The 68,437-nt window shown below is 41.5% G+C and overlaps 10 protein-coding genes and 1 pseudogene across 10 annotated transcripts in view; 5 read left to right on the top strand and 6 right to left on the bottom strand.

The window, feature by feature from the left end:
* Nucleotides 1-6,574: 6,574 nt before the first annotated feature.
* On the top strand, nt 6,575-7,531 carry LOC130490660 (olfactory receptor 11L1-like). Its single transcript, XM_056864472.1, has one exon. It carries the CDS (start codon nt 6,575-6,577, stop codon nt 7,529-7,531), a length of 957 nt encoding a protein of 318 aa, XP_056720450.1.
* Nucleotides 7,532-9,381: 1,850 nt separating this feature from the next.
* LOC130490661 (olfactory receptor 5V1-like) lies at nt 9,382-11,856 on the bottom strand (annotated as a pseudogene).
* Nucleotides 11,857-14,719: 2,863 nt separating this feature from the next.
* Nucleotides 14,720-15,676, bottom strand: LOC130490662 (olfactory receptor 10C1-like). The gene has a single exon (XM_056864473.1). It carries the CDS (start codon nt 15,674-15,676, stop codon nt 14,720-14,722), a length of 957 nt encoding a protein of 318 aa, XP_056720451.1.
* A 3,064-nt stretch (nt 15,677-18,740) lies between these two features.
* On the bottom strand, nt 18,741-19,709 carry LOC130490663 (olfactory receptor 5V1-like). The gene has a single exon (XM_056864474.1). It carries the CDS (start codon nt 19,707-19,709, stop codon nt 18,741-18,743), a length of 969 nt encoding a protein of 322 aa, XP_056720452.1.
* A 4,910-nt stretch (nt 19,710-24,619) lies between these two features.
* LOC130490665 (olfactory receptor 5V1-like) lies at nt 24,620-25,591 on the bottom strand. The gene has a single exon (XM_056864475.1). It carries the CDS (start codon nt 25,589-25,591, stop codon nt 24,620-24,622), a length of 972 nt encoding a protein of 323 aa, XP_056720453.1.
* A 3,316-nt stretch (nt 25,592-28,907) lies between these two features.
* LOC130490666 (olfactory receptor 6N1-like) lies at nt 28,908-29,855 on the bottom strand. Its single transcript, XM_056864476.1, has one exon. The coding sequence runs from the start codon at nt 29,853-29,855 to the stop codon at nt 28,908-28,910; it is 948 nt and encodes a 315-aa protein (XP_056720454.1).
* Nucleotides 29,856-38,587: 8,732 nt separating this feature from the next.
* Nucleotides 38,588-39,577, top strand: LOC130490667 (olfactory receptor 6-like). The gene has a single exon (XM_056864477.1). The coding sequence runs from the start codon at nt 38,594-38,596 to the stop codon at nt 39,575-39,577; it is 984 nt and encodes a 327-aa protein (XP_056720455.1). The 5' UTR covers nt 38,588-38,593.
* A 4,890-nt stretch (nt 39,578-44,467) lies between these two features.
* Nucleotides 44,468-45,283, top strand: LOC130490668 (olfactory receptor 11L1-like). Its single transcript, XM_056864480.1, has one exon. It carries the CDS (start codon nt 44,468-44,470, stop codon nt 45,281-45,283), a length of 816 nt encoding a protein of 271 aa, XP_056720458.1.
* A 4,253-nt stretch (nt 45,284-49,536) lies between these two features.
* Nucleotides 49,537-50,457, bottom strand: LOC130489692 (olfactory receptor 5A2-like). The gene has a single exon (XM_056863470.1). The coding sequence runs from the start codon at nt 50,455-50,457 to the stop codon at nt 49,537-49,539; it is 921 nt and encodes a 306-aa protein (XP_056719448.1).
* An 8,015-nt stretch (nt 50,458-58,472) lies between these two features.
* LOC130490669 (olfactory receptor 8S1-like) lies at nt 58,473-59,393 on the top strand. Its single transcript, XM_056864481.1, has one exon. It carries the CDS (start codon nt 58,473-58,475, stop codon nt 59,391-59,393), a length of 921 nt encoding a protein of 306 aa, XP_056720459.1.
* Nucleotides 59,394-68,147: 8,754 nt separating this feature from the next.
* Nucleotides 68,148-68,437, top strand: part of LOC130490670 (olfactory receptor 8S1-like) — a 930-nt gene continuing 640 nt past the window's right edge. Inside the window, exon 1 of the mRNA XM_056864482.1 lies at nt 68,148-68,437. This exon is cut by the window's right edge and continues 640 nt beyond it. Coding sequence (XP_056720460.1) covers nt 68,148-68,437 — 290 coding nt within the window.

The following is a 68,437-nucleotide window of genomic DNA, read 5'->3' on the forward strand; positions in this document are numbered from 1 at the left end:
ACTCCTATACCCTGAAAGTATTTTAGCTTGTTCTGTAACTGATAACATAAAGAGAAAAATAAAAATAAAATGAGAGCTGAACATAAAAGCCATACATATTGTAATGGATGACAGTGGAAGATAGCTTATTAAAAAAATATAGACTTAGAATCAATTTCATTTCCAAATATCCATTATCCAGAATCAGAATACATCAATTTCTGGCCAGTTCTCTGTGTTATTATAGTTGCTGCTCCACCTGTCTTTTATCCATGCAAGTCTGAGGATCTTCAGCATAGCTTTTTTTGCCTTTCAAAGGGGACCCCTTCTTTTTATCAGCTGATAAGCTATTTGGTTTCATCCCACTATTCACATACATGTGTGTAGGATTGCTGCCTAAAATGAGGAAGTTAGACTGGGGTAGGGGCATTTTTGAGAACATTGTTGCTTGATACACAAAAGCACTCCCCTTCCAACACTCTTGTCTCATTTTCAGTAGCTTTTCAGATAAGCAGGCAACAAGATTATAGAGCTGATTCTCTGTTTTGCTGTGTCCCAGCTGCCAAGACCCTTGTAACAATCTATTTGCTCTTAACCCACTCTGTGCCCCCCAAATCCCCCTTTCCCAACAAAAAAATGTACATGAGAGAAAATTGTTTTGGTTTATAACACTTCTTGACACTTTCCCACCCAAATAGGGTTCCCAAGGTGGCAAACATGAAAACTTTTCAACATTAAAACAGCATATAAAATAAAGTATATATAAAATATGGTGCTGGAGCGGGCTCGTCTGACTTATGGGAACTCCTGTAGGGTTTTCGAAACAGGAGGAAAATAGAGCTATGATTTGCCATTTCCTGCCTCTGAGTAGCAACCCTGGACTTCCTTGGTGCTTTCCCATCAAAGTACTAACCAGGATCAATACTGCTTATCTTCCAAGATCTGGTGAGATCAGGCTAGCCTGGGCCATCCAGGGCAGGGCATATAAAATATACAAGTTAATAAAAAGCATATAAATAAACAAATGCACAATATCATAAAGGAGACGAACCAGTGACAGTTACTAGGAGATAGATCATGATCTGAAAGCTCATACCCTGCCAGAAATTTTGTCTTTAAGGTGCTACCGGACTCTTGCTCTTTTCTGTTGCTAGTTACTGGGAGTACACTAAGCAAAACAAAAAAGTCTTCACCTGTTGGTGGAAGATAGCAATAGGAGATAGACAAATCTCGGTGCCAAGACCGAGAAGGCTCTTTCTCAGGTTGTCACATGTCTGCAAAATCCATTGAAAGTCCTAACCAACAGAATGAAAAAAGACTTTTTAAAAATGTTGTGTGGTAGCAGTTGGATGTGCACAAGATGTAAACTCAGGCATGAATCTATATTTTGAAGTTTGGATACCTGTGGATGCTGCTTCAGTGCATTTGAACCAATTGTCAGAAGCAGCAGATGAATCTAGTAGGAAGGAACATCAGCAGCAAATGTCTTCATCATCTGCACTACCATGGAAGTTTACTCTCCCTTAACTAGCAATTCAGAAGGAAGTACAAAAAAAAAGTTCTTTACTATTGGAACTACTGCTGGAATCAACTGCTGCTTGAAGCGTAAGAGAACCGCGAGAAAGCCTCTATTTCAGTTGCCCAGACCTTTCAGTTGCCCAGACGTTCAGTTGCCCGGATGGATCCCATCTCTACCTCCCAACTTGCCTCTACTAGCTTGAAACCCTTCTGCAAAAGGAAGAAAGGATTCATCGTGGATGATATTTAAGAAATCTCTGAGTTCCCATGAAATGTACATCTGATATAGAACTTAATTGAGTTCAAGGGCAAAGTAAATTGGGCAGCTTCTATTTCCCCATTGGGCAATTAACACTGGAGCAATGTGGGTTTTATTAGGAACTCCAGCACCAAAGAGAGTTTAGAGTCATTGTCCAAGGCCTCCAATCCAAGTGATCAAATACAACTTTTTATTTCATGTAAGGCCCCAACCATATTTTCCCTGTGTGAAGACAAGCACAAATCTGAATATTGTGCTTTGTTAGGGTGGCCCAGTCTCCAGCCATAGAAAGAGACAACCTGCCCTGGACACTCTTTCCCTGCCATTTATTAACAGAGTGGGGAGGGGAATGGTGTATGTGTGTGTGGGAGGGGGAATATTTAGCATTGTTCCAGCACTGCAGCATCTCACTTCCAGTTAGGGTTGCCAACCTCCTGGTAGTGGCTGGAGATCAGTTCCCCTGGAGAAAATGGCCGCTTTGGCAATTGGAGTCTATTGCATTGAAGTCCCTCCCCTCTCCAAACCCTCCCTCCTCAGACTCCACCCCCAAATTATCCAGGTATTTCCCAACCCTGAGCTGGCAACCCTATAAAGGACAGCAACATCTCCTTCAGCTTGGTTTCAGACCAGATGAAGTATTTCTGCAGCCAGGCAACAATACAGTAACTAGGAGAGCAGGTGAACAAAATCAAGAAGGAAATGATTTCAATACTGAGGCTGAGTCAGCGGCAACTAATTTTCAGTGTGCAGTGTGCAGAGCCCTACAGATTTTTTTGCACGCTGCCACTAACTGTGGTAGAAGCTGAACAAAGTTCCAGCAGGCTAGTGCTCATCAAAAACTGTAGGCATTCTGCAGTGGTGCAGGATCAGTTAAGTTGCCTAGTCACCTTGTCTAATGACATTGCCTAGCCACAATGTCTATTGACATTGACAGAATAATAACTTGTTAATGACCAAAAAAGTTACAAAATGGTTAGTAAACTTATAGGATTCTCAGGCAAGCTTTGATTAGTAAACGAAAGCAGAAAAAATTGGTCTTTGGGGGAAAAAATATAGAATAGGTACCAATAATGTCAGAATTAAAAACAAATTAAAACCTACTTTTTCATTGATAACGAGACTGGATGAATAGGGTCTTGTATGCATGGCTGTTTCACTCGCCTTTTATGAATGGAAATAGCCATTCATAAAAGGCTTAGGATGAGGGCTGTATAGGGTGAGGGATTGCAGTATAGGGGTGTGTGTTACAAGCTTGAAGCAGATCAATTGCTGTTATAAGTGGCTAAGTTTCTAGATCTTGTATTTCACTAAAAATACTTTATCTTACTTAACTAGCCCCCTCAAGCAATAACACAACTTTGAATTTTCAAAAAATTCCTTTTTATTGTAAGAGCTTCAATAATACTAATAAAAAAGTGAAAAACTAAAAAAAACCTCACAAATATATATGAAAAGTAGATTACATGAACAAATATATATCAGATTCTAATAAAATAACACAGATCTGAAATACAGTAAAAAAATACAATGAAAAAATGCAGTAAAGTTACATACCCTTCAATGTGCCATGCCAGGGATAATTCTCAGACAGACAGCATGCAAGCCTGCCCTGCCAAGAATATCCAGCCTCTCACAATCTCAAGCCCCTTTATAGACTTTTGGCTATGAGAACCAATGAGAATCAACAAGAAATTGTTATGACATTCTTGTCAGATTCCCAAACATTTAAATGTAGTAAAAGATAAAATCCCTTTAACGGACCTCTTTCCCAAACTTTGATCTCATATCAGACAGACAGATGGCATAGGAATAATGCCCAAACATTTCCTTTCTCAAAATAAATTTCCTTTCTCACACTTTCATCTTCAAGGCTTGTTAACCACAAAAGACAAATAAGGTTGTTTTTCACCTTTGATTTGAAAGTATGGGAAAACCATAAAGATAGATAAACTTGTTTTCCACTGCTTGGGATTATCAGTAACCCTGACAAACTATACAATGTCTGACCTGGTTTTCTGGTTTTTGTGGTTTAACATCCTGTCTCACAACCAGCTTGTTTTTCTCAAGTGTCTGTCTCTATTTGCAAGCTCTATTTGCAGGTTTAAATGTTAACTTGGATTATAGATCAATGCTGTAGGTTGTCAGTAATCCATACCTTTAACGATAAATGTGTTGACAACCACAACAAGCTTGTACCTCCACTCCCCCCCCCCCAAAGAAAATACTGCTTGGGCCAAGCTGTATTGTATACATAACTGAGTGGTGCTTTATAGGCATGATAGTCTCTGGATTTGTGTGGGGCATTGATATACACAACATAAGAACATAAGAAAGACCATGCTGGATCAGACCAAGGTCCTTCAAGTCCAGCAGTCTGTTTACGCAGTAGCCAACCAGTTGCCTCTAGGAAGCCCACAAACAAGACAACTGCAGCAGCATTATTCTGCCTGTGTTCCAAAGAACCTAATATAACAGGCATGCTTCTCTGATCCTGGGGAGATCCAAACTCACAATTTACATTCTTCACCACCAGAGTGCAGAAGAAGAATTACTGGATCAATTATCCCCCCCCCCCATTCCTTGGAACACCTAATTGATTAGCTCTCAGGAGATGTAAGGCACCAATGAAGTCATTGAGTAAACTCTGAGAAAACACCAGATCAGTTGGGGAGAGAATTTAGAATATTTGAATATATTTTTAGATTTGTTTTCCTGATAAATTCCCTCTGCAACCACACACAACAGAGACTTGTCATGAAAGAGTATAGGACACAAAATGCTACTCGTTTCTTTTGATTCTACAGTCACTCAGTGAAGCATCCCCTGAAAGGCATAACTTTCAGGGGAAAGGTATCAGCAGTAGTTGTCCAGTGACATATGGCTCCCAATCAAAGCTATCACCTTCTTATAAATGTGGTCCTTGTATCTAACATCCCATGTTTGTTCAGGGCTAGTTCCAAAAGGCTGAGTGTTTTGCTTATGGACTTAGTACTGGCAAGGAACAATGCCTCAACAGCACTGCTATTCTGACTTTGCACTTGAGTATCCAAGAGGGCCAAAAGCAGTGTGAGACAATTCTTAGATTCTGTCACCCACATCTTACAGCAAAGGGGGAGCTGGCAGTTGTTTCTGGGATATTAGTACTCAAGGTAAGTTAAAGGAAAGCATCCTCCACATCTTACAGCAAAGGGGGAGCTGGCAGTTGTTTGGTCGCCCTCCAGCTGGCACATTGGGAAGGCCAAAATCCAACAGGTTAAAAGTTTCAAATATCTGGGCATTTCTTTTAATTATAACTGTAAATGGGCAGTACATAGAAGTAGAATCACTAAATTAGGGAAAATATCTGCGAGTCAATTGAAGTCCTTTTTCTTTTATAAGGGCAACCAATACGTCCCGGCTGCAATTAAGGTGTTTAACTCTAAAATTTTACCCCAGATCTTGTACGGTATCCCTATCTGGGTTTAGAATCTCTTCAAGCCAATTTTTTTAGACAAATTCTGGGTTTCCCTCGCTGTGTGTCCTATTACGCAATCGTCTCTGAACTAGGCCAAAATTTGTGCGAAACCAAGGCATGGTTATTAACTGTTCGTTACTGGCTTAAATTATATTTTAGAGCGGAGCACGGTTCTCTTTTATCTCTATTATTAAAAGAATTTCATAATACCTCCTGGGACAACATGATATTGACTAAAATAAGATCAATTGGAGTCTCTCTTGACTACTTGGTTCCATTTACAGAGGCGCACATTTTTAAATAATCAAACATCGTCTTTTAGATATGGAGTTTCAATGGTTGCATCCTACTCAACCTTCTGTTTGCTCCTCAGCAATGTTGTGCCTTTTGAATTAAACAGACAGTATTCCCCTTTATTTTTATAATTTGGATATCCCTACTCTCCATAGTGCTTTTTCTCTTGCTAGGGTCAATGCCTTCCCATCTAGGATTCTGTATGGAAGGTTCCATCAAATCCCAATCCAAGAACGGACTTGCCCCTGTAATTCAAATTCCTTGGATACAATTGAACATATTCTATGTGATTGCTCTCTATACGAAACACCTCATAGAAAATGGTTAAAAAACTGGTTACATCCCAAGTTTTACCTGTCTAATAAAGCTAAATGTCAATTTCTAATGAATGATTCAGCTCCAGAGGTTACTGTGGATGTCGCCATTTTTTTAATAGAAGTGATAAATGTTCAAAAACTTACAACCTCTGATATCTGATGTTACTGGCTATGATTTTATTTTATTGGTTTTAAGATTTATGACCATTGTTTGTATCAATTGTAACAATTTATATGCCATTAAAGGTTTATTATGATTATGAATATGGCAGTTGTTTCTGGGATATTAGTACTCAAGGTAAGTTAAAGGGAAGCATCCTCATAAAAACAAAGGCTACTATCTAGGTAATTTATCTCAGTTCAGAGGATTTGAGTATCCTTTTTGTTAGGATTGTCATTTCTCTATAAATTTCTGTTTCCAATTCTTACTGATATTGCAAATTATGTGAAACTTTAACTTTTTAGTCCAAGATATATGCTGCACTTTAACCAAACAATGTAAAAGTTTTCTGTCGGTCCCAAATCTAGATGTGATGCCCTGAAAAGTTTACCATTTTTACTGGACAGCTCAGATGTATCAAACAAATTTAGCTCCATATCTTAATTTAGGTGAAATGATAAAAGTATTCACTAATTTCTTACACAAGTTTTAGAATATATTTAATGTAATTCACTTTAACTCCTCACAGGAATCACATTGCCAGTACCGCCAATGAATGCCCAGATTTTCACTTATTTCAGTTCGGCATCCAGATGGAGGATAACATGAGAATAAATTACACCGAGGTTACAAAATTCATCATTGTTGGGTTCCCAGGTAACAAAAGAATTCAGATTTTGTATTTTGTCATCTTCCTCCTCGTTTATCTACTGACTCTTTTGGGAAACATCACCCTGCTATTCACGCTAAAGGCAGAGCCAAGCCTCCACACACCTATGTACTTTTTCCTGAGCAACCTCGCTATCTTGGAGATTGGATATACATCAGTCACTGTCCCTAAACTCCTGGCAATCTCTCTTGGAAGAGCTCGAACTATCTCTCTTACTGCATGCCTGATGCAGTCCTATTTCTTCTTCTTCCTGGGTTCTACAGAGTGTTTCTTTCTTGCCGTCATGGCTTATGACCGTTACCTGGCCATCTGCAATCCACTGAGATACCCAATACTCATGTGCAACCGAGTGTGTGTCTTCTTAGCCATTGGCTCGTGGTTTACTGGCTTTCTAAATCCTTGCCCATCCACCATCCTGGTTAGCAGATTGCATTTCTGTGGCAACATCATCAACCACTTCTTTTGTGATGTTCCACCATTGCTCACCCTCTCTTGCAGAAACACCTACATCAGCAGAACCATAATCTTCATTAGTTCAGCCATCATAGTGTTAGGCACTTTCATGTTGACTATGCTTTCTTATGGTTGCATCCTGGCCACCCTCCTAAGGATGTCCTCAGCTACAAGCCGACAGAAAGCATTCTCTACCTGCTCTGCCCACTTGACTGTGGTCTCGCTCTACTATGGGACAGTGATCTTCATGTATGTCAGTCCTGCAGCCAAGAAGTCTGTGGAAATGAACAAGGTGGTGTCTTTTATCTACAGTGTGGTGACCCCCATGCTCAATCCCATCATATACAGCTTGAGAAATGAAGATGTCAAAAAGGCTTTGAAAAGAATGATTTTAAAGAAATTCTGTGCAGGAAGGCAGACTGCTTAGGCCTATGAACTGCCTGTATGTGGGGTTTTAGGGTTTATACTTGTAGGCTGGATGGTGACATCCTACTCCACAAATTAATCTTTGTGCAATGAGCCAACCAAAAGGCTATCACACTACTGTATGAAATTACAATACTGCATATTATGAGATTCCATGCTGAAAAGATCTGTATGAAATTTGAGTTAATGATTTTTGAAAGTGAAGCAAGACTTTTATTACACAGCCTATTTTAATGATGATGTTTAAATATTGCTGGCAATGGCAAAGTGGTTTGCTTTATGGAGTAGGTATGTTCAGAGGAATTCCGTTTAAAATTTTAATGGTTTGTTTGTAGTTTTAACAATCTCTATATTTTTAACTATTTCTTGTGAGCAGCTCACATGGAGCTCCCAGGCAATCTCCTATTGAAGGAATGGATATAAAATGCCCTGGTTAGCAGGATAACAGAAGGGGTTTTCTCAGAAGCCCCTCAAAGCTTTGGTGGAAAAGCACATTTAAAAGACATTACCATACAGAATTTGCTATTTTCTTTGATGCTTGCACTGTTTTTGAATTTTTTGTATTCCTAGTCCTGTTGCATTGGTCATTGGGTGTCTTATGGTTACATATACTCCCTCATTATTCTGCAATCTACCTTGAGTCTCAGTGAGAAATAAAATAAAGCTCAGTTACTTCGTGAAATATGGAGTGAGGGAGTCGTTCAGAACACAGACCTCATGATGATGAACATCACCTCTGGAATTAAATTTAAAGCACGCTCTAGAATTTGTTACAACAGCCAACACAGTGTAGTGGTTACGAAGGGTTATTAAGGGTGTGCACCGAGAAAAAATCTGTTACAGGGGTCCAGGCTTTGGAATAGGGGTACCGTGATAGCTTCATTTTGAGTACATATTATACCTTCAGGTTAGACATTCATGCCATGTTTTCAGATTCCAGATTATTGAGACCATTCTTTTTGGTGGACAGCCAATTTGAGGGTCTGGAGCAGCTGTCACTGAAGATAATGCCACCAAATTTGCTCTGAATGCAGTCCTACCTTTTTTCTCAAGGATAATTGATTAATTTTATAAATTTAGTTTTGCTTCTTTCATTGGTGGAAGAAATAGAAGAGGTGATTATTAATTCTTCCATGCCTGGTGCTTCTCCATTTTTTCTTCCTAAATAAAGAGGACTCTAGCTGCAAGATTGCTGGGGGTAAAGGGAAGATAACTGGGGAAGGCACTGGCAAACCACCCCATAAAACAAAGTCTGCCTAGTAAACATCGGGATGTGACGTCATCCCTTGGGTCAGGAATGACCTGGTGCTTGCACAGGGACCTTTACCATTTTTTTTTACTAGCCCCAAGAGGACATTATTATTATTCACTGACATGTGAATCATCAAAGAGATACAAATGAAATTCCCATAAAAATATGTAAAGTGGAAGCCTGAGGCATATTTGAAAGCGGTTGCTCAGGAGAGACTGTGACAAATTATGAGCAACATCTAACGATTTTTGATAAGATTTGCAAAAATCCTCCATTAGACTTCACACTTCCATAGGACAAAGCTGTCAATTTTACCCTCGTCAGGTTTTTTGCAAGAGTCTGAAGTCATCTTTCAAAATTGATTGTGTCTTTCTTTTAGGAAAATCTGTGAGCCTAATTCAAAAGCAAGAAGCCATACAGCTATACTCCTTTCTTTTCAGTAGTAAGAGTTTTAAAAAGGCTGGTTAGTAGAGTCATCTAGCCTGGACTTTGGGCCAATGGATCAGGGCCCTGATGCTTGGGGGGCGGGGTTGCTAAAGCAGTCTGTATCATTTGAGCTTTATGTCCAAGCCTAAAATTAGCTAACTAGACTAATGTCATCAGTGGCACCTTTGTGTTTGCTTTTGGTATCTCTGTAGGTTTCTGGCTTAGTTAATCCATTGTCTGGAAAGTAAATTTAGAAGTGTGTGACTGGAAGGAGATTTAAGGTAGGTAAGAAGAAACAGACTCATGAATAGGTTTCATTAAAGGGGCCATACACTGCAATTCAATAAGTAACGGCAATAGACCAAGGCTGGCATGATAATGGAGAATTCACTGTGAAGCACAGCCTTGTGCCTTAAGAGGATGCTGGGAAGTTGAGGCCAATGAGATCAGAGCTGAACATTTGTCCTGGGTGAGCTGAAAGGATATCAAAAAGACAAGATGCAGCAGACACTCCTGGCATTTGTTTTCGTATAATTCCAATTAAGTGACATTCATCACCCCTCATGTCATATTGCCACCAAAGCCAGATTACTTGGTTCTAGGATGGCCATATTTCCTTGAGACCAAAACGGGACACTGGGATGGCAGAAATGGGACAGGAGTTATGTAATATTAGTGTAACCCGATCCGAGCACTTTTTCTATGAGAATTTCCCCAGCCATGCCTGCATGCAGCATCAGAAAGGTCATTACTGAAGGAAACCAACGTTGGAAGTGTAATGAGGTACATAATGGAACAAAACTGACATTTTAATGTAAAAGACAGGACGGCCAGGAAATATGATAAAAACAAGACTGTCCCATTCAAAATGGTACATATGGTCAGCCTACTTGTTTCAAATGGTGTCTTTAACCCACCTTGTCTTCTGAAGGCAGATGGTGTTTTTTAGGTTTCACACATCTTTAGGATAAAATGCAAATCAAAACAGGTTTTAAAGAACCTGGATTAAAGCTTCATTTACTGCAGGAAGACCCTGACCTGGGAGGCCCAGGATAGCCTGATCTCATCACATCTCTGGAGCTAAGTAAGGTCAGCCCTGGCTAGCACTTGGATGGGAGACCACCAAGGGAGTCCAAGGTTCCTATGCAGGAACCTTGAACACAGACAATGGAAACTCTCCTCTGTTTGTCTCTTGCTGTGAAATCCTATGGGGTTGCCATAAGTCAGTTGCGACATGACAGCACTTTCCACCACATTCTGCTGCAATTAACTTTTAAAGTGTGTGAAACCTTTAAAAAAAAATTGTTTGCCTTCAAAAGCCAAAGTAGGTTTTACAGTTAAGTTGTGTGAAACCTTGAAAAAAAATCGGTTTGCTTTAGAAGCTAAAGCAGGTTAAAATTCCCATATGAAGGATAACATGAAAAGTACCATCATCTTAACACACACATTGGGGGTCACATCTAAGCTCCATTCTTCATAGGGTTGCCAGCCTCCAGGTGGTAGCTGGAGATCTTCCGCTATTACAACTGATCCCCAGGCAACAGAGATCAGTTCCCCTGGAGAAAATGACTGCTTTGGTAATTGGACTCTATGGCATTGAAGTCCCTCCCATCTCCAAACCCCTCAGGCACCACTCCCAAAACTTCCAGGCATTTCCCAACCTGGAGCTGGCAACCCTAATTCTTCAGGACAATTCTAAATTCCACAAGGAAATGGTCTAGCACCAATCAGCTTCCTCATCGCCAATTTCACCTCCTTGTTCCGTAGGCTGTAGATGAATGGGTTGAGTGTTGGTGTTAAGATACTGTATAGAGCTCCCACGAGCTGGTCTCTTTCCAGTGAGTAGCTAGAGGTAGGGCGAACATATGTAAATATGCTGGAGCCATAGAACAAAATCACAACCGTAAGGTGAGATGCGCATGTAGAAATAGGTTTGTGACTCTGCCCTTTCTGTCGGTTGCTCAAAATGGCATGAAGGATGAAAGCATAGGAGACTAGGGTAAAGAAAAAAGGGCTAAGTCCTACGAAGACACCCACAGTAAGAAGGGCAACTTCATTGAATGATGTGTCTGAACATGAGAGACTCAGCAATGGTGGGATGTCACAGAAAAAATGGTTAATCCTATTAGAGCGGCAGAAAGACAGGCGGAACGTGAGTGCTGTGTGGACCGAAGCATTGAGAAAGCCACAAGTCCAGGATATCCCAGCCAGCTGCAGGCAAATCCATTTATTCATGAGGTTGGTATAAGTCAGTGGGCACATATGGCAAAGTAACGGTCCAGAGCCATAGAGGCCAGAAGAAATCCCTCCGTGCCCACTAAGATGACAAGGAAATACATCTGCGCCGCACAGCCCAGGAAAGAAATGCTTGGAGATTCAGTCCAAAGATCTGCTAGCATTTTGGGTATGGTCACAGAAATGTAGCAGATATCTAAAAAAGAGAGGTTGCCAAGAAAGAAATACATAGGGGTCTGAAGAGTCTGATTTAAGAGAACTGCAGTGATTATAAACGAGTTCCCTAAGAAGCAGATAGCATAGAGTGTGAGAAAGAGAACAAAGAGGAAACTCTTTCCTTGCTTGATATTGACAAATCCCAGCAGTACGAACTCTGTGAAAGCTGTTTTATTCTCAGGGTAAGGCACAATCATGATGTCTAACCTGAATAATACAAATAAAAAAGAGGATATTTGAGACTTTTTTAAGCATTATGGGACTTTTGCCCTTGAGCAATAGCTCTGCTATATGGTTGTAGTTGAAGACTCGATGACTACTATAACAACTATGCATTGATTAACAAAGAACTGCTATTACAGTGTTGCAGCTAACCCTATACATTATCAATTTTCTTATGTGCCAAAACTTTCATCCTTCATTTCCAGCCACCAGCTATTCTCAGGGCCCCTGCATAACAATTCAAGTCAATTTCAATTTATTATGGTCATTGCCCAGCAAAGCAAACATTCAAGAAATTAGGGCCCCTGCATAACACGATGGTCTTTGCCATCTAATAATGATACTTTACCATTGTTCCTATTCCTTGAACTTTTTTTCCAGACCTAGAAATCTTATAGAAGGCTTTCTTCCATTTTCATTTTAAGAATTATATCTGTGTCTTTGGCTTTACGTTTGCTAAGGGACTATAAACCCTGGGATGAGAACTAATAAGTTACTAGTTCAAATTCCACATATGTTTGAATTTACAAAGTGGCATTAAGCAAGCAAATATCTCTCATCCCCCTCCCCGTCTACAATGTAGTGACACTAATACTGACCTAGTTTAGAGACTATTGTAAGTACTCATGGCAAAGTATGTTAAACGCTTTGCATGATTAGAATCTACCATACAAGTTTCCTCCTCTTCCTCCTCTTCCTCTTCTTCTTCATGCAAGGGTCTCTCTAATCATTTTGTAGAACCTCATACATTCTGGAAACCGCATGTGTTCTGGGACCAAATGGACTGCATAGGTCCTCTCTTTTATTACAGAGAATGTGGTATTTGCCAGGTTGGTTCAGGTCCTTAATGAGCATTCCATCTCTCCATTTTTGCTTCACCATCTCCTCAACAGAAATAATATCCTTTATAGAGTCATCACCACACCACATACTTATGAAGCAGTGCCACTTTACTTCCTCTGGACATGAAATTTTTGTCTCTTCAATGGCTGGTTTTTTTAATGTGACAGTGGACTTGAACTTGGTTCTAACATATGAATTGGTATCATTGTAGCAAGGCAGTCTGAATGTTAGTTATAAAAAAAATATAGTCTTGTTGCCTATCTGTGAAGGTAGTTTTAGATTAACCTCTGAGTTACTATTTAGCTTCTAAATTGGAGTTTCGACACAGAAGCCTATAGGTTGAGGAGTCATTTTGCCATACCTACATCCCCAAATAAAGCATTTCTGCATACCAAAGATCAACAGAATGATCCTTTTCACCTTTCAAATATAAAGGAATAATTTCTTACTTCGGGAAGATGACTGAATTCTGAATTTATATTCTTCAAATTGTGTGTTCATCACAGCTCTGAAAGGCAATGCCCATCCAATAGTAATTACACTTTAATATGAGCTATATGTGTGTGCAAGTCATAATCGATCTTGTGGTGAAGTGTTTGTTCATAATCCCCAAACAGATCATTATTTTAAGGGTACTCTTGTCCCTGAAGAAATTGTAATTGTCTTTTGGGATGTAATAGTTGGGATTGTCATAGGTTGAGTATATTATAAAGGGACATTGGACCCCAGTTCCCTTGGGGTCTTTCAGGTTCATGAGTTCGTTAAAGGAGGGGAAGGTAGTAAAGTCAATGTTTTTAATATAAATGCATATTCAGTTTAAATGGAAATAGCAAGATGCTAGTAACTCAATCTGCACAGAGGCAGGCAATGGCAAACCACCTCCAAATGTCTCTTGCCTTGAAAACTCTACAGGGTCACCATAAGTCAGCTGTGACTTGATGACACTTTCCACCACCAACATTAAATGTAGTTTATCCAGTGTTATACATTTGGCTGCTTAATAGATGGTCTTTTCTGCAGAATATTTGCTGGCATACCCATTGCAAGACTCCAGGGTTGCCAGCTTTGGGCTGGAAAATTCCTGGACATTTGGGGTGGTACCTGGGGAGGGCAGAGTTTGTGGAGGGGAGGGAGTTCAGCAGGGATTATGCCATAGAGTCCACCCTCTGACACTACCGTTTTCTCCAGGGAAACTGATCTCTGTAGCCTGGAGATCAGCTATAATTCTGGGAGAACTCTAGCCCCCCCTTGAATGTTGGCAGACACTCTCTGTGTTTATTAGAAACCCTATCAAGGCCTTTGTTTATTAAAATAGATCCAGTAAACCAGGCCTCGTGACTCAACAAGCCAAAAAGAACCCATCACCCCTATACAGTGGCTTTCCTTGTGCTTGGCTTTTGTTTTGTTTTTTTGTACATGGAAGAATCATTCACAGTGGGTAGCCGTGTTAATCTGTCTACAGTAGTAGAAAAGAGCAAGAGTCCAGTAGCACCTTAAAGACTAACAAAAATATTTTCTGGCAGGGTATGAGCTTTCGTGAGCCACAGCTCACTTCTTCAGATAAAGAAGTGAGCTGTGGCTCACGAAAGCTCATACCCTGCCAGAAAATATTTTTGTTAGTCTTTAAGGTGCTACTGGACTCTTGCTCTTTTCTACTATGGAAGAATCAAAAAGAGCAGGAACATTTATCCCTTGATGGACTGCCTTAGGGCTGCCAATTCTGGATTGGGAAATACCTGTGCATTCACTTTTTGAAGCTCCCATCAATCCATCATCCTAGCATGAAAAGGAGCAGTGCATAGTTAAGTGTACCACATTCTCTTTTTGATAATTGCTCCACAAAGTCCCAGGTGTGACAATGCAATTTTCCAAAGCAAAGCTATAGCAAGACACTACAAATTACAGAAATAAAGCATCAGAAATGATGGGCTGATTCTCAAAAATGATGGATGAAGAAGAATCCTGTTTCACTAACCATCCCCCTTTTCCAAAGGTTCACATTGCTGAGCTCTGTGCACAGACAAATCTGACAACTGTCTTCTTAAAGGCTCCCTTGACTTCTTTGTTCCTTAAGGTGTATATTATGGGGTTTAGAACTGGAGTAACCACAGTGTACATCAGAGCAATCATTTTGTCACTCCCTGGAGTATTGCTAGACTTGGGCCTCAAGTATGTGAACAGGGCTGTCCCATAGAACAATGTGACCACAATGAGGTGCGAGGAACAAGTAGAGAAGGCCTTCTTTCTCCCTTCTGCTGAGGGAAGCTTAAGGATAGTATACCCAATCCGTATATAGGAAAGGATTATGAGCACAAATGGCCCCATGATGAAAAGTACTGACACTGCCAATACTACAATTTCATTTTTAAAAGTGTCTGTGCATGCCATTTGCACCAAGGGTGGGATATCACAGAAGAAGTGTTGGATGAGGTTAGAACCACAAAAGGGTAAGCTGAAGATCCACGTTGTTTGAGTCACTTCCACTGTTATGCCAGTGACCCATGATGCTGCTGCCAATTGAATACAGACCTGGCTGTTCATGATGACTGTGTATTGCAAAGGATAGCAGATGGCAACATAGCGGTCATATGCCATGGCTGCTAGGAGGCAGCATTCTGTCAGTCCCAGGATAGTGAAGACATACATTTGGGCCGCACACCCAGCCTTAGAAATGGTTTTGTGCTCTGTTAACAAATGGATCAGCATCTGTGGCACCACACTGGTTGTGTAACACATTTCCAAGAATGAGAGGTTCACTAGGAAGAAGTACATGGGAGTTTGAAGGGAAGGATTGCATTTGATCAGCAAGATAATGAGCATGTTCCCTATTATGGTGATCAGGTATGTCATCAGGAACAGCAAAAAGAGCAAGATTTGCAGCTCAGCCAGGTGTGAAAATCCCACTAAGATAAACTCATTGAGACTGGTCTGATTCTCTCCAAGTTCTTCCATAGAATGAGTAGTCTGTATGAATAAGAACATGACAAATATTGAAAATGAATTAACCATGCATTCCTAAGGAGAGTTATACCCTTTGACTGCAATTAACTTTGAAGGGTGTAAGTCTGCTTACAATTGCACTGTAAAGTTGGAATACATAAGTACAAGAAAATGCAGTCTGTTTTTCACTCCAGATGCCACACAAAAACATTTCTGTATGGAGAATAAGCTCCTTATTGATAGTCTCCTTCACACAGGCATTCTTGGAAATTGATATGAAAAGTTGTTATCCAGAGTTGTTGCCAAAACAGCCCCAATCTGGAATTCATATTTGTAATGGAGAGCCAGTTTCAGAAGCATGCAGAATGCCTTATCCTTAAAAAAAATGCAATTATCCATTTCCTACCACCTCTGTTAGTCTCTTGCCATGAAAACCCCAAAAAGGGGTCGCCATAAGTCGGCTGCAACTTGACCGCACTTTACACACACACACACACACCCTTCTATTGGTTTGACCTTTTGTTTCCGTGCAAGGGCTGACATGCTCTCAGAACAAAGAGGGCAGGGCTATCAGGCACTATGTTTGTCCTACTTCAGAGCAGCCCATGAAGACAAGCTGGATGGATACATCTTCCTTGGCTGACTCCACTTACATACTCCAGGTGGTAACACGAGGCCTCCTGCTATTACAACTGATCTCCAGGTGATAGAGATCATTTCACCTGGAGAAAAAGGCTGCTTTGAAAAGTAGACTCTATGGCATGACACATCATTGAAGTCCCTCCACTCTACAAACCCTGCCCTCCTCAGGCTCTACCCCCAAAATCTCCAGGTATTTTCCATGCAAAAGATGGCAAGGGATACATAGGGTTGCCAACCTCCAGGTACTAGCTGGAGATCTGCTATTACAACTGGTCTCCAGCCGATAGAGATCAGTTCACCTGGAGAAAATGGCTGCTTTGGCAATTGGACTCTATGGCACTGAAGTCCCTTTCCTCCTCCAAAAAATAGGAGACTAGAGTGAAGAAACCTGGAGCTGGCAACCCTACTATAAGGTCTTGTACAAGTGTAGGAGCCCCGTGGCGCAGAGTGTTAAGCTGCAGTACTGCAGTCAAAAGCTCTGCTCACGACCTGAGTTCGATCCCGACGGAAGTCGGTTTCAGGTAGCCGGCTCAAGGCTGACTCAACCTTCCATCCTTCCGAGGTCGGTAAAATGAGTACCCAGCTTGCTGGGGGTAAAGGGAAGATGACTGGGGAAGGCACTGGCAAACCACCCCGCAAACAAAGTCTGCCTTGGAAACGTCGGGATGTGATGTCACCCCATGGGTCAGGAATGACCCGGTGCTTGCACAGGGGACCTTTACCTTTACCTTTACAAGTGTATTGTTCAAATCAGCTTCTCTTGCAGGCCTAGCCTGCATATACAACTGAACAATGTAGAAATAAGGTGCAGAGGTGGTAGAATAACTTCAGATCACTTTCTGGAATCTGAAGTAGAATCACTTCAGAATGATTTGAGGAGGGCAAGTTACTTTCGTCAAAGTTCCCTTACCATAATAATTCCCTGCATATAGAATCATAGAGTTGGAAGGTACCTCCTGGGTCATCTAGTCCAACCCCCTGCACAATACAGGAATTTCACAACTACCTCCCCCACACGCACCCAGTGACCCCTACTCCATGCCGAGAAGATGACAAAGATCCCCTCCCACTCATGAACTGCCTCTCATGAACTGCCTAAGGTCATAGAATCAGCATTGCTGACAGAAAGCTAGAATAGTATGAGCAGATTAGAAACTGTTTTCCTGCAATGTTATTGTTATTTTTTTAAATCTGAAAGGAGTTTTTACATGAGAGGATCAGTAAGGTGATTCCCTCCTCCACAATTTCAAGTAGCGAAGCCTAGTTTACCACTTCATAATTCCGATGCCTTATTCTAATATGGAACATTGGCACCTAATGTACACAATGTGCAAAACAGGCCTGTCAGATTCTACCAGAGGTTGTCCACTGCATATTTAGCAGAAGGAAACAAGAAGACCTTTCTACCAGCTGGCGTGAAACCATTTGCATTGTATACTCTCTGAGCTAACCACCTTGAATGTTCTTATTGCAAGAGAAAAACAGAACAGAAGGCGACACTCACTCACATCTGAGATGTTCCTAGCAAGGGAATCCTTTGACCACCAGGGTAACTCCCTCTCTTTTATTAAACAAACACACAAACAAAAATGGATGCAAGCATACCAATAGAAAATGTTGATGTTGGGTTGGATCCAATCAGCTTTTCTGATGGTGAAAAAAGAAAGGCAGGCTCCCCATTGATGAACAAATAAAAGCTATGTTGGTTGTCTTTGGATCTTCTTGGACAAAAACCATGTGGTAAAGATAGATTAGCCAAAACAGAGTTTTTTTTTTTTTTTAAAAGCTGGCTGGATATAACCCTCTGTCAACCATGCCATACAATTATTGCATTTTGTTTGAATGAAGCAAAATTATTATTATTATTTTCAGTCATGAAATCAGATGGAATCCTGTTTAAAGGCAAAGAACAGACCCTCTGACACAAAGCCTTACTTTGCAGGATGCTTAAATGCTCTTTCTTGTTTCAAAGCAGTTCACCAATGTACAATAAACAAAGGAGTTATTTATTTATATCCCCCTATCTTTGGTGCAACTTAATATTTAAGGAAAGCTCATGAGAGTATCACAGTAATGAATTCACAGGGGGTTAAAGCAACAGCTAATTACGTATGCAGTAATATCCTGGATGAAAAATAGAGATGTACAATTCAAAGTTTACTAATCAAGATCCAATCCAAATAAAACCACTTCATGAAGGTTCCAAACTGTTACCCCAAAACTACCTTCTAGTGTCTGAGATGACACCAGTATGACATACCATATTGTAGCCATCTTGGTTAGGTCAAGGAAACTTAATTCATTTTTTATTTCATTGCATTATTTATTTAAGTAATTCAATTTATACCCCACCCTCTCCCCAGCTTGAAATGTTCCTTGAAAGGTTCTTGTTGTTTTTAGCTCCTCAACCACAAATTGAGGCTGCCAATTAAACTCAGTTGTTGTAGAAGAGCCTAGTTTTCAAAACAAAATGTTCTCTCATCAACCTCCTCATTCCCAATTTCACATCCTTATTCCGCAGGCTGTAGATAAGAGGGTTGAGTGTTGGTGTTAAGATATTGTATAGAACCCCAACAAGCTGGTCTCTTTCAAGCGAGTAGCTGGAGGTAGGACGGAAATAAGTGAAGACACCAGAGCCATAGAACAGAATCACAACTGTCAGGTGAGATACACAAGTGGAAATGGCTTTGTGACTCTGCCGTTTTTGTCGGTTGCTCAAAGTGGCATGAAGGATGAAAGCATAGGAGACTAGAGTGAAGAAAAAAGGGCTAAGCCCAACAAACACACCTGCTGTGAGAAGAGCTGCTTCATTGACTGATGTGTCTGAACATGAAATACTCAGCAGTGGAGGGATGTCACAGAAAAAATGGCTAATTCCATTAGTTCGGCAGTAAGACAGATGGAAAGTGAGTGTTATGTGGAGGGAAGCATTGAGAAAGCCACAAATCCAGGATATGGCAGCGATCTGGAGGCATGTCCATTTATTCATGAGCTGAGTATAACTCAATGGACGGTATATAGCGAAGAAACGGTCCAGAGCCATAGAGGCCAGAAGGAATCCCTCTGTGCCCACTAAAGTGACGAGGAAGTACATTTGCGCTGCACATCCCATGAAAGAAATGACTGGGGATTCAGCACAAATATCTGCTAACATTTTTGGTACAGTCACAGAGATGTAACAGACATCTAGGAAAGAGAGGTTGCCAAGAAAGAAATACATAGGGGTGTGGAGTGTCTGATTTAAGAGAACTACAACAATTATGAGTGAATTCCCTAATAAGCAGATGGTATACATGGTAAGAAAGAGGATGAAAAGGAAGCTCCTTCCTTGCTTGATATTTACAAATCCCAGTAATATGAATTCCTTGATAGACGTTTGATTCTCAGAGCAGGACAGGTTCATGATTTCTAATCAAAATCCTATAAGTACAAAAACAATCATAACCTTGTGATATAAATACATCTGCATATCTCAGAACAGCATATTTAGACATAAGGAAATGGTGTGAGCTTCATCACACTCACAGATATTCTATTCTTGATGCATAGTTGTAGCTCTGATGTCAGCCATTACTTATTGCAACAGAAAATTATCACATGTAGTGGCATAAACACAATATACCATGGTGGTTTAGAAAGATTTCCCTCCCTCTCCCTCCTTCCACTCTCTCACACACCTTTGTTTTGAAGGAGCCATCTTCCTAAATGTTCCCAAAAACATTTTCAGTACCTAGAGGGTGACTTTTCCAATTCTCTCAGTTTTGGAATAAACATAATCATTGCCTCTCTTCCCCTTTTAAGAATGATGTCTCAGAAGGCCTTTGGCTTTACTCCCATTAAGACAACTCCGATGGTGAACAGACAGAAATGAGCCTGAGAATCTATGGTTCAAGCTTTGCATCCTCCATAAAGTCAATAGGTGGCCTTAGGTAGCCAACATCTCTCTGGGTTTTCCATCTTCAAAGGGATACTGATTTACCTTCCAGGTTTGTTGAAAGGATTTCTGACAATGCTACCAGACTCAAAACGTTATGGTTTAATTCTTCTGAGGGTTTTTTTTTTTTTTGTTCACATCAGCAGAAAAACTTGTGGAATTCAACCAGACACACAGAGGCAAACACAAATATAAGTGATATTATTCAGATTGTCTATTTATTGGAAGGCAGCATGGTGTAGCCTGATCTTCTCAGATCTTGGAAGGTAAGCAGGGTCAGCCCTGGTTAGTGTTTGGATGGGAGACCACCATGGAATACCACGGTTGCTGTGCAGAGGAAGGAACCCCTACTGGGTTGCCCTAAGTCAGCTGTGACTTGATGGCACTTTACACACACTTCACACACACATAGTCTATTTATTATGTAAACTAGGACAGAGATATAAGTCTATGTAACCTTTATATACTTGAGCAAGGTCCATCCAACTTCATACAACTAAGATTCATAAATTTAAATCACCATCTAGTACATCATTATTCTGAAAACATTCTCATACCTTAGTGGTTCAATATACAGTGTGCCTCACACAGACCTTCTTGTATGATCCTATGGGTGTCATTAGGCAACTGCAGATGCCCATGAAATGTGATGTAAATCTCAGGCTTCAGCCATTGTTTAACCTCCGCATCGTATGTTTTGTCTTCTTTGGCAGCCCACCATTCATCCATGAAACCTTTTTGGACAATTAAAAAACAACAACCACTTTTCAGCATGTTTGAATGGAGACTCACCCGATTTTCATGTCTCCAGATCGCTTCATTCTAAGGTCCAGGTTGACAGAAAGCTGGTTGACAGGCCATTTTAGAGAATGGCTTCTTCAAAAATCCATCCATAATACCAATTAAGCCAAGCCATTGTATAGAAACCTGAAAGTGTACAGGAGATTGCCCTTTGGGTCAAGTTCACAAACAGATTTTTTTTTTTACCCTTGCTCCTCTATTCATCAACATTTCTCCTGCTTCATGAAGTGGTTCCACAGAATGTCAGTGACTGTCTCCTACTGTTGTAATCTAGCTAGCTTTTCTGCCTACTAACTCTGCCTCTGGTTTATTTAACCATTTTTATTTCCTTCTAATGCAAAATTTAGACTCTCTTAAACCAACATATTAGACTGACAGTGCAATCCTATGCAGAATTACTCCAGTATAACCTCATTTATTTCAATGGACTTAGACTGGAGTAACTCTGCATAGAATTGCACTGCGGGTGTCTTTGATTTAATGGCAACCAGCATACCATCTCACAAGCTTCCTTCCTTCACTGAAACAACAGTGAAACACTTCTGGGTCCGAAGTGGGGCATGAAAGCACAAGAGAGTCTCCATTTATATCTTTTGGTGTTTGCTGTAATTTAATTCTTGAGGGACGCTATTGGGCATATCCTAGTAATGAATCAATGGGGATAAAACAACAGCACAATTTAGCATAACGCATGATGCCAGAAATTACATCAGAATACCCTCAACCTGAATTTAAGCCATACAAAAAGGGACTCTCAATGCCAAGAGTTACTCACCCATTTGGCAGATTTGGAGGAGAGCCCTCAATATTTAATATCCATGTTGACTTTATTTGAAGAATTTAATGGGGCTGGGAAAAGAATGCCTTCTATTAACTTCCTTTACCACCAATGGTTCAAGAAGATGGTTTAATAAAGGGAACAGGACTTTGCACCACTTTTCTATGTATTACATATTATCTACTAGCTGTATCTTGCTTTTACTACGCTCTATCGCACTGCTCTCACTACATAGGTAATTCCATCTGTTGCCATTGTTAACATATCATGTCTAATACCTATGCTTTGTTTTCAGATTTCTATAATCCTAGTTACTATTTCATTTATCATATGTCTTATTCTATTGATTGCACTGATTTACATTCTGTAATCCACATTGAGTCTCAATGAGAAAGAGAGACTATAAATAATGTAAATAAAATAAAATAACTGCCAATGACTATGTAGTGGCATGCCTTTCAAATCACACAGGGGTCTTCTCTAGATATTCAAGATGTAAGGAGAAAAATAAATGTTTCTGAGCTCACTCAACTGTGGGGACAGGGACATTTGGGTCTCAATCTCAAAGGGGGATTGCATTTGATTTGGTAAGATTTGCAACTATTTTAGACCCTCATTTTTTGTTTCCATGTGGCCTCAAGAACATAAGAAAAGCCATGCTGGATCAGACCAAGTCTGTTCACACAGTGGCCAACTGCAGCAGCATTATGCTGGCTGTGTTCCACAGCACCTCAAAACCTGTAGTGGCCCAGGCCTAGGGCTGCCAGGCCTTCTGCTATGACAGCAGGCTTTCCAACAGGTGGCCCAAGCAGTGGTGGGAGAATTTGCTTTTAATGCTGATGTTGTCTGTGTCACTTCATCACTTCCAGGGAAAACATCAAAGTGACATAGGGTAGCTCTAGAAATCACCAGAAACATTATGGTTTTACCATAGAGGTGCCAACAATTCCTAGAGCAGTGCCTGACAACCAGTGCCTGACAACCTAGAGCAGTGCCTGGGAGGGATGGGGGTCAACTTCCCAGGTTGCTAGCCTCCAGGTGGCAGCTGGAGATCTCCTGGGTGGGATTACAACTGATCTCCAGGCAATAGAAATCAATTTGCAAGGAGAAAATAGCTGCTTTGGAAGGTGAATTCTATGGCATTATACCTCACTAAAGTCCCTCCTCTCCCCCAATTCTGCCCTTCTCAGTCTCCACCCCAAAATATCCAAGTACTTCCCAACCCAGAGCTGGCCACCCTAAGTTATAGGAATTTCTTACCATAGAGTTGTTTGTGATTCCTAGAGCTACCCAGAAGTAACAGTTTAGGAACCACTGGAAACTCTATGGTAAAACCAGAAGTCCTTACAATAATGTTTCTGCTTATTCCTAGAGATTCCCAGGATAGAGATCAGATCACCTGGAGAAAATGGCCACTTTGGTAATTAGCCTCTATAGCATTGAAGTCTCTCCCCTCCCCAAACCCCACTCTCCTCAGGTTCCACCTCAAAAACCTCCCACTGGTGGTGAAGAGGGACCTGTCAACCCTAGTGTGAGCTGTCCCTAGTCTGCCCACTGTGAAAAAGGTATTGTGGGAAAGAAGGCCTATTTCATTAGGCCACAATTCACATGATAGAATAAATGCCCAAAGCTTGGTCCACTTCATACATATAGTCTGCATTTCTTTGTGTAGGTGAACTGACCCTCAGACACACCTGGTTTTCAGAGTAAAGAAATATGCCTTCTAGGGTTGCCATCCTCCAGGTGGGCTCTGAAGATCTCCCAGAATTACAACTGATGTCCAGACCATAGGGATTGGGTCTCCTGGAAAATGTGGTTGCTGTGGAGGGTAGACACCATGGCATTATAACCCACTGAGGTCCCTCCCCTACCCAAACCCCACTCTTCCCAGCCTCCACCTCCAAATCTCCAGGTCAAACATCACCCAACAACCAAAGTTTATTCAAATCCCCAACGCTGCTTCTTGCAAGTTAGACAAGATTTGAGCCATCCAAGGAATATGTTCAAGAAAAAAAATTATATTTCTGAGTTTTGTCCTTAGCTGAGTTTTGTCCTTAGCTTAAGGATAGGGTTGACATGTCCTCCCTAGAGTTGCTAACCTCCAGGTGGTAGCTGGAGATCTCCCACTATTGCAATTGATCTCCAGGTGATAGATTTCAGTTCACCTGGAGAATGGCTGCATTGGAAGGTAGCTTCTAGGGTATTTTACCCCACTGAAGTCCCTCCCCTCCCCAAACCCTACCCATCCTAGGATCCACCCCCAAAATATCCAGGTATTTCCCAACCCAGAGCTGGCAACCTTAGTTTCCACACATGGATCTGCAATTGAATCTCTAGGTCCGAAATAAACTGAACAATTTAGAAAGGATTTTTATTGCTTTATGCTGCTTTGACAACAGTGTTTTTCTTTTCCATTCAAAATTTAGCATCCTCATATGAGTCACTCAAAGAGATTCAAACAGAGCTCCTTAAAATAGAATTCGGAGACATTTAGAGGCATCTGATCAAGCAAAAAGGGTAGAATATTAAGAAAGAGAACATTTTTTTTCCTGTAAGCTTTGAACATCCTTAGACACACAATTTGCCATCTTCAAAGCCTTCCCAGACTATTCTGCTGCAGGACTGGTCAATAAGACCCTTATACATACTCATGAGTCATTACTGGTATTTTGGTGATCCATTGTATCAAAAATAACAGTTTAGTTTTCTTTGTAGCCAGAGGTTGTGTGATTCCTTCATACATGTAAAAAAAAAAATCATATTCTACTTTTAAAGCACAATTTGATGTTCTTAGTTCAACTCAGGTATCGTAGAAGACCCTACATTTCAAGGGAGGATGTTCTCTCATCAGCAGCTTCTTCATTGCCAATTTCACCTCCTTGTTCCGTAGGCTGTAGATTAGTGGGTTGAGTGTTGGTGTTAAGATGTTGTACAAAACCCCAGCAAGCTGGTCCTTTTCCAACGAGTAGCTGGAGGTAGGACGGAAATAGGTGAAGATGCCAGAGCAAAAGAACATAATCACGACCGTCAGGTGAGATACACAGGTGGAAATGGCTTTCTGGCGTTGCCCTTTCTGTCGGCTGCTCAAAACAGCATGAAGGATAAAAATGTAGGAAACCAGAGTGAAGAGGAAAGGACTAAACCCTACAAACACACCCACTGTAAAAAGAGCTGTTTCATTGACTGATGTGTCAGAACATGAGATACTCAATAATGGAGGGATGTCACAGAAAAAATGGCTAATCTGATTTGATTGGCAGAAAGAGAGACGGAATGTGAGTACTGTGTGAAGGGAAGAATTAAGGAAGCCACACATCCAGGACATTGCAGACAGCTGAAAGCAGAGCCATATAGTCATGAGTCTGGTGTAGACCAGTGGGCGGCATATAGCAAAGTAGCGGTCCAGTGCCATAGAAGCCAGGAGGAATCCCTCAGTGCCTGCCAACATGATAAGAAAAAACATCTGTACTGCACATTCAATGAAGGAAATGCTCGGAGTTTTGGCCCAAACATCTGCTAGCATTTTGGGTACAGTCACAGAGATGTAACAGATGTCTATGAAAGAGAGGTTGGCAAGGAAGAAATACATAGGAGTGTGGAGAGATGGATTGACCACTGCCACAGTGATTATGAGAGCATTCCCTAAAAAGCAGATGATATACATGGTGAGAAAGAGGAGGAAGAGGAAGTTCTTTTCCTGTTTGATATTTATAAATCCCAGCAGTATGAATTCCATAGGAGTTGTTTGATTCTTGTTGTAGTCTGAGCTCATTATGTCCAATCTGACTACTGTAAAAGCAAAAACTATATTTAAGTCAGTCCAACATTATGCAATATATTATTTAAGGATTACCGAATAATGGTGCAATTTTAAACAGAATAAGACCCTTCTAAGCCTATCGACTTTAACGGATTTAGAAGGGTGTAACTGGGTTTAGGACTGCTCTGTCAAATATGTAAAGACAAGGAATTTTTTTGAGCTGTATTACACCCATGGCTTGCCCATGAACAACAATTTTACTATATGTTTTTGCACTCTAGTTAATAAACACCATTACTAGTAACTTACCATCTTACTAGTCTTATTGACATATTTGAACCTAGTTCCATATTCACTAGAACACTGGATTGCCTGCCTTCAAATCCAAACTTTCACATGACAATACTCAATCTCTTGATAAAATTTAATCTTAAAGACAGATGCTGAACAGAGGTCTGCCAAAAGAATGTGCTACACATTTAAACACCCTACCACACACACACACAGTGGTGGTGGTGTAAGGGAAGGGCTGTGTCTCTGCAGAAAGTTCCAGATTCAATCCTTATCATCTTTGGTAAAAAGGACCAAGCAGTAGATGATGTAAAAGATCTCTACTTGAGACCTGGAGAACCGCTGCCAGTCCGAATTGACAATACTGACCTTGATGGACCAATGGTCTTTTAAGTATAAGGCAGCTTCATGTGTGGTTATAAACTGAAACGTTGCAAAGAGTTCCCATGTGAACAAGAAAAGCTGTTGTTCTCCTGTTTGGGGAGGTGCTGCTAATAGTATTCAGATTTCATCTGTATCACAAACCCATACATACTCACAGTCCATAGATATAGAAACACAGATAATGCAAAACTTGTTTCTCTGTACTGGATAATTCATTTCTTTCAGTCTAATCATGTGAAATGCTTTAATATAGAGGAAGCAATAATACCATATAGAGGAAGCAATCATACCATCATGTTTTTCTTTGCTGAAGGAATGAATACCCATTCTTGCTTCATGGCAGTGCACAGAGGTGTGGCTAATAAATGAATGTCCAAATATGTCTTCCTGCACTTAATGCAGTCTAGTTCCTAAGGGATGCCATTAGATGCATCTTGAGAATGAATCCATGGAGTCTAGAATAATAACAATTCATATTACAGCATTTATCTCTAAGGTTTACTCTTTTTTTCACTTCTTGCACAACCATATCCCTGGGCAATGGATGAACTGGCATATGTTTTTAAATCTTCATGTTGTTGTTTGTATTGTGACATATCAACTTATCTGCTGGGTAGATAGACTGAAAGTCTATGTTGGACGTTGTGGGTATTGTGTGGGCAAAAGTCATGTGGGACAGGGGTCTTCAGGGAGGAGAGAAATTGGGTGAGATCAAGCAAGAAAGCTGGTAGGGTCCAACCCATTGATAACCCATGGTCACCAGAATAACCATTTTGGGTGGGCAAAGAGGAGGCTGCCTCCCTTTTTCACCAGCAGAAGAACCAGTTGGATCCAACCCTATGAATTTGTCTGATCTTTTATGATATGGCTGCAAATTTGATATGTGATTCATGTATTATGTAAATAAGTACTTTCCTTTGGGTAATTTTGAATGACTACAGATGCCAATGTTACAAGAGGACAAAATATGACCTTGGGCTAGTCACAAATCTCTCAGAACTGTCTCAGCCCCATCTACTTCACAAGGTGTCTGTTGTGGGGAGGGGAAGACAAGGCAATTGCAAACCACTTTGGGACTCCTTACGGTAGAGGAAAGTGGAGTATAAAAACCAACTCTTCTTCATCATCATCATCTTCTTCCTCCTCAATGTACATAATTTCCTCAATGTACATAATTTTCTTTTAAATGTCTTCCTTTTAAACCCAAAAGGCCCAAACTGATGCTTTTATGTCATCTGGATGATATCCCAACCCCCTGATCATTTTGGTTACCTTTACTGACTTCCCTGATCTATGATATCCTTTTTAATAGTGGGATAACCAGAACTATACACAGTATCCCAAATGTCAATGCATTATAGATTTATAGAAAGACATTATGAAAATAGTGTTATTTTCCTTCCCTTTCCTAAAATTCATAACATGGAATGTGTCTTATTCACTGCTGCGGCACACTGAACTGATATTTTCTTTGAGGTATCCACCACAACTCCATAATCTCTTTGGTTGCCATCAATTCAGATCATGTCAGTTTATGATGTCCTATGGGATTTAAGTAGATTGATATCAAAAATGTGGATGATATCACATTAGCTGCTCTCAACTTCTTCCTTCCATTTGTTCAGCCTGGATTCATAATTGGATCCATACATGCAGGAATGCATTTTTAGGTAAGCATTCAGAAGTGCAATAGTTGGGGATTTCTAGGCCCAAGTGGAACACCAAACATTCAGGATTTTTTTCCCATTTCTATTAAAAATGATTAAAGATGATTTCAGATTTCTCATCCCTGTTGGTTCACCCTGAAATCCCATACTTTACTTTTACTTTTCCCTTGCAAGAATTGTGATTCTTTATCTTGCGTTTCCACACACCAATTTTTCTCATAACGTGTACTCATTTTAACATTATTAGTAGTTTATTTAGATTACAGACTTTATATAAGTACAATGCATATAAAAACTACATTATGTGCATGTGATACAAATTAATTTCTGAACTCAAGAGTGAAAAGAGAACCAAAAGATTCCTTGGTTAGTAAAAGAGAATTACTGGATCCATTTCACAATAAGCTGCTCAGCACCTATCAAATTGTGGTATGTAAACACTGGAACCCAAGAAGAACTGAGGAAGGATAATAGTAATCATGGTAATTAGAAATATGATTGAACCATATAAAAATATTTGTATACAAACCAAATTTAAGTTTGTTCATTCATTTAAGATATGGTTGACCAATCAGTAAACGTTTTAGAATGTAGATACCTATAAAACCAGTTATTTCTTCCCATGTAATTTTTTTTTTCACTTTGACTTTCATTAACTGCCAATACAGATTATGGAGTACATTGTTAAAAGAAATTCTCTTAATTCCTCTTTACCCAGTTTTTTCCCTGAAATTCAACAATCCATTCCTTTCCTTCTTTTCAGGAACGTGGAGTTTGTTTCTAATCAATTCAGTTTTCATCAAAAAGAAATGTGTGGAGGGGAAGGAAGGGAATTTTCATAAAATTTCAGAATTTCATTCATGTTGTCAGGAATTGATTATGTCAGCCACTAAACATGATTGTCCAAAATAATTATGGGATGCATTTTAAAATCAGAATTATTTCTGTCAGCTTTACAGGAAGTTATCACTTTCTTCTTGCTTATTTCAGCCTTTCACTGCAGTTCCCCTCTTTGCAAAGATAACTTTCTTAAGGGCTGTTTTCACTTCCTTGTTCCTGAGGCTGTATATGATAGGATTTAAGACGGGGGTAACCAAGCAGTAGAACACAGCCACAAACTGGTCCATGTTGAAGGAGAGGTTTCGGGTGGGCCTGACATATATGAACATCATTGTCCCATAGAAGACACCAACCACTGTCAAGTGGGAGGCAAAAGTGGAGAAGGCCTTTTTGCGTCCTGCTGAAGAAGGGATACCTAGAACCGTGATAATGATGGCAACATAAGAAACTATAGTTATTGTGAAAGAGCCAACAAGGATAAATGAACAGATGAAGAAACTCAGCATCTCGTTCAGTTGGGTCCTGTTGCAAACTAGCCTCAACAAAGGCAGGATGTCACAAAAGAAGTGATCCACCACATTGCTGCCACAGTAGTTGAGCCGAGAGATGAGGATCACTGGTATTAATGGCAGGACCAAACCAACAATCCAACACCAGATAGCAAGTTGAATATAAACAGTACTACTCATAATGGTGTTATATCTCAGAGGGGATCGTATAGCCACATACCTATCATATGCCATGGCAGCTAAAAGTAGGCATTCCACACCACCAAGCCCATGGAAAAAATATATCTGGGCAAGGCAATTGTTGAATGATACAGTGTTCTTTTCCCTCATGAGGTCAACTAGCATTGTTGGGACTGTGACTGAAGTAAAACAGATCTCCAGAAAGGAAAAGTTGCCCAGAAAGAAGTACATGGGTGTGTGAAGAGAGGATTCGTATCTGGTGATCACAACTATGACCACATTCCCTATCACTGATAGTGTGTACATTATAAAGACCAGCAAAAATATCAGTACTCTTATATTTTGCAGTTTGGGGAAACCGGTGATAATAAATTCATCCACCCTTGTATGATTTGAAAGAGCCATCTTCCAATTTATTCTTTACCTGGAAAGGTAGAAGGAAATTTTTAAAGGACAGTTATTGGCCCCAGTAAATACATTCTGAGTAATACATATATATTTCAGTAGGAACAGTTTGACAGAGTAACCTTAAACTCTCCAATTGAGCAAAACGTTTCAATAAAACATCCAGGAATGTAATGCTAGTCCTATGCATTGTGGGTTTTAAAAGATATGGAACTCAATGTAGTTTCCTTGAAACTCCAGAGGTAGTTTCCTATCCAGGTTATTGACCAGTCACAAGCCAGCTTAGCTTTAACAAAGTTGCTCTATCAAGAACCTTCTAACCATATCTCTTTTGAGGGGAGAAAAAAATAGCATTTATGTACATTTGGCCAATGGTATTCTCCACACTGTTATTGTGCTTGGTCTATTGAAATTTCAGTAGGTATTTATTTACATGTAACTGCATACAGTTTGTCAAGATGATTATCCTTTGTGTACTTAAATGTAGGTCCGAATTCATTTGGTGGGATTTCCTCCCAAGTAAATATGTGTAGGACTTTGCTGCATATCTTTTAAGAGGTCTCTCCCCACCACCCCCATGTATTGGTTCCATGCTACCAGTATGTCAGCTTTAATTTTGTTCTAAAAGATACCTTACAATCTTTTCATCTTACAAATGACCTTTTCAGATAGGTACTATTCCCAAGTTTCATTTTTGTGACTATAAGGGAAATATTAGTACATACCTTGGATATCAGTTATTTCATAAATATATCCCCCTCACAAATTTATTAGAAATATTTAAAAATATACTGGATTTTTTGCATGAAAAAACAAAGCAATTATAGAATGCATAATCCACATGGAAACGTCTTTCTTCCTGTTATATTGCATTGTAAAGAAAATGTCATTCCTCCCCATGTACACCAGCATAAAAAGCATGCACATAAAGAAAATCTTAACGCTTATCTCTGTTAACTTAATACAATTATCATCAGATCATAGAAAAGTAATATAACCTTTATCATAATCTTGGGAATAAAACAGTCAGTGTTTTGAAATATTTTGTATTTTCTGGACTTGTACAAAAATGATTATCATTAAACCAACTTCTATTACATTACATTAAGTAGTGGTCAAATGGCATGACCATACTTACTTTAATGGAAACCACACATCCTGAAGTTATTTACTCCCTTAAAGCCTGTCTTGGGGAGGAGGTAGGCATTTAGTTCTTTCTGGAACAATGTGTCATAGATTATGTCAAAGTAGGAAGAAGGGAAAAAATGTGGAAAATAAGAATAGAATATGGATGTTTTGACATGTTCTCAAGTACTGCCCAGAACATAAATTCTGTAATCTTGTTTACATGTGAAGATTTTCCCCAGCATATAAGCACATTCTAAGCTGAAGTCATTTCATCAGCAGCTTCAAACTCTGGGGAACCTGATCTCCAAAGGATCGAACACTGGAGTTTAAAGTTAAGAAATATAGATCCTCTTTTGTGGCAGCTTTATTACCTTATCTAACTTTATAAACAATACTGATTAAAGTAATGGAAAATATTCCACCATCTTTAATTACCCGGCACTGTCCCTGTGGAATTAGTAAATGCTGGAACATGGCTAATAAAGAATTGGCCACTATCCAGTTCAAGATTTAAGCTTAAAGGGTTGGCACCTACCAGCATTTCCACTATAGAAAGAGACAGAATGGCCTCCTTTTGACCCCCTCAAATGGCATATCAGGGATTGTGGTACCCACAAGGGACAGGACTACAGAGAGGATGAAGTACAAGTATACCCAATTTTTGTTATGCTTCACCTTCAAAAAGAGGGGAAGATTGTTCAAATCCGATCTTTGTGCATTAGGAATACTTCTGAAATTATCTTCTGAATTATTTCCAGGCACACAGTATTGCTCAAATTATTCATTATTTCATCTTTACATATTTTTTTACAGTTTGTTGCAGTTTACCACAGCTTTTCATTCTTTTGGGTGGTTTCCATCTGTTATCTTTTCCCCACCACTCAAAAAGAAACCTCAATGTCATGGCATGTAGGATTACATAGATAATGTGTTGGATCCTGAAGATCTATTCTGCTAATGGTGGCTTCTCTTGAACACCAAGGAGGAAAAAGTGTACTCTGTTCTAGAGTTATCCTTCCATTTTCTAATAACTGTCCACCACAAAACATTCAGTACTTCAAACGTATGTGGAGTGTGTGGGGGAAGGGTGTGTGCATCCACAATGCAACAACTTCACTGGAGGATTGGGAAGAGGAAAACTTAAGAAGGTTGAAAAATAGATGAACTCAGCCACGTGATATTAATTCCATATGGGATTGAACTACTGAAGGAGAATAGTATTACTTAAAGTCAGGAAAAATACTAACTCAAACCATTAGGAAAAGTCATATAGCTGCAAGTGTGTGTGTTTCTGGAGGTGACATGGGCCAGGATGTTCCGATTCCCTTTATTTTAATCATTGCAACTCTCAGCATAATTCTGAATCTAGTGGCTATATTTGAGGCTCCTAGTTTTATTTTTGGATGCCTGCCAAAGACAACTATATATTCCAATACAAAAAGCAGGGGTGTATGGAGTTTCTGGGGATTCTGAGGTCCAGGATGCTCCAATATCCTTCATGTTTGGCACAGCAAATCCCACAATAATATTGAAGACAGTGGCCTGCTTTGAGGAGCGTAGCTTTATGGACAGACAGATGGACCTTTTATTATTACAGATGTCAGGTCTCACAGGGTTGCCAACTCTTGGTTGGGAAAATCCTGGATATTTGGTAGGTGGCCAGGTGCCCGTTAATGGCAGAAAATTGCCTGCCAATGATCAGGCCTGCCCACTGCCCCTCATCTGGCTGGCGGGGGAAACAGGCCAGCTCAAGGTGGCACAATAATGTCCCTTCTGAGGTAAACCCAGAAGCGACGTTGATGCTCTAGCATGTCCCTCAAAAGACAAAAATAACTCTATGGAAACCATAGATTTTTTTTCGTCTCTGCATATACTATACAGGCTTCCACTGGAGGACTATTTGTGGTCTGAACTATGTTGTCTGCATCCATTTTCTACCATGGTCTACCTATTTGAATCAAGTGTGGATTGGCCATTTAAGATACTGGGAAATTTTCCTAATGGGCTGGTGCCCTGGAGGGCAGCTGGCAACTAGGAGCAAGCACATCCAAACTCCAGTAGATCTGCCAGCACTGGAGAGACACTTGGCTTGGACTCATCAGCAGCAATGATGATGTGTCATCTCACCAGTTACCTTTTACCACACTGCTGGTTGGTAGCATTGTGGGAAGAGGCAATGGAACACTGGCTGAGTAGCCTCTTCAGGGATAGCTCACAGCATTACAGGTAGATATGCCAGTTCCAGGTTGGGAATTACCTGGAGGTTTTTGGGGTGGAGCGTGAGGAGGGTGAGGTTTGGGGAGGGGAGGGACTCCAATGCCATAGAGTCCAATTGCTAAAGGGGCCATTTTTTCCAGGTGAACTGATCAGTTGTAATAGTAGGAGATCTCCAGCTAGTACCTGGAGGTTGGCTACCCTAATTACAAGGGGCACTCACTTGGTTTTGCTCCAGGCAATGTTAAGTTCCCAAACTGGCCCTGACCCATTTAACCCTTTGAGCTGGCAAAGGCCCTGAACATACACTTGTGGGCTTATGGGTTCCACTCCATCCCCAAGATCCATCTCTGGACTCACTCAAGCACAACAGTGTTCCTACTTTCACCTTTGAAATGTTGCAGGGTATAGGGTAGGAATTCTCAATTCAAATGCCACTGATTTCAACGAGAGACATTTGCATATGCCTAACTCTCTCCCATTAAAATTAATTGCATTGGCTTAATTATGTGATTATGCCTAGTTGAGTTCACAAAGCTCTTTTGCCCAACAGAGCCTTTTGGGCTGAACAAAGGGGACCCATCCTCTGGTTTGCATCAATAAAAAACATGATTAGATCCAATCACATGTATATTGTGTGTATAATTTTAAGATTCTGTGGCACAACTGCAAGTCATTATTTGACTATTTCAAAGCATGGACTAAAGTTTCCCCCCTCCCAAGAAGATCAGTGTATAACAAGCAATTAGAGGTACAGTATGGTGAGAAGGGACTTCATCCATCTAACATACTAATCACGCTCTAGAGAAACAATCTAATGAGGTGTTACATCTTCCCATAAACAAAGCACACTGGCAATTCTACAATTCTTTGCATCATTCCTCATCATTGCTACTTGATCAGAGATGCCCTTTTGATAACCCTGCAAGAAGAAACTTGTTGCTCCGCAGGATAATTAGACTCTGTATTTCTCACAAGTGAACCACACACTTGGGTCCTCTTTTATTCATTCAATTATTTGGCATCTAGTGCTCAGGAGGTGTTTAATGAACCCAAGTGAAAACCAGATTCTTTATTCAAAAACAGTGACCTCAATGGTCACCATGAGTTCTGAAAAAGGTCACAATGGGCTGGTCCTCCACTGACCGCACAGACTATCTAGATGGCAAAGAAGGCATATTGTGAGCCTGCTACTGTGAAAAACTTAAACTGCTAATAAATTCCCTTGGTAGTTATTTATCTTCCTTGCTGTTTCAAAGCTACTACCTTCCACTGGGAAAAGCAAGAGTCTCTTCATCTGATATTGTAGTAAATGAGTGGCAAAAGGCCTTCATTTTCACTGTGCATATCCTCAGAAATCTGGTTAATTTTTTTAAAAATTATGATGTCATCAGAGAGCAACAATGATATTCTTGCAGGCCTTTATTTGTAATGACACTGCTCAAAAGGACAAATTCTATCTTGTAGCAGAAATGAGCAAACAAGAAAAAAATCAAAGCACCCCCCGCCCCGACTTAGAATTTGCCAACTTTTGAGTTCATGGTAGTTGTTCATTCCATCTTAACTACAGTAAAACATCCTGAGACACTTTTGTATTCCATCAGGAGTAATGTCTTAACTTGTAGAAGTTTCTAGAAGAAACCAAGACAAGTCCAATTCCTACCCCTCATGGACTGGGCATTACCTTTGTCTACTCAGCAGAGTTGAGCTAAGTGCAACATAATAACATGGAGAAGGAGAGAAGGCCATAAACCACTTTCGGTCCCCATTGGGAATATATGCTTGTATAAATGAAGTAACTTAAATAAAATGAAATAAATGGTGGGGTAGGTTAGGATGAGACATTGTAATGGGCCCAAGACCGCCCAGCAAGCTTCTATGGACCGAGTGAGGATCTAATTACTACTACACTATAACAACTCTAAAGAAGACACCTATGAGGAGACTATGGCTTTTAAAAAGTTTTTAAAATACTCAGATCTTCTGTGCAGTTAATTATATGTAGGAATTTATCCTCATTGAAGGATAAATTAGCTTCACTATTAGAAAGGTTAGAACCTTTCTCAGTCACAAGCATACTATTGCTTAGAATGGTTTTATTGAAATAAAGTTCACATCCAGGCAGAATACTACAGAAAGCAGGCATGGAATTAAAGAAGCAACAACTTTATGAGTTGGATCCAGCCAGGTGTTTCTTTTTTTTTAACCCAATCTCATCCAATTTTCCTCCTGACTTCAGCCCCCGTTCCATATGGCTTTTGTTTAAATGCAGATCCTGTGATCAGCATAGCTCTTGGAAGGTCAAAGGTGACCCCTCCTCTTTCACCTGTGGAAACGTTGGTTAAATCCAACCCTTTCTCTCTCTTTCTCCACACACACACAAGCACAGTCACACACATGCAAACATGTTGTAGATTTAGGGTTGCCAACTGCCAGGTAGTAGCAGGAGATCTCCTGCTAATTCAACTGATCTCCATCCGATAGAGATCAGATCACCTGGAGAAAAATGGCCGCTTTGGCAATTGAACTCTATGGCATTGAAGTCCCTCTCCTCCCCAAACCCTGCCCTCCTCAGGCTCCACCCCAAAAATATCCCACCAATGGCAAAGAGGAACCTGGCAATCCTATGTAGATTAATGAGACCCTGTTAAACAGTACAGGAATCATTCACTGTCATTCAGTGTTCAAAATTCAGTGACCTAAACCCTTCTGAAACTCATTTAACCAGCCATTACTTTCACTAGTCTGACCTTTTGCTCAGTACAGGAAATCCAAATGGATATTCCACAAAAAAATGCCTGCCCAGCATCTTCTTAAAAACCACTATTGAAGATGAGGCCTCCTCCCCCTAAAGTCGATGATTCTATTGCTGAATTGCCTTTGTGGCCTTCTGCATGTACCAAGGATATGCTCTACTACTAGGGTTCCCAGGTTCAGGTTGAGAAATGCCTGGATATTTTAGGGGTGGAGCCTGAGAAAGCTAAAGGAGTTTAGGGAGGGGCTGGACTTCAGTGGTGTAGAATGCCATAGAGCACACCTTCCAAAGCAGCCATTTTCTCCAGGTGAACTGTTGCCTGGAGATCAGCTGCAATAGCGGGAGATCTCCTGCCACCACTGGAGGTTGGCAACCCTATCTACTGCTGAGTTACACACCCTCCCCATTTGTGTACTCCTTTCCTTATGACAAACTCCTTTCCCTCTGACAAACCAGTGATATCTTGAGTGGTATCCAGCCAGCTTTTTTGCTCAATCTTACTCCAATCTCCTTCTTACTACTCCTTCAAACAGCTTTTGGCCTTGCAGATCTCATGATCCTGAGCATGAACCTTTTGGAAGGGTTGCTAACTCTGGGTTGGGAAATCCCTTGGGATTTGGGGGTGGACCCAGGTGAAGGTGAGATTTGAGAAGGAGAGGGGCCTCAGCAAGGTACAATGCCATAGATTTCACCTTCCAGAGCAGCCATATTTTCCAGAGGAACTGTTTTCTGTAGTCTGAAGATCTCCAGGCCTCACCTGGAAGTTTTTGGGTGGTCACAAGGCACCCTTTCTCTGTCTTTCATTTACAGAAAAAGCTGATTGAAAAGCTGGATTAGGGACCTCCTCATCCATGCATGATTTCGTGACATCCCCATTCGAGGAAGTGTTTGTTCTTTTTTTGGCCAGAACCCCCCCCCTCCTGCAAAATAGAATCCACACAACTAAAAAAGTTATATCTATGAATATCTGCCCCCCCCCCACTGCAAAAGTTTTGCCAACCTAATTATCTGAGTCAGGGAGGATCTCATTAGAGTATCAGTCCTCTGTGGAAACCAAAGCTCCCGATGAGAATTGAGATATGCAGTGGAAGAAATTATATTTCCCACTGTTATTATCACTTTGGTCAAGGTACAGGATGCGCCATCATGTGCTTCGTGACATTTTTCAAAACATCACCTTGAATCATAGGACTCAGTGACACAGTTCTATATCCACATAGCCTACTTTTATATCTTGAAGTCATCTTATTGCTTCCCAAAAAAATTTTTTTTGTTTCCATTCTTGATTCTCTAGTAATACGTGAGAAGAGGGAAGGAAGCACAGCAGTGAAATTTCCAATCATTCAGAATTATACGAAGGTAAGTAACATATTGCCCTGACCGGGATACTGCAGGCTAGACCAATCTCATCAGACCTCAGAACCAAAACGTGGTCAGCCCTGGCTAGCATTTGGTTGGGAGACCACCAAGGAATTCCAGGGTTGAGATGCAAAGGCAATGGCATACCACCTTTGAATATCTCTTACTTTGAAAACCCTACAGGGTTGCCTTAGTCAACTGTGACTTGATGGGTGTGTGTGTAATATATTGAAATGTTTCATGATATTTTACTTTTTGGTAGCCATTTTCTGGAACTGTGTTACAAAATCTATTTTCAATATTATTAATACTTGGTGAAGGGAATTTGATTTTTTTTTCATTCAGTAAAAGAAAGGAAAGAGAATGGCAGAAACTTAAGATCCTTTCTAAGATCTTTCTTTCACTGAGAGCCCTTTCTGGTGAGCAATCAACAGATGTCCAGAGGAAAGAAAATGAATCAAATGGTGGTACAGTGTATTTAAAAAGAATGGGGGACATGAAGGAGGCCACTGCCTCAAATCTTCTCTTACTGTGAACTCTCAGTATGGTTTCCATCCAGCTGTTATTTCTCAGCCTCCCTCCCAATGTTAATCTGCAATTTGATGAAACATGTCTAATTTAAAAATGTATTGTAATGCTATTATTAGATTTACATTCCTAATAATCCTCATTGACTAAATGATTATGCACTTCATATCTTTTTATCATTTCCCCCCATCTCTGTCTTTTCCCTTTAATCTAGTCCTCTGCAGTCAAGAATCCCAGAAAACTATTTGAAAGGTCATATGCTGACAGCCACACATGGTGGGGTGGTTAGTGCTTTGGACATGGCTCAAGTCCCCATTATCCCTTGAAGTTCAGTTTCAGGCATAGGTGGCTCTATCCAAATTCCTGAGCTCCTTCAGCTGGAGATGCCCAGGATGAACTTGAAAGCAAAAAAATTGGGTTTCCCTGTCATACCCCTGGCAACTTTGAGCCAGTCAAAGAATCATAGAGTTGGGAGGTACCACCAGGGTCATCTAGTCCAACCCCCTGCACAATGCAGGAAATTCACAATTCACTCTCACTCAGCTAAATCTGCTTCATAATATTGCTGAGAGGGTAGCAAAGAATAGGGAAAACTAAATGTGTCACCCTGAGCTCCCTGGAGAAAGAGCATGATAAAACATAATAGATAAGCTGTGCTGTATCATTTAAGCATATTTTAGTCATCACAATGACCAGTACTCTGTTATTAAAGGTTTGAAATGTCTCTTTCCCATAGAGTATAAATTATGTCACCATGATCACTGGGAATATAACTACAGTAACCCACTTCATCATCTTGGGGTTCCCAGCTCTGAAGAAACTTCAACTTCTCCTCTTTTTTCTTGGGTTGACTGTCTATATCTTGACCTTGTGTGGACACCTCATCATTATTAGCATAGTGCACATTGACCAACGTCTCCACACTCCCATGTACTTTTTCCTCAGCAACTTCTCCTTCCTAGAGATATGGTATACCTCTAATATTGTTCCCAAGATGTTAGAAGTCTTCCTCGATAAAGACAAAACTATCACATACACAGGCTGCATCACACAGCTCTATTTTCTTATCACATTTGGCACAGCAGAGTGTTTCATTCTCGCAATCATGGCATATGATCGCTACTTAGCTATATGCAACCCTCTGCGCTATCCAACTCTCATGAGTAACAAAGTTTGTCTTCAGTTGGCTGTATGTGCTTGGGTTGGTGCTTTTATTATCAATATTCCACCACTAGTCTCACTGTGTAGGCTGCCATTTTGTGGACCAAATGAAATCAATCATTTTTTTTGTGATGCACCCCCTTTACTGAAACTTTCTTGCATTAAACCCCATGAAGCCGAACTGTCTAATTTCATTGTGGCCACCAGTGTCATTGTCAGTTCCTTCCTCCTCATACTGGTATCTTACATCTTCATCATAATCACTGTTTTGAAAATCCCCTCCTCTTCTGGGCGTCAAAAAGCCTTCTCGACTTGTGGATCCCATCTGGCCGTGGTGACTATTTTCTACGGCACCTTGATGTTCATGTATGTGCGTCCGACATCCGACTTTTCGGTGGATTCCGTGAACTTCAACAAAGTCATATCCATGTTCTACACGGTGATCACCCCCATGCTAAACCCAATCATTTACTGCTTGAGAAACAAGGAGGTCAAGGATGCCCTGCAGAAAGCACTCAGGGGGAACTGTCTGCTGTCGCCAAAATCAAGCAGCATTTCAGGTGGGATAATGAATTAGAGATGACAATGATAATAAAGCAATGGTACTGGAGTTCAAGAGGAGCTCAAAAAGTTGATTTACATAATTGCTTCCTTAGAAGCCCAGCCTAACCCGATGCAAAGTTACACACATGAGATTAAGTGCAAGTAAAGAATTTAGGCATAGAAGCAGCCTGACTAGCTTTCCCCCCTGTTTCTATGTAGATTTTCCTATATGTACCTCTGCCAGATCTGCACAGATTGTTTTCTCTTCCTGTCACTCTTTAGTGTGATGAATGTTTTGTTGTCATCTTTCTATCAACTAACCATGTATGCACTTCTAAGTATTGTAACACTTAAGAACTCGTAATTAAAATTATATTCAAATTCTCTCCAGATTTCTGTTGCATTTTGAGATTCCACAGTACAGGCTTTCAAAGCATGTCCTGCTTCAGTTTTATATGACAATCACTGTATGTTCACACAAAATAAGCTTTAGATTTAACAAACATTTGTTGGTATTGTATGGCATGAAATCTTTTTAGACTTGAAAAGCCACATGGTAGTAATTGTGGCTTTACAGTAGCATTGATTGTTTGGCTGCTTTATTGTTTGTATCTGATGCACCATCTACTAATTCCACTAATTGTCATTAACAGCCCATTCCTGAGCTTGAGGGCTGAAAGTCCTTGGGAGGTGCGCAAGGGTCTGCTAATGCAGCCCTTCTTGCACTGCTGCGGCAGCACAGCCCTGGGACGCCGACTCAGCCTCCCACCAGTGTCCTGATGGCACACTTCCATGCACCGTCTTCCCGGGGGGCGTTCCCAGGGCAGTCCAGGGGCAGTCCAGGGGAGGAGCTGCCTTTAGGCAGCTTCCTAACCCCTTTCAGGCCAGGAACGCCCCCTTTGCCCACACCTCGAGTTACGCCACCTTTTTTGGTGGATTAACCCTGTGGAACCCTATGGAGCGGCTCCACGGGGCTTGAGGGTAAGGGCAGCATTTCGGCTTCCATGGGGGTGTGAATCCTCCTTTGGAGGTGGCTCAGCTGCTCTGCCTCCAACCACCAGCTCAGCCCTCTCCCTCAGGAATGGGCTGCCAATTTTGTGAGCAACAAACAGCTTTGCAGAGCAGTTAAGGTATACACTTGGGCATCTCCCTTTTACTGATGCTTTACCAGCCCAATTAAGTGGGTCACAATAAGTTACTTATTTCTCAGTCCTCCATGGAAATCAAAGCTCCCAGAGAGTATTGAGATGTGTTGTTTCAGGCATTAAATTTACCACAATTCTTCCTCTTTGTCACTTAGATGGAAATAAAAGAAGCACTGTCAATTCTCTACAACCTTTTCTGACACCTCTGAATGAATTGTCTCTCTCTCTCTGAAGCCAGCACAACATTCAAATGACCTAGTGTTATGCTTAGGAGCTCTCTCGACATCTTCCAATGATATTTAGAAATGTTTGTTTTTTTGTTTTTCTAACCATATTTGAATGAAAAACTCCAAAAGCATAAAATAGAACTGAAGCCAGGTTTCTGGTCATTCAAAATTAAGCAAAGGTTAGTATATGCTAATTTTTTGTAAGATCTGTTTGATGAAGAAGTACATTTTGTAGGGCTGTCAAAAAAAAATTCGGTACAGTTCGGATTCGGCCGAATTTGACCCTTGTGGGTTCGGTACGTGCCGAAGTCCGAACTCCCCCGCTTCGGATCCCCGGTAATTCGGGGGGATCCGGAGTTCAGGGGAAAATTCGGCCGAAGCGCGCCTTCAGGGATTCCCTGAAGGCGCGCGGGGGCCCTTTAAACTGATCTGAGCCTCCCAGCTGGGAGGCGCAGATCAGTTTAAAGGGCAACCCGCCCCCCTTCAGCGGGCTCTGCTGGAGAGGCGCGGGCTGTCATTTAAACTCATCTGCGCCTCCCAGCTGGGAGGCTCAGATGAGTTTAAAGGGCAGCCCGCCCCCCTTCAGCGGGCTCCGCTGAAGGGGGGCGGGCTGCCCTTTAAACTCATCTGTGCCTCCCGGACAGGAGGCGCAGATGAGTTTAAAGGGCAGCCCACCCCCCTTCAGCAGGCTCCGCTGGAGAGGCTCGGGCTGCCCTTTAAACTGATCTGAGCCTCCCAGCTGGGAGGCGCAGGTCAGTTTAAAGGGCAGCCCGTGCCTCTCCAGCGGAGCCCGCTGAAGGGGGGCGGGCTGCCCTTTAAACTGACCTGCGCCTCCCAGCGGGCTCCCCTGAAGGGGGGCCGAATTGGCCGAATTTATTCACGAACTCCTGAACTCGCTGAATTCGGCCCCCCCGGTTGCCCGCCAGTTTTGTGTTCGGATCCGTCCGAACAGAAAATCACCGAATCAGGGGAAATTCGGTTGATTTTCAGTTCGGACCGAACCGAATTGACAGCCCTAACATTTTGTTCTCTTGCAGCCCTGTGAGGTAGGTTTGGTTGAGAGCATGCCACTGAGCCAAAGACACCAAATGACCTTCCACAGAAGACTGGGGAATGGAATTAAACCTGAATCTCCTAGATTGTAGGCTGAAACTCTAAATACTATACCACACTGGCTTTCGTGGGGTGGCTGTTGTTGCACAGTAGCAAACAGCTGGACATGGGTGAGTGATGCAAGATGTGTAGTAGCAAGTCACCCGGTGGTTACTGACAGATCTGGTCCAATGAGTCTTTAATAAAAAGCCCAAAAAAGCCCTGGAAACTGACCTCTCCCCCTGTCTTTTACTGACAGAAACTATTTCTAAGGTTGGCAATACTATTATAGTTACCTGGCACCGAGGACATCTGTTTCTTCAAGCAACAGGTGCTACTTATATCATTTGGGGGGACTTTCAGCTCCCTCACTTTTCCTTAAGATTTCATATTTTTCTGAAAACTTGGGGCTTTCTCAGGTTTGTAGAAATATCTGTCTTGTCTCTCCATGCCCCCAATCTCTGGATTTAAGTTTCCATAAATTGAACAACATTGAAAATTACATGTACTGATTAATGGATATTATTACCCTGGGCACTTGAGTAGAGGGGGGATTTCTGCCAATTCCATCCTCCCATATTGTCCCTTATGCTGTTCCTGAGGATCCAGTGAGTTCCAGGAACAGAACAAAACAAAAAGAGGCTCAGTGGACTGCAGCAGGAGATGAAACAAGAATTCATGCTATGCAAGATCCACAAATGGTGGAACATATGCTGTTGTTTTTGTTGTTGTTGACAAAATAGAGACACAACTCTTTTCGCTGTTTTCCTTCAAATCATGGTAGTACTTGGCCTGAAGGAAATAACTGCTCATTCAAGCAGCCTATTTAGGTGAGCTGTATAATATGGGAATAATGAACTCATGAGGGATTGTGTGTAATAATTGTATTTCACCAAATAGGAGTACATACATGAATCCACATACATGAATTTCACTGAGCCAGACTATTTGTCTATCAGGGTCAGTATTATCTACTCTGACTGGTAGCAGCTCTCTGGGGTCTCAGGTAGAGCTCTTTCATATCAGCAAGTACCTAATACTTTTAACTGGAGATTCTAGGGATTGAAGTTGGGATCTTCTGCATTGAATGCAGATGCACTATCACTGAGTCACGGTTTCTCCCTGCACCCATACTCTTGCCAGAGTTTACAAACAACAGATTATATCTCAGAACAAACTACCTAGACAGATATGACCACTTCAGATAGCTCTCCCCCCACAATTTGATTGGTGTGTTATCACCAGAACCACCTATGGTTCCTTTGTTCTCTCAAGTAGTTCCTAGAACACACAATCAAAGAACCTTTTTACAACTGCAAACACTGTGTTAATAGCTACAATTGTTTTATATTCTACAAAACCAATTGTAAGCAAATGGGTTGCCTATCTCCCGAACTGGTCATGGCACCCGTAAACAGCATACGTGTGTGCCCTGTTCCAGCCGTGCGCCTGCCCTAAACGCTACAGGGAATGCTTGTGCGCGTGCCAGCGAAACTGACACGACCGCTCCTGTGTGTTCCGAGCAGCTGGCAGCTGAGCAACCAAGGCCAGAGCAAACCTCCAATGAACTCGAGAGATGCCATGTTCCTGTGCACCTCCGTTCCAGGAGAAGCCATGTCAGAGAAAGCGCACAAGCACGTAGCCTGCATCTGCATCCCCCCCTTGCATCATTGAACTGCTTAAGCTAAGCCATTCAGAGACATTAAGATAACAATGACTCGTTCTTCCAGCTATGCGAGATTGCGATCTCTGGACGTTAGTAAGATCGCGCCTATTGTTTAGGATCGTTAAGCCCATCAGCAAGAAGCTCCCGGTTCCTCCCGGGTTGCACAAGCCACTAGAATTAGAATAGATTTCCAAATTCCAACCTAAGCACCCCGGTAGCCGAACATTAAATCTTTTGTCACCTTTTGTCACCTGGGAACATCGAAGGGGTAATCCAGTCACCCCGCCCCCAGAGAAACAGTATAGCTGGGGTCGCCCACACCCATAGCATTACCTTAGGTCTTTCCCTGACATATTTGTCGTTACTCTGTTGGTTTAGGTTTGCACAGCCTGACCATGCTCCCTCCCGCCTTGCTGGTTGAGCCCATGGGAACCCCTTGCCCTTGCCCTCTCTCTATTTTCCTCTGTCTTAGTCTACTGTAACTTGGGACAACTCCTCTACAGGAAAAGGTGCAGTATTACCCCACCAACGATCTCCTGCCAAATTGGCATCCATCTCTACTCTCCTCTCTTTTGAATTCCTAGATTCTCTGTATGTTTGTGTTGCATCATTGAATGTTTGAATACATAAACTCTCTTAATTTGGAATCCCTGTCTCTGTCATTATTCTAAGGTCACAGAATACGGACTCTGGTATACAAAGGTTGCTTCCTGCTTTATAAATATTATAGTTTCCAATTGCTCAGCTAATTTCCCCATTCAAAGAGCAATTTGGCTAACACCTTGGTAGGAATAATGGAGATATGGTACACCTCTAATATTGTTCCCAAGATGCTGGAAGTCTTCTTAGACAAAAATGGATCTATCACATATGCTGGTTGTATTACCCACCTCTACATCTTTATTACTCTAGGTACAGCAGAATGTTTCATTCTCGCAGTCATGGCATATGATCACTACTTAGCCATATGCAATCCTCTGCACTATCCAACTCTCATGAATAACAAGGTTTGCCGTCAATTGGCTGTGTGTTCTTGGGTTGCTGCTGTCATTATCAACATTCCAGCACCTGTCTCAATTTGTAGGCTGCCATTTTGTGGGCCCAATGAGATCAACCACTTCTTTTGCGATGTACCCCCTTTACTGCAACTTTCTTGCTTAAACCCACATGAAGCCAAACTGTCCATTTTCATGGTAGCCACCAGTGTCATTGTTACTTCTTTCTTCCTCATTTTGGTGTCTTATATCTTCATCATAATTACTGTTTTGAAAATTCCCTCCGCTTCTTGGCTCCAAAAAGCTTTCTCAACTTGTGGGTCTCATTTGGCTGTGGTGACTATTTTCTATGGCACCCTGAAGTTCATGTATGTGCGTCCAACATCCGACTTTTCAGTGGATTCTGTGAACTTCAACAAAGTCATATCCATGTTCTACACTGTGATCACCCCCATGCTAAACCCAATCATTTACTGCTCGAGAAACAAGGAGGTCAAAGATGCCCTGCAGAAAGCAATTGGGATGAAGTGTATGCTTGCAGAGCAATCAAGTAGTATAAAAATGGGAACTGAACTAGAGATGCAGATTAAATTTGCATGTATGGAACAGAGTTAAATGGAGGGTGTAAAAATCCTTGAGTCTAAAGAGATAAGGTAGGATATAAATTTTATTAATTGATCAAATAAAGAAAGAATTAGATTATATTATTGCTTTCTTCAAAAAAACAACAACACCTTGATTTATTTTATGTGGTTTTTTTTTCTAAAGCCATTCCTATTATATCAATTTAAATAACTAATTAATAAATTTCATCATTTACCTCTTTGGCTTCCCTTTATCACGATCAGTTTGCTTGTTTCTACATGCAATGGTAAAGTATAATTTGGCAAAGTTGGGTGGGTGCTGCAGTGCTTGGAGCCTTTGAATTTTTTTGGTCTGTTGCTGTTGTATTTGGTTTATTAGTATAATCTTATCTCTGGTTGGAGCAAGAGTCTGAAAACAAGTTGGATCTAATCACCTTTTCCATTTAATAAAGCTCAATTCATCTCTTTATTGCAGCCCCTCTCACACATGGCTCCTGATCATGCAGGTCCCATGATCTCCTGCACAGTTGTGTGTGTGTGTGTGTGTGTGTGTTTGTTTTTTTGATGGGCACAGCTCCCCTTTCTCTTTTCCCCCAGCATAAAATCTGGATCCAACCCAGTGTGTTTGCATTGCATCCCCAGTACTGGGAGTACTGAGAATCCAGCCTGCAAGGGACTTTTATATTATTGTCTTTTTTTCAATATATGCATTGATAGAAAGGGAATACTGATGGAGTGGTCTCTAATCAACATAGCCCATGACACAATAAATCTTTTAAATTTTGAAGCACCACAATTCTTGTTCTCGCTTTAATTGTAAAGGCAAAAATATTTACAGGGTCATATCCAACCAGCTTTTTTTGCTTTGTCTCACCAAAAAAATTTCCATTACTACAGTCCCCATCCTATGTGGTTTTGTACATGTGGATGCCATGTTCTCCAGCATAGCTTTTTTGGGTGATCAAAGGGGACCCCTTCTTCCTTTTATACTAGCAGAAAAGCTGATTGAATCCAACCTATATTCTTTTCAAGTAATGTTGATTCTGAAGGTAGGCTACTCATTTCACTATGATTCACTTAAATTTATCGTCAAATAATCATAAACCAGATGTTTATGATACCTAGCCTCCAAAACATTAATCCTAATCACTATATGAGCTTCAGTTTTTAGCAAAGTGGGTTAGGTCCAACCAGTCCCCCCCCAAAAAAAAATGATATGATATGGCTCCCAATAGACAATGGAATCAATCCAGCCACATTTTAAGTCAATGTCCACCAATTCTCCTCAGTATATAGCCCATACCTCTTGGCTTTTATCCATGAAGATCCCATCACTCATAGCATAGCCTGTTTTAGTGGTCAAAGGGGACTCTCCTTCTTTTTTCACTAGCCATCATCTGGCTTGATCTAACCCATTGCACAGATATTCCATTACCCACACCTTCTCTTGGACATCACTTCTCAGGGGCCCTTTGGTAGGACTGCCAGATTTCTCCCAAAATGGAAAGAATGTCACTACAGTTTTGGAGGAGTTTCTCACCTGAGCTACAAATCTTTTGTCCATACATGTGAACATGATTGTGCTGGCATTCACTCATCTGCTGTTTCCCTTCCCTGCTTACCACTAGGGGTGTACACCAAATGTTTGTGACCAACAGAAATTCAGGATATGTACACAGGAGTTTTATAAAGTATAGGAGCAGAGATGTCGATTTTTGCAGAACATTTTTTGCATTACCGTATATACTCGTGTATAAGCCGAGTTTTTCAGCCAAAAAAAAGGGCTGAAAAAGCCGAACTCGGCTTATACGCGGGTCAATACGGTAGAGGGGGGAGGGGGGAGGAGGGAGGAGGGAGGGGGGAACTTACCTCCATCACTGCCGCCGCCGGGCCCAGGCGCCTTCCTCTGGCCGGGAGGGGCCTGCCTGCGCAGGCAGGAGGCCCCCGCCGGCCACGTCGCCGCTGGCCGCACGCCTGGCCGCCTCCCTCTGGCCGGGAGGGGCCTGCCTGCGCAGGCAAAAGGCCCCCGCCGGCCGCAGCGCCGCCGGCCGCGCGCCTGGCCGCCTCCCTCTGGCCGGGAAGGGCCTGCCTGCGCAGGCAGGAGGCCCCCGCCGGCCGCGGCGCCGCCGGCCGCGCCTGGCCGCCTCCCTCTGGCCGGGAGGGGCCTTGCGAAGGCCCCCGCCGGCCGCGGCGCCGCTGGCCGCGCGCCTGGCCGCCTCCCTCTGGCCGGGAGGGGCCTGCCTGCGCAGGCAGGAGGCCCCCGCCAGCCGTGGCACCGCCGGCCGCGCCTGGCCACCTCCCTCTGGCCGGGAGGGGCCTTGCGAAGGCCCCCGCCGGCCGCGGCGCCGCTGGCCGCGCGCCTGGCAGCCTCCCTCTGGCCGGGAGGGGCCTGCCTGCGCAGGCAGGAGGCCCCCGCCGGCCGCGCAGCCGCCGACCACGCGCCTGGGCGCCTTCCTCCGGCCGGCAGGGGCCTCCTGCTAGCCCAGGAAGGCCGTACCGCCGCCGCCGATTCGCCGCCTCTTCAGGTAAGTAGGGTGTTCAGGGGCTCTTCCCCCTCCCCCCTTGGATGGCACTGGGTTCGGGGTGGGTTGGGGTGGGTTGGGAGGGCCCGGAGGCCGGGGGGGGGGCGACCTGGGGCAGGGGCCCTGCGCTCTAAAATGGCGGCCGCCATTTTAGAGCGCAGCATTGCTGGTAAAGGGAATTTCTTATTGACCCTCGGCTTATACGCGGGTCAATAAGAAATTCCCTTTTCTGGCCTCAAATTTGGGGGGTCGGCTTATACTCGGGTCGGCTTATACCCGAGTATATACGGTACATCATTATTGTTATTTGGCCTTTTCTTTTGTTACTTTGACTACCAAACTCTTCACAATGAATACCACTAGACAAATTCCCCCTGAGCAAGTTATGGTCTGGGGAAACCAGTAAATCACATTCATTTTTGGATCTATCAATGACTGGGCAAAGAAAATTACTAGGAAACCCACATTAGGAGCATTCTGTGGCCAAAATGAAATCTCAGCAGCTAATCAAGAGGCATGGAGTAGTAAGGGGACATAACAGAAGTCATGAAATGTGGAATATTGTGGATGGGAGAATGTCATGGTTTGGATCCAGTCTGCTGTTTAGGTCAGTCTTACCAATTATCCTCTTTACATACTTTTATCAATGCAGATTCCATAATCACCAGCATAGTCTTTTTTGTGGTCAAAGGGGATCCTTTGTCCCTTTTTTCCAGCTGAAAGGCTGGCCAGATCCAACCCAATATTTGTTGATTTTATTTCCACCCAACTTAGGGTCCCCAAAACATAACTGAAACAACAAGAATTTTCAGAAAATGGCCTGCAGAGGAGGGGAAAACTATGCTTTTTTGAAGAGCTAAGAAAGTGGAGAAGTTGTGTGTTCTGTGAAGTGGAGTAGACCAGACAAGTATTTATTTATTCTTTTATTTTTGCTTTGAATGATTGTGAGCCAAGATGGAGAATTGCTGCAGAAGGGAAACAAAACTGAACATCACATACGGAGCTACACTTTATGTCTGTAGTTCTCTGGTCAATTCAACAATTCCAAGGACAGAATAGAGGTTCTCACTGTATCATCTGATTGTTTTTTTGGCCATCAAGTCACAGCTGACTTATGGTGACCCCGTAGGGTTTTCAAGGCAAGAGATATTCAGAGGTGGTATGCCATTGCCTGCTTCTGTATCATACCCCTAGTATTACTTAAAGGTCTCCCATCCAAATACTTGCCAGGGTCGAGACTGAGAGCATATAACTGACCCAAGGTCATCGAGGAAAGTTCCATGGCAGAGTGGGGATTTGAACGTAGGTTATCCAGATCCTAGTCTGGCACCTTAACTTCTACACCATGCTGTCTCTCTATAATCTGATTACTGTGCCTAAATACAGTGAATGGGTTTTGGCAAAAGGAGAAGAAGAACAGTTGGTTTTTATACCTCAATTTCCTCTACTTTTCAAGGAGACTCAAACCGAATTATAATCACCTTCCCTTCCTCTCCCCACAACAGAAACCTTGTGAGGTAGGTGCCGCTGAAAAGTTTTGAGAGAACTGTAACCAGCCCAAGGTAACCCAGCAGGTTTCATGTGTAGGAGTGGAGAAACAAACCAGATTAGACTACACCCCTCAAGTGGAGGAGTGGGGAATCAAACCAGGTTCTCCAGATTAGGGTCCACCGCTTTTAACCACTACACCATGCTGGCTCTCAAAACCAAAATCAAACTTCTACCATTATTCTATCAATCTAACACATATCATGTATAGTATTTACTTGTGTCCAAATATTTTCCCAAGAGCTCTTTTCACTTCCTTATTTTTCAGACTATAGATAATAGGGTTCAACATGGGAGTCACAATACTGTACTGGATGGAGAAGATCTCATCCAATATCATGGAAGAGACTTTGCTGGGTTTCATGTACTGGGACATCCCCGTCATATATAATAAGCCAACCACAATGAGGTGGGAGCTACAAGTAGAAAAAGCTTTGCTCCTACCCTTTGCAGAGCGGATCTTCAGAATGGTGGAGATTATGTGAATATAAGAGACTAGGGTTGGTAGGAAAGATCCAAGTCCAAACATTGCAACAGAAGAAAAAAGAATCACATTATTCATAAAAATGTCAGAACAAGATGATTTCAGGAGTGGTGGAAGTTCACAGCTAAAGTGGCTGATTTCATGGAAGCCACAGAAGTGTACGTTTAATGTCGGCACTGTGTTTATTATTGCAAAAAGGAAGCCCATTATCCATGCACCCATCACCAAGTAAGTGCATATGGTTTTGTTCATGATCGCAACGTAGTGCAGAGGGTGACACACAGCGGTGTACCTGTCATAAGCCATGGCTGACAGAATGAAAACTTCTGTGACACTCAACAGAAGGCTGAAAAACATCTGTGTAAGGCAGCCGACGAAGGATATTGTCTTCCGCTTGGTCATCAGATCCACCAACATTTTAGGGACAATATCAGTCGAATAACAGATGTCAACAAAAGACAGGTGAGATAGAAAAAAATACATGGGTGTGTAAAGGGATGGGTCCATTCTTATGACCAGAATGATGGTCAGGTTTCCTGACAAGGTGAGTAGGTAAATGGTGGAGAATACCAGAAAGAAGAAAATCTGCAGCTGGGGGTCCTTGGAAAGTCCTAAAAAAATAAACTCTGAGGCACTGGTTTGGTTCTCCATTTGTTTTTAGCTACCTATAAAAGAAATAGGGTGCAATGTAAACATGATTAAAACCCATTGTTTTCAACCCTTCCTTTGTATTTGATTAGACTTTAATGTAGTTATTTTTGGAAACACCATAATCATATATATTATTTATTCATGGACCAACAGAGATACACACTCATCTCTAACCTATGCATGCTATACTGTCTCAGAGAAAAGAATCACCACATGCAGTTTGGTACATGAAGTCACATTGACCTTTGACTCATAGGTATTAAGAACATGAGAAAAGCCATGCTGGGTCAGACCAAGGCCCATCAAGTCCAGCAGTCTGTTCACAGGGTGGCCAACTGGGTGCCTCTAGGAAGCCCACAAACAAGACGACTGCAGCAGCATTCTCCTGCCTGTGTTCCAATGAACCTAATATAGTACACATGCTCATATGATCCTGGAGAGAATAGGTATGCATCATGACCAGTTAAAGTTTACATTAAATAAAACAGAAATTTAAGACAAGTGTAACTTGTCAAATAGAGTGAGATACAAATCAAATTTTTCAGCTAATAATGAAAGAAAAGGTTTCTCTTTGACTGCACAGAAAAGGATCATGGAACCTGCAAGGACCAAATCCATGTGAGATGGCAGCTGTAGTAAGGAAGGGAATTGGCTGAGACAGAGTAAAAAAGCTGGCTATATCTCACCATACTATTGTACTAGTTTGCAAACAGAGTTAGCAGGAGGCCTTAGATTCATTAGAAGTTTAACAAATGATCCCAAATGAGATAAATAAAGGTGGAATACACTTCTGGAAGATTGGCTGGCCACCACTACTGGTCTTCCCTTGTATATGAACTGAGTGTGTGTAGAATTTTCCAAGAACCTATTGCAACATGCAGGGGTGATGTATCAGCTGAGTTGGGGTTCCTCAGCAGATTAGTCCATGTGGGATGTGTCCTTAGAGATGGAACACAAACACTGCTCTACTGTTGTGTACAGGTAATGTTTGTGAGCTGGAGATGTCATAAGCTAAACTTGCTGATAAACACACACGCACACACACATATATGTGTATATAAACTCAGGCAGTTCAAGGACTAGCCATTGTGGTAGTGGCCATCAGATATGAATATTTTTAAAAGATGGATAAGCTCACCTGATACGGTCACAAGCAGTGGGATAGAATAACACGTCTTTTACAATGAATATTTGAGATAGAAGGAAGAAAACCAAATCCTGAACCTATTCCAGGCAGAATCCATGAGTTCTCTTGTATGACAATAACTTGATGGAATGCATTGTGGGTATTTTTTCCTTTGTTTTATGTACACGTGGCTCCCCAAACAAGTAAGAGCAAATTAATTCTCAGGGGAAAGTCCATTTCCACCTGGAACTATTACCGTAGTTCACATCTCTAGCAAATAACCACCACATTGCAATCAGCAGGTCTTATTACATCTGCCAAACCTATGGTTGAGGACAGTGAGGGATTCCAGCCCTCCCTCCCAAACTTCTGTTCCCTTTTACTTATTTAGTTATTATTTTACTTATTTTTATTCCCCTCCCCTCCCTTATTTTGGGTATCCTGTTGTTGTCTCTTCCCTTATTCTGTCTCCTCTGATTGGTTCCCGCTATGGTTTTAAGGGTGCCTCTGAAATTTTAAATAGACACTGATTAGTTTTAAATTGCAATTAATGTGTTTTTAAAGTGCTGTTGGAACTGATGTAAGCCATCCTGAGCCTGACGGGTCGGGAAAGGGCGGCATAGAAACTGAAGGAATAAATAAATAAAATATCACAATTGTGGCACTGGACAGCTAGTTTACCAATTCAAAGGGAGAGACGGAACAATGACATCCCCTTCACCCGTCTGTGTGTGTGTGTGTTAAGTGCCGCCAAGTCGCTTCCGACTCATGGTGACCCTATGAATGAAAGTTCTCCAAAATGTCCTATCTTTGACAGCCTTGCTCAGATCTTGCAAATGGAGGGCTGTGGCTTCCTTTATTGAGTCAGTCCATCTCTTGTTGGGTTTTCCTCTTTTCCTGCTGCCCTCAAGTTTTCCTAGCATGACTGTCTTTTCCAGTGACTCTTGTCTTCTCATAATGTGGCCAAAATACGACAGCCTCAATTTAGTCATTTTAGCTTCTAGGGTCGTTTCAGGCTTGATTTGATCTATAACCCACTGATTTGTTTTTTTGGCAGTCCCCACTATCTGTAATACTCTCTTCCAACACCACATTTCAAAGGAATCACCGGTCTGCATGGGACTATGACAGGCCCTGACATGATCATGGTATCTTGTGAACATGTGCAGAATTAATTCCATATAGAGCTTAAACACATCATACACATACAGAGGTTTGTGTAATGTATAATGAAAGTCTGTGTCATGCTGACAGGCTAGCTCAAGGTTAGCTCTATCAAAGCTAACTACTAAAGTTACTCTGGCTTTCCCTTGAAGGGGCAGCGTAAAAGTCATCTTTCTGACTTAGCTGCCAGATGTCAGAATCTTAAATGGCCTTTTCAAGGTCTTAAGATATCTTAATGTACTAAGAGTGCATTAATAGTTGGAATTGTGCTTAAAATATAGCCTAAAGGCATTATAAGTTCTCTCAAGATAAGAGTAATATGCTTCCTTGCTCTACTGTAATCTTGCTAGATGCAATCCTACTAACTAATGTAAACAAAACACTTTGCAAAGTGACAATGTCAGTTAAAATTGTGTTCTGTTAGTTATATAGTTAAACGTTGTGCTACAGATTTCTAAGTAGTCTCATTTAATGCGTATAGTCCTAACGAAGAGGATGGTATAGAAATTAACGTGATCATGTAACTCAGAAATGAGGGTTTATACTTTAAGCACAGAGGAGTGAAAGAAAAGGAAATCCATATAAGGACATAAGACAGGAGCAGATGCCACTAAGCTCCTGGTATCGGATAAGAAAGGGGAATAAAGGTACCCTTTTGAAGACTAAGGAAGAGGGGAAAAGGAACACTCTTCACTCTTAATGGGTCTAGAAATTGTATAAATACCAGCCACAGTACAGCTGGCACTTTAGAGTGGTATGACTGGCAGACTGCAGCTGTCTGGTGTAGCACCTCCATCTCAAAAGGCTTGAGATGTAAAACATTGAAACTCTGTTCTTGCGTGGACAGTAGTTCTGAGATATCTTGAATTATCAAGATCTGGATATTTCAACATATCTTACTTACAGTCTTCTTGTGAGACTGCTCTATTCCTAGAAGAGGATAGAGACCCTTAGAATTCCTATTCTTTGAATGGGAATCTAAGTGCAGTGATCTTTCCATGTATTGGAACACTGAGAGTCCATCAGATTTATGGATTCTTACAAACTAAGCCTATTTGGCTTACCAATGCTAAGAAGCATCCTGAACACAGGGCTAATAGCTAGACCTCTGAGATTGTGTCAGAACGTCCTCTACTTAACAGAGGGACTTCTGAACCTCCTCAGAGCAAGAGACTAGAAATGTTCCTGAAGGGAAAGGAAACTTTCTGTACTCTGTGAGATAGGCACAATGCACATACACAGATTGGCACAGCAAGGTATAGTGTGTCTTCTGTACAGAAATGTTATGATGTTTTGAATGGTTTAAGTTAGGATACTTCTAACCAAATCTTTCTCCAAAGAATTAACCATATTTTGACAGGATTTCTGTAACCTTATATTCTGAATGAAGGTGCATTGCACTAAGGATACTTTATGAGTATATTCTGACTAAGATACTCCTTTATGGAAGCATAGAGAATGTGAATGATTACTTGCTACATAAACATGTTTAAGACTAATGATGTCTATCCTTATATGATATTTTAAGGCTTTGCAACCAGAAAGCATATATTGTATAATGTAAATAAATGTGTTTTTTATATATACTTCTACTCTTGTCCATTATTATAAATTTATTGGCGTGTTCAAGAGATGTCCTAGGAACAATAACAAGTTTCTAGGAACCGTTGATTCCGGTCTAGTGGTGTCTCGCTGAATAGATAACTCCATTTCTCAGTAAATGGTACATTCTAAGAGTGTAGGCACTTAACGGCCCGAACCGCGACAGGACCAAAATATAATTTGGCTGTATTACTCCTACAGTGGCCATTCCATGTGAACAAGTCACCTGCCTCACACAGGGTGAGGACCATGGGCTTGCCAAGGGCTTCCAGCTTGCAGTGTCAGTTTGCACCCTCATGCAGTGCCAGCATGCATAAGGCAAGTCTCATGTCACTCCAGGCTGGGGTGGCCCCATAGGGGCAGCACCCCAGCCATTGGCCCACTGGCAATTTCCTTAGTGGCCAATCTGTCTTGGGCTATTTACGGTAAGCTATCTAAGAGTTAATATCTCTTTCTTGTCTGACTTCTTTTCCTTTTTGTGCTTTGCATTGTAGGTATTATTTGGAATTGTAAATTTTTATGAATGCAATGGACAAAAGGTGGTGGATATCAAATAAAGAGCCAGTGTGGTGTAGTAGTTAAAAGTGGCAGACTCTAATCTGGAGAACTGGGTTTGATTCCCCACTCCTCCACATGAAGCCTGCTGGGTGACCTTGAGCCAGTCACAGTTCTCTCAGAATTCTCTCAACCCCACCTACCTCACAAGATGCCTGTTGTGGGGGTGGGGAGGGAAGGCATTCATAAGCCACTTTGAGACTCCTTACAGTACAGAAAAATGTGATATAAAAACCAAATTTTCTTCTTCTTCATGAAACTGAAAGCCTAGAAGCCTCCAGAAACATAGCCCTTTCCTTTAACTATTAGCAGAAGAGCAGTTGGTCAAAGGTAGAGCATTTACTTGGCATGCAGAAGGTCCTAGGTTCAATCCCTGACATTCTACAGTTAAAAGGATCAAATAGTAGGTGACATGAAAGATCTGGACCTGAGGGTTGGAGACGGGGGGAAGTCAGTGGGAGGCCCAGTCAGTGGGAGACTGGGGGAAGGGGGGGCATGTGTGTGTGGGGGAGGCTTCTATGATGATGAGATGTTACTTCTGGGAAAACCCAGAAATGATGTCAGTCCTTTCTAGGAATTGCTTCAAATTCTGTGGTTTTATATAGAGGCATAATGTCACTTTTGAGTCTTCCCAGTAGTGATGTCATGACTGCTTGCATTTTTCTTTCTCCCACTCGCCATGGGAGTGCTGGTGCAGAAGACTCACTGGGAGGAATCTCCCACCCCCAGTGGGCAGCTGGCAACCCTACTGTATGCTCAGAGGCTATAACCCTTTGGTACTAACCGGCCCTGGTTGAGGATAGCTTTCAATAGGATGATATAAAAAAGCTTGCCCATGTAGAGCTGCCTTTTATAATGTCAGACAATTCATCAATCTAGTCTCAGGGTGTTTAAGAACCGGCCATTGTGCTAGTGGCCTTCAGATATGAACATTTTCAAAAGATGGATAAACTCACCTGATATGGGCACAAGCAATGGGATAGAATAACACGTCTTCTACAATTAATATTTAAGATAGATCAAGTTTTTTATTATTATAGTCCACGACCAGTATAATATTTAAGATAGAATGAGGGAATCTGATTCAGGCAGGATGAGCTCTCTCACCTGACAATAACTTGATGGAATGCATTGTCAGTATTTGTTCTTTGTTTTATGTACACGTGGCTCCCCAAACAAGTAAGAGCAAATTAATTCTCGGGGGGAAGTCCATTTCCACCTGGAACTATTAGTTCACATCTCTCTTTAACAAATAACCACCACATTACGATCAGCAGGTCTTATTACGGCTGTATCACAATTGTGGCATTGGAAAGCTAGTTTAACAATGCAAAAAGCTGGGAAGTTCCTACAATAAGACTCATTTGCTTGCCCAGTTCTGTTTCTCCCACCCTGAAGTGCAGCCATTTTTTGCAAGCACATATTCGGCAAACCTGGATCACTGAAAAGAGAGGGGCACTGATTTGCTGGTCTTAGACTATAACAATAAATATTAATTGATTGATTGATTGATTGATTGATTGATTGGGGCACTGACTTTAAGGATTTTGTTCGCATCCTATGACCTGTGATTTCAGTTTATGTCAGATCTCAGTTCATGGCATGAATGTTGATTGACCGCTTGGTTATTGGATACTTATTGTAAGCCACTACATAATGTATTTAGTAGTGAAGCAATGAAGGGATTTTGTCCAAAGCCAGAAATAACCCTAACTCTCAAGTCCAACAGTGAGCAAATGTGGTGTAGCTTGAGTTGCCAGTTCCGGGTTGGAAAATACCTGAAGATTTTGGGGGTGGAGCCTGAGGAAAGCAAGGTTTGGAAAGGGGAGGAACTTCAATGACATAGAGTCTAATTGCCAAAGCGGCCATTTTCTCCAGGTGAACTGCAGTAGAACAGCTAGATTCGAGTCCAGTAGGACCTTAGAGACAAACAAGATTTTGGGCGTGTAAGCTTTTGAGAGAGTCAAAGCTTTCTCTGGCAAAGAAAGCATTGATTCTCAAAAGCTTATAGCCCCAAAATCTTTTTGATCTCCATGGTGCTACTGGACTCAAGGTGATTGACAGTGTAATCCTTAAAACACTTTCCTGGGAGTAAGTCCTTCCAGGTAGACTTTAGTAGGATTCTGTATAGATCTGCTTAGCATTGTTCTCTACAAGAGGAAACCTAAGCAAGTCTACTAAGACTCCTATTCAGGCATGTCCAGAATCTTTACCAGAATATCTTAGTATCATTACCAGAGGGTGTTTGGGAGCAACAATAGAGGGGGGCTGGGATGGTTACTGCTGTACCATGGAGTTGCATGGCTACTGAGTGGATAGAAGAACCTGATACCAGCAAGTGATGTCACCAACTGCATCCACAGCAAATACTATACACTCAGGAGGTATGTATCTACAGGAAGTGCTGTAGTCTTTCTGTCTACCTTCTGTCTTTTTCCTAGATCTGTTTCTAAACACCTTACTATGGTGCATTTGACCTGTGCTTGTGGTCTGGATGGAGCATAGTTTGCAGTACGGACTAGATTGAGGAGCATTGGACTGGAATGCTGAATTAGGGGAATGTTTCTTCTTTGAGCCAGGGAACTTGGACTGGATGGTTTCCAGGTCCCCTCGCACCATGTAACTCAGTATAATGTTTTATTTCCAATGGGGATAATTAAGAATCTCAGGCATTCTTTTAAATGCTTCTGCAAAGCTGATCTGACATCTTTTTGATCAGCAGTCATCACTGATGAACCAAGCTGCTGGAAATCCCTTAATAAATTAATTTATGCTCTATAGAAACTCATTCTTGTTAGGGTCTACAGAATACTATTTCTTTCCTTATAGAAAAAACCAGAGGCACAGAAGTACTCAAATTAATGCAAGGAAGAAACATTTATCTTTTACTCAGTTTATGCTGCAAAATTTGGGACCGTACAAGAGCAACAGATTACGTTCCAAGCTTTATAGCCTCAAGGGACCAGCACATTCGGTAAGTCTGATTATGTTTACTGAATTGGCTGAAATACATCTAAAGGATACTGGAAAGCCACTGTGGGTGAAGGATTGGTGAGTCCACAGATCAAATCACCACTCCACCATGTAGCTCATTGGATAACCTTAAACTAGTCATTTCCTCTCAGTCTAACCAACCTCATCAGGACTGTTTTGGAGAAAAAAAAGGAGGAGAGGACCATATATACTGCCCTGAGAGACTTGGGGAAAGGATGGGATAAAGATGTAATATGTAGCTAAAGTGGCACCTTCCTTATTTTTTAGCATAATTTTAAACGTACAGTTTGTACAATCTTGCATTATCTATGCAACATATGTAATGCAAACTTTTTTGTGCATTTTAATGTGTGAAATTATGTTAGAACAATTTCCTTTAATATTCTGACAATAGAAATTAGTTTTCAGTATTTTAGTTGGTATAAATCTGCAATGCACAAAGCCCTGAAATATCCGTGTTGGCAGATCCTATGCAGAAGCAACATGCAACCAATATAAATGAGATGTTTGCTCCAAACAATTTTTTTAATATATGTTATTTCCTTCTTTCTACAGATGTCACAGATTGTCAGTCATGCTAGGAAACCAAACGGATAAAGGCTTATTTTCTCTCCTCGGCCTTACCAGCAATCCGTGGCTCCAGATTTTCCTTTTTGTCCTGTTCTTATTAATTTATCTGCTAACTGTAGTGGGGAATGTTATGGTCATGCTGGCTGTAAAATTCAACCCTAATCTTCAGAACCCCATGTACTTCTTCCTGAGTCACCTCTCTTTCCTTGATGTTTGTTATTCATCCGTCACGCTCCCAAAGTTGCTGGAGACTACCATCGCCGGACAGAAGACCATATCTGTCAGCGGATGCTTCGCTCAGGCATTCTTCATTTTGTTTTCAGCCACCGCCGAGGTTTTTATGCTCTCATCGATGGCTTATGACAGGTACTGTGCCATATGCAAACCGCTGCATTACGCGAACATCATGAATATGGCATTCAGTTATAAGCTCGTGGCTACTTCATGGACAATTGGATTCTTGTATGCGCTTGCAAACACTTTGTCACTGTTAAGGTTAGAATTCTGTGGGTCAGATGTCATAAGACATTTCAGTTGTGAGCTCCCGTCTATCCTTTCTTTGTCCTGCAGTGACACGTCCATGAATAAAATGTTGTTCCTCATTTCTGGAGGCACTGTAGGCGTAGTCTCCCTCTTTCTCACTGTTATCTCCTACTTTCATATCATTTCTACCATCCTGAGGATCACCTCCACAGAGGGGAGACAGAAAGCTTTCTCGACCTGCAGCTCCCACCTCATTGTAGTGACTCTCTTCTATGGGACAGGTTACTTCCGCTATCTTAGACCAAGCTCAGCATCGTCAGTGGTTTTGGATGAAATGCTTTCTATACAATACAGCATCCTCACACCATTGTTAAACCCTGTCATCTACAGTTTACCAAACAAGGAGATGAAGGCATCATTTAAGAGGTTGTTACAGTGCTGAAATTCTGTGACTTTAAAAAAATAAGCATCTGTCAAATGTATTTGTCATTCACACTTCTTGATTAGATTCAGATTCATTTATTAATATGCCAAATGCCATTAAAACATTCATATCAGTTACAGAATCTTCTTCTTGATTATGTATAACCTTATCGTGCTTCCAAAGTAGAACCAATGTATGCTATTTTCCTCCTTCCCCATTTTGGAACATTGTACCAGCCACAGCAAGTGCACAATCAGCAGGTTTTCAGAGTCTACTGTATATTTCCAGCTCACAAGAGCAAGCAAGGTGCAGTGGCTAAAAGGGTCAGGCTAGGATTCAGAAGACCCAGGTTCAAACTCTTCCCTCTGCCATGGAAGCTAGCTGGGTGGCCTTGGACCAGTGATACATTCTCAGCCTAACCCATTTGACAGGGCTGTTATCAGGATAAAATTGAGAAGAACTATGTAAGCTGCTTTGGATCTCCATTGGTGAGAAAGGCAAGATGTAAATGAAGCTATTTTTAAAAATAATAATAAATGAACGTTACCTATGTATATGCATATTCATAAACCATTACAAACATCCTACTGTGAAGGAGATTGATTAAGATGCAAGTAGAATATTAAAACATTTGGTAGCACTGAATGCAAAGGTTCCTCAGTGAATGTATTTTGGTCTTTATATCTGCAACTATTCCCTTACAAAATTTTATTCAAACATCTCAGGGGCTCAGCATTGCAAGAGAATAGGACTGTGCATATCAATAAACCCGAACCGAAAATAAGCCAGAAAAAGCCATTTTGGTAAATTTCAGGTTCGGATTTACCGAATTCCAAAGACTGTGGGAAAGCCAAAGCTAAAGAGGCCATTCCTGGGGGGGGGGAAAGTAATTTTCTGGCTTTTTCAGGTTCTCCCCAGGCTTTGTGAAGGACCAGGGGGGCATTTTTTGAGGTAGAGACCCCAAATTTGTAGGGTAGCTTGCAGAGACTCTCCTTGGCAGGTGGTTCCCACATTGAAACAGCTATTGCTGGAGGAGTTGGGGAATGGATTAGCTTTGACCCTCCCTCAGCTATGGGGGTCATTCCAGGATGGAAGTAAAGGGCTCATCCTCTCTAGGACACCCCCCTTTCTCTGCAGTCCCTATGCCCTCATCTCAGCACCAGGGAAACTGGCAAGAGGAGAACAAGCTGGCTGCAGAGAAGGGGGAGTAAAACCACTACAGCAGACAACCCAGGAAACAGAATAGTTGGGAGGGAATGGTTTAACTCCCCTTTCTCCACAGCCACCTGGTCCTCCTCTGAGCACCTTAGCAATCTCATTGTCTCCCCCAACTTGCTGTGCCTCATACTGAAGACAGAGTGGGAAGGCAGTGAGGGAAACCTTTCTGCCCACTTCAGATACACAACTAGCTAAAGTTCAGCATTGGTGGGAGGGGGGAGACAACCCTCCATGTACAGAGGTACTCTGGCAATTTTTAGGCTACAGTTATTGCTACATACAAGACCTAACCAAGACAGTAGTCATGCACCTCTTTGGTTCCTTCTAATTGTGAATGTGGCTCACTGTGAGACACGGATTGAGTACTACTGATGCTGCCGGGGTATCAAGATAATACAGCCACAGCTTCATGTGGCGGTCCTCCATTTTTCATTAAAAACTGTCAGACACCTCAATTTTTTGTTCTACACGGTTAGTGGACAAGCAGGTGAAAATTACCGCTTCACAAGTATCACCCTTATTCCTTGAGTAGACACTTAAAAAAAACAAAACCTGTACATAATTTCCCCAAAGGAAGCAATTAGGTATTTCAGAAACTCTTCACTTACAAATCTTTGTTTTAGATGAGGCGGTACAGCCACTTTACAACCACGAGCAACAACTGCTTTATAAAAACTAAACTGGTCCCCACAGAAGCCCAGTAAGACTACTACCTGATCCTGGTGTGGGTTGTTTTCAGTGGCCCTGTAAAAAAAAGAGGCACAAAAGATGGGCAGACAGAGAAAGGAGATACATTCAGAATATTTTCATTTATTTAGAATGAAATATATTTTCATATATTCTTACAGCAATGGCCTATGACAAATATGCTGCCATATGCAAGGCCCTTCTTTATGTCCAAACTGTGACCAGAATGCTTTGTAGATGACTGGTGGTAGGTGCATGGCTCCAAATATTACAAAGCATTTCACCTGTGAACACTCATCATTGCTTGCTTGGTCCTGAGCTGATATGTCCCCAAATATGGTGACATCCTTTGTTTTTAGTAGTATGGTGGCAGGTTTTTTCATTCCTTGTTATTCTGTTCTCCTATTTCCACATTGACACAGTCAGCAGCAGCAAAACAGAAAACATTCTCCACTTGCAGTGCCCACTTGATTGTTGTGGTTCTATATTACGGCACAGGCTGCTTTAGATATATGAGACCCAACTCTGTCTCCTTGTCAATTCTGGATGATCTTTTCTCCATCCAATATAGCTTTTCAACACCCATGTTGAACCCCATTAGCTACAGCTTGAAAACCAGCTGTTTAAAGAAATTAATGGCATACAAGTGGTTGGAGATCTCCTGCTATTACAACCGTGCTCCAGGTGACAGATATCAGTTCCCCTGGAGAAAAATGGTGGCTTTGACAATTGAACTCTATGGCATTGAAGTCCCTCCCCTCTCTAAACACTGCCCTTCTCTGGCTCCACCCCCAAAATCTCCAGCAATTTCCCCACCTGGAGCTGACAACCCTACTGATGCATCATATTGTGTAAAATGGGTAGGTACTAAACAAACTAATCAGTAAAAGTATTGGTATTTAACTGTTAACCCAGCACTACCTACACTCCTGGGGGCAATGCAGCCATCTTGGGTCAAAACAGAAAATCAGTATAGGGTAATCAACTGCTATCTCCTGATGAGACAACTGAGTTCCAGTGTGAAACTATCACAGTCCTTTCTCAACAGCTTGTCTTGTGACTTCAGGAGATCTCCTCATACACAGACCAAACTGACTGACTAGTGCTTATGGGACAATATCCTGTTAAGGACCAAATGAGTTTTGGCCTCAAAAAGACCTTCCTCAGTGGTCAGACATAGAATTGTAGTTTAGTACACATCCTAGCAAAATAATAATATCATAATGCAAGGCAGAAAATACATAAAAGCCCTTCTAGTACAATGAGGTTTCTTGAAAATTATTTATTCCTTGTATGCTAGAACATAGGTCCCATTAGGGCTGTCGATTCGGTTAGGCCCGAACTGAAAAACAGCCGAATTTCCCCTGATTTGGCGGTTTTTAGTTTGGGACGAACCAAACTCAAAAATGGTGGGAAACCGGGGGAGCCGAATTCAGTGAGTTTGGGAGTTCACGAATAAATTCGGCAAATTCGGGGCGTCAGTAAGCAGCATAACCATCAGTAAGCAGCATTCTCCTCCCCCGGCCAATCGGTGGCCAAGCTGGGTGGTCTTCTGGCCAATCAGTCAGGATTGAGTACTGGAGGAATCAGCTGCTGTGCGGCCTGGCCGGGGAGAGAGAGAGAGTGAGAGAAATCCTCGTGGGGGGGGGTGCTTGTGCACATTCACTCTTTCCGTGGCTGCAGGGGGCACATTTTTGGGGGTAGAGACCCCAAACTTTCAGAGGAGCTTCAGACAAGCCTTCTTAAGAGACCCCCCAAGTTTTGTAAACATTGGGTCAGGGCCCCCCGAGATATGGTCTCCACCCCTTTTTCCTCCCCCTTTTCCATTTCTGTGGCTGCAGGGGGCGCTTTTTTGGGGGTGCAGCCCCCAAACTTTCAGCATAGCTTCAGTCGAGACTTCTTAAGAGACCCCCCCAAGTTTTGTAAAGATGGGTTCAGTGGGGGCAGAAATATGGGCTCCCCCCTTTTCCATTTCCGTGGCTGCAGGGGCTGCATTTTTGGGGGTGCAGCCCCCAAAAATTCAGCATAGCTTCAGACAAGCCTTCTCAAGAGACCCTCAAAGTTTTGTAAACATTGGGTCAGGGGGTCCCGAGATATGGGCTTTCCCCTTTTTCCTATTGGGATGAATGGATCACCCGATCTTGTATGCATCTCCAGAGCGGGCCAAATTCGACCGAATCCGAACTATACCAAAAAAAAAATTTCAACAGCCCTCGGTCCCATATCCCACCTTGTGTTTCATGCTGGGCTTCTAAGGATGTGTATACATCAAACAGTGTGTTAGGTCAAGATGCCCATAAGCCGAAGCTGATGTAGAAGCGCTGCACCCACCAGGGTCACCAGGGTCACCAGAGCCATTGGAATGCTGGGGAAGGTGGACCTGGAGGGAGGCACAGGAGCGGCACCATGGTGAGCAGTTGGCAGCTCAGCACTGGTCAACCTCTGCCTGCAAGCATGAGTGACCATATATGATGGATGTGATCAGCTTTAATGGTTCACATTTTTTGCTTAAAGTTTCTCATTGAGCAACTCTGGAAAAGAATAATACTCAAGACCCTGGAGAACTGTTGCAACTCAGAGTAGACCATATGGACTAAAAAGCTTCTTCGTTATAAGACAATTTCCTATATAGATGAATCTATGGCACCTTAATCTTTAACAGACTTAAACATTGCTATAATAAGCATGTTAGTTTTTAAAAGGTTAAACACATGAATGGACTGAGTATGAATGAATCTCCCAGAGGAATTTAGATGGGTAGAAAGAAGAGAAGGTAACTTGACATCATAACATCATCCAGCTTTTTAACTACAGTGCTCAAAAAAGATTCTCCAGTCTTCAAACAGCATAGAGATTAAGCAAGCTAAGCTATGATGCATAACATTTGGATATCTCTGTTAAAGCAAGGTATTCAAAGTATATGTTATGCTAATTCTGCTCAGAACAAGCCAGAACTCAGCGGGAGAGCATATATGCTATAAGCAGAAGGTCTCACCTTCAAACCTAGAGGGGGGAAATGAGATTGTAGGAGCACAATTAATGTATATTTTCCCTTTCCCCCTCTTTTCATATTTTTAACATGAAAGTTTTAGGGAACTAACTGCCAAAGTGATGATCATCCTCACCAAAACCTCTTTGGAAACGATCTGGCAAGTATCTCTAAGTGGGCATTCACAAGGATGAAATGGCTGGTAAGTACAAATGTGTTTCTGGCTTAATCTTTCAAAAATGGGTGATATGTTTCAAAGTCAACAAACCAGGAATCTTGTGGCCCATAAAGCCTAATGAATGTATTAAAGTATAAGCTTGATCAGGTACACAAAGCTTTTTCTCAGATGTACTCAACTTCACAAAATTGTATACAGGAAGACTGAATAACCAAGTGTAGAATATTGTCGAAGGCTTTCACGGTCAGAGTTCATTGGTTCTTGTAGGTTATCCGGGCTGTGTAACCGTGGTCTTGGAATTTTCTTTCCTGACGTTTCGCCAGCAACTGTGGCAGGCATCTTCAGAGTAGTAACACTGAAGGAGAGACATTGTCCTTCAGTGTTACTACTCTGAAGATGCCTGCCACAGTTGCTGGCGAAACGTCAGGAAAGAAAATTCCAAGACCACGGTTACACAGCCCGGATAACCTACAAGAACCAAGTGTAGAATATTAAAGAATATTTTACCATTACACTGGAAAACCTTGCTAGCTGATGAGATTTCTCTTCCTTGAGATTTCATTCCCCTAAAGCAAGAACCTCATAATGCACCTTACATTTTGCCTCAGTTGCATTTGTGTGTGGGAAGAGGGGAATACACAGAGAAGTTGTTCAACAACTTTGTGAAGACAAACTGATTCAGGAAAGCACAGAAGTGTTAAGTCAGTTGCTACAAAAAATGGGCTTCGTTAGGGAATAATTACGGTATCTCACCATTCGCAAGTGAATGCTGGGGTAGAAAAATAACTTCCCAACTACCAAAAATATGATGGTTAATGTTTAAAACAAGTTCTGGATTTTCTGGAACACACTGACACTTTCCACCACAAATACAGATTTAGGAGGGAGTGGGTTGATATTTTGCTACCTCATGTACAATTTGTGCAATTATTTTACAATCCTGTAAAGCGGGACGATAAGTACCTCTTCCTTTCGAATTTCTTTCACTCTTCTCAAAGCTTTCCTTCTTTATTTCTCAGAGGTTTTCCTTACACATAACAAATGACCTCAAGCTTGGCTTAAGTCGAAGCACAATCATTATTGAAATATATGTGGAACTACCTTGAAGAATGATCAAAACATTGTATTTTTTTAATACTCCTGAGAAGAAATTTCCAAATGTGCCTCCAATTTTTGTGTGTGGTAACATTCAGTGGAAATATACATAAAAATAATATACATAATATACATAAAAACAATATACATAAACATATACATTAAAATAATAATAAACAGTGTCTCTTGTATTAAAAGACACTAATACTGCCAAACAACAAATATTGGAGGAGGAAAAAAGACACCTCTGTACAAATATCCAGGGGATAAGAAAATCAGTACAGGAGCGAATATTATTAGAAATCAACAAATTCTTATTGTGACTACACACATATATATTCCAAAAATAGTCACGTTGACCATCAACATACAAAACGCAACATACATCAAACACAAAAGGTGAGTAATAAATAGGGTGAGTACACTTCAGTCAATAATCTTTCTATGTTTCTTTTTCAACAGGAGCAGGTTTGTATGGACGAAAGGATGCCAATGGACAAAGTTCATCGTGAGGATACGATTGTTTCAAAGTCTCAAATTCAAATCTTCGTCAGTCCTTCATAACAGAAGTCTCATAAATTCCTATGTTAACATCCATATTGCACAATCGCCTTAGGGTAAGGTTTCCAAAATATTGCAATATCAAAATATCCCAAGCAGGGTAAAATTCAAAAATCCTTCCTCTAAGGGTAAGGTCAGAAAAAGGCTGGCCTTTTTTATTTTTTATTTTATGCCAAATATGGCATGCTCATAACTTCCATAATCTGAAGCGATTTGTACAATCTCAACACTGAAAGCCGTAATGTATTCTTGAGGTATTCCTTCCATGCCCGTCTAGAATGCCATATATGTGTCATATGCATGTCATTCTTCCTCTTAACAAACAGGTGCAGATTATAAATTTGCTTCAAGAATACTTTCCACTAGTAAGAGATTTGCAATGCAATTACAGTTACCAAGTGGCCAGGAGAAAAAATGCTGCCCCTTTAATAGAGGCTTAATGTCTCAAAATGGACAATTGAAGCTTTTCATGGCATGGAGATAAATAACATTGCCTGCCATTTGCTGCAGACTGGGAAAACCCTATATTGGATTGCACTGTTTCATCCATATACAACCAGAAAAGGTATTCTTGCTGCACCTGAACTCTTTACAAAAACGTATCATGCAAATAGAAGGAATTTCCCTTGTCCTCAGAATTTTCTTCACTTTATAATCTTTAATACTGACTTATCTATCAGAAACTCAACAGGTAAGGCTTTCCCCACTGCTAAGAAAAGGTTGTTGCGTTACTTTTTTTGCTTGTCCTGAACAGCCACCATTTTTAAAGGTAGTAACTCGATAGATTGACGGTTCCAGCCCACCACTTAAAATCATCTTCCAAAACTTCTCTCTCTCTGCCTGCAAAGGAGAGACAGTGGGCGCAAGAAAAGGGCCTTCACAAAGACAGGGCTTTCTCAGTGGTGACACCTCCCATTTGGAAGTCCCTTGAGGCTTGCATGGTGCCTATCTTACTTTGCTATAGGTGCCCTTTCTATTTTTACCCAAGATTTCAACTGAAGGGGCTCCATTTTTTTTAGTTGTTTGTGTGGTCTGCTTCTTGCCTGAGGACTGTTTCATAAAGATATTTCAAGTTGCTGAGCTCCGTTTTTTATGGATTGCTTTTATGCTTTGGTTATATAGAATTACTTTTCTGACAATTTTATGATCCACCTTGAGCAGCCCTCTGGGAAGACAACATATATATATTTGCCAAAATATATAAATAGGTAACATCCATAAATTGGGCTGCATCCAACCAGCTTTTTCACTAAATAATACACAATTTGTTTCATTATTACAGCTCCTGTCCCATGTGTCTTTTGTTTATGACAGCATTATTCTCCTTGGCCACCTTTTTTGGTGGACAAATGGGAATCACTCCTCCCTTCTTCTCCAGCAAAAAATCTGCTTGGATGCAGCCTGTTGCATGTATTCATATATAGGTAGAGTAACCCTTATCTGGATATCCCATATCCGGACTGATCCGAAAACCAGACTCCTCGAGCCAGCATGCAGGCAGATCCATGCTGCCTGCTTTCAATGTTTCCTCTCACCTAAAAATAAAATAAAATACAGTGTACACTGCATCATAGGTGGAGACTGAAAGTCTGCCATTGTTAGTTTGCTGTTGCTCTTGTTTAACAGTTGGTATAGATATTCTGGTGAGACAGTTACACCTTTGCTTTCTGATGGTTCAATGTATACAAAATTGTTAAAAATATTGTATAAAATTACATTCAGGCTATGTGTATGAAGTGTATATAAAACATAAATGAATTGGGGTCCTATCCTCAAGATATCGCATTATGTATATGCAAAAATTCCAAAATATTCCTACATGCGGAAAGATCCAAAATACGAACCACTTCTGGTCCCACGTAGTCCGGGTAAGGGATACTCAACCTGTGCAATGTCCCAGAAGCGCTAGGGTGTTATTTCAAAATCTAAATTGGCCCGATCTTCATGTGTTTTAAAAAGTAGATGTTTCTAAAATGTACTCAACAGCAAACCAATTCTACTTGTTTCTATTTCCACAGATTTTAAGTGTGCTGAATAACTCAACATGGAAAATCAAACCATAATAACAGAGTTTATACTGTTGGGGCTCTCCAGTGACCCACATCTACAGGTTTTTCTGTTCTTGTTGTTTCTAATCATATTTTCAATGATATTATTAGGGAATGCAACAATTATTCTGGTGATCCGGATGGAGGTTGGCCTTCAGAGCCCTATGTTCTTCTTCCTCAGCCATTTAGCCCTTGTGGACATCTATTATTCCTCGGTCACTCTCCCAAAGATGCTGGAAAACTTCATTGCACAGAACAAAACCATTTCCCTGGAAGGATGCATCAC

Source organism: Euleptes europaea, chromosome 18, assembly GCF_029931775.1.
Source record: "Euleptes europaea isolate rEulEur1 chromosome 18, rEulEur1.hap1, whole genome shotgun sequence".
In the NCBI taxonomy this organism is placed as follows: domain Eukaryota; kingdom Metazoa; phylum Chordata; class Lepidosauria; order Squamata; family Sphaerodactylidae; genus Euleptes; species Euleptes europaea.

Coding starts and splice junctions, on each gene's coding strand:
- LOC130490660 (XM_056864472.1), top strand. CDS start 6,575: ATGGAGGATAACATGAGAATAAATTACACCGAGGTTACAAAATTCATC.
- LOC130490662 (XM_056864473.1), bottom strand. CDS start 15,676: ATGGAAGAACTTGGAGAGAATCAGACCAGTCTCAATGAGTTTATCTTA.
- LOC130490663 (XM_056864474.1), bottom strand. CDS start 19,709: ATGAACCTGTCCTGCTCTGAGAATCAAACGTCTATCAAGGAATTCATA.
- LOC130490665 (XM_056864475.1), bottom strand. CDS start 25,591: ATGAGCTCAGACTACAACAAGAATCAAACAACTCCTATGGAATTCATA.
- LOC130490666 (XM_056864476.1), bottom strand. CDS start 29,855: ATGGCTCTTTCAAATCATACAAGGGTGGATGAATTTATTATCACCGGT.
- LOC130490667 (XM_056864477.1), top strand. CDS start 38,594: ATGATCACTGGGAATATAACTACAGTAACCCACTTCATCATCTTGGGG.
- LOC130490668 (XM_056864480.1), top strand. CDS start 44,468: ATGGAGATATGGTACACCTCTAATATTGTTCCCAAGATGCTGGAAGTC.
- LOC130489692 (XM_056863470.1), bottom strand. CDS start 50,457: ATGGAGAACCAAACCAGTGCCTCAGAGTTTATTTTTTTAGGACTTTCC.
- LOC130490669 (XM_056864481.1), top strand. CDS start 58,473: ATGCTAGGAAACCAAACGGATAAAGGCTTATTTTCTCTCCTCGGCCTT.